At 41.6% G+C, this 72,089-nt stretch overlaps 1 protein-coding gene and 2 pseudogenes across 1 annotated transcript; 2 read left to right on the top strand and 1 right to left on the bottom strand.

The window, feature by feature from the left end:
* Nucleotides 1–39,834: 39,834 nt before the first annotated feature.
* On the bottom strand, nt 39,835–41,133 carry LOC123511839 (tigger transposable element-derived protein 1-like). Its single transcript, XM_045267891.1, has one exon. The coding sequence runs from the start codon at nt 41,131–41,133 to the stop codon at nt 39,835–39,837; it is 1,299 nt and encodes a 432-aa protein (XP_045123826.1).
* LOC123511838 lies at nt 40,809–44,762 on the top strand (annotated as a pseudogene).
* Nucleotides 44,763–46,587: 1,825 nt separating this feature from the next.
* Nucleotides 46,588–51,109, top strand: LOC123512013 (annotated as a pseudogene).
* Nucleotides 51,110–72,089: the final 20,980 nt, after the last annotated feature.

The raw sequence follows: 72,089 nt of genomic DNA, 5'->3' as shown, positions 1-72,089 counted from the left end.
TTACTTTTACTTAGTTTTTTAGATACACGTTAGTGGCAGTCAATTTATAGTAACGGCGCCAAATGACCTTAGCCGTTGCGGCGCCTTATTTTAAAATCCATCCATCTACACCCCTTATCAACGAGTTCTCTCCCGTAACTCAAAACCGGCAACTTTGAGGGTTATCCCACTCTTGCCGGTGGGGCATCATATTCTCTCTCTCTCTCTCTCTCTCTCTCTCTCTCTCTCTCTCTCTCTCTCTCTCTCTCTCTCTCTCTCTCTCTCTCTCTCTCTCTCTCTCTCTCTCTCTCTCTCTCTCTCTCTCTCTCTCTCTCTCTCTCTCTCTCTCTCTCTCTCTCTCTCTCTCTCTCCTACAGAAATAAGAATGATAATAGTAAATGATTTTTCATACTAGGTATGTACATTATGAAATGAATACACACACAAATTTTAGAGAAAAAATTATAGATTCCCTGCCCAGGTCCATTTTCTGAAAATGACATATGACAAAATTTTCACTTATATGGTAAATTAACCTTAACAAGTCCAATAGTTACCATATTTGATGGCTCATAAGAAACACCTTTTTCTCCAAAAAAAAGTTTTGGGAAATGACCCTGCATCCTATGAGGCCAAGGTTCAGTATTGAGACAATGGTTGGTGGCAACAGAGGCTCAGAAATTAATAAAGTACACAAAACTTACCTTGGTCAGTTGAAGTGTGCTTGTAATTTTACGGGGCAAGTCACCTCTGCTGGAGGAGAGCTTTCACATGAGATACGCTCTGCCATGCCATGCAATCAGACTTAGAATTAGACGACCACCCACATGATATAAAATTAAAAGTACAGATAACTCTCGATTTACACGATAGATGCGTTCCAAGAGGCATCACGTATATCAAAATTTGCATAAAACAAACATGTATTTTTCATGATAGGGGGATGTGGGATGTGGTCCAAAAAAATTTGTACAAAATACTTTATTTATTTGGCTAAATTAACATGTTTATTATTTACCATTCAATATACTAGAAGTGTATTTAAAGTAAAGGGAAAAGCAAGAAATAATAAGAGAAAGCAAAAAGATAATAAGAGAAAACAACAAAACAAAGAATATGTAAACAAAACACTCACTGCGTCACTGCCTTCACCACTCACACCACAGTCATTCACCATCTTCCTCTGAGCTTTACCACTTTATCAAAAAACCACTTATCAAAATTAACCCCACATGCAGAAGATGATGAAGGACGTTTTGGGGCCATCTTGGTGAATTGTAGGCAGATTGAAGAGATTCCGTCTGTACTCAATGCTGGCAGACTGCACATGAGGCACAAGAAGAGCGGGAGCTGGATCCAAAATTCTTTAACAACGTCAAAGCAACCTCCTACCGGGAAATGGCATCCATGAACGCTTGGAGGGACAGTAGTGAGGTTGCTGTCAGGTTGCTGGTAGCACCACCTCTTCAGGTGGTGTTACTGTCTTATATATGCATTTATGTTCACAAAACAACATTTCTATTAGCTTTTTACATACCTTGCCCCCAAGAAAGGATTGTTTTGTAATGCATAAAGTGAAATCTTACATCGAATACCAAAAAATAAAGCAGAGATGAGATCGCCCACAGACGAGGCGGAGACTTGCGGCGACTCGGCTGCTTCTTCTTGGCACTGAGTGATACTGAATTACTAATGAAATATCACGGTATTTCATTAGTAATTCACTATCACACTGCCACGGAGTCGAGGTTATCCTCATGGCATGAGCGTATATGTATACTAAGATATGATATCTATTATAACAGGCAATAGACGTTTGGAAGCATAAATATTGTGAAAGACAACACGCAAGCTAAAGGGTCACAAGAAGAAGAAGAGGCGGCCGAGTCGATGCAAGTCTCAGCCTCGTATGTGGGCAATCTCATTTCTGCTTTATTTTTTGGTATTCCATGTAAGGTTTCACTTTTTGCATTACAAAACAATCCTTTCTTGGGAGCTTTGTAAAAAGCTTTGTAAAAAGCTAATAGAAATGTTTTGTGAACATAAATGCATATATAAGACAGTAACACCACCTGGAGAGGTGGTGTTACCAGCAACCTGAGAGCAACCTCGTTACCGTCCCTCCAAGCGTTCATGGATGCTCTTTTGCGGCAGGAGGTTGCTCTGACGTTGTTAAAGTTTCTTGGATCCAGCTCCTGGCAGCCAATGAGCACTTTTAGGCGGGCTACCAACCTCCACCCGCCAACAACAATGAATCTTTGTGGATGCCATTTTACGAAAGTTGGTATGTGAGCAGGAGGTTGTTATGGAGGTTGTCTGTACCAACACAGACAACAACCTGCTTCTTGGATCCAGCCCCAGAGCTCCCACCTATCGACCAGCTGGGGAACACTCTGGCGCGCAGTTTGAAATTGTGTCTGGCACTCAGTTTGAAAATCCGGTTGGGCCAAATCGCCTATAAGCAAACCGATCGCGCAAATTAAATTCCTTATAATATTTTTTCAGTCGCGTTATAACAAAAACGCGTAAATTAAACACGCATAAATGGAAAGTTAGCTTTATTAGGAATTATTGTAACTTACTAGACAGGGAGGGAGTGGTGGGCATATGAAAGTTCCCCTCCAGTAGAGATGACTTGCCTCATAAAATTACAAGCACACTTCAATTGACCAAGGTAAGTCTCATGTACTTTATTAATTTTACTTCACCAAGTCACCCTCTGCAGAGTGGAGCTTCCCTTTGAGGCTTTTAAGCCATATGGGTGTCAGGCTCGAATGATGGATAGAATCAATAAAAAAAAACTAATCCCAACCATGAACAGAATTTTAATTAACTGAAAAGTTAATTACAGTAACATACACATGGAACCCATGGGACAAACATGACCCCAGACAAAACAACTGACTATTAGTACATTCCACAGACATACTAATGATGCCAGGTAACAGAAGACTTCATGAAATGAAAGCATATGACACGTCACCGAGCACTGCCTATTGAAGGACCGCATCCTGAAATAGATCAGTTGTTAAAATGGGCTTATCATAAAATTTTGCAAACGTGGTCGCCTTAGAACAACCAGCTTTTTGCATGATGCATGTCAGTGGTACTGCCATGGCCGTGGTCTTTGATGCCACAGCCAGCCGTACACTACCTGCCTTGAATATTTTTGTGTCCACACCAAACATACGAAGCATTGACTTTACCCACTGTGCAATTGTGGCTTTGGATACAGCATTGTGTGGTTTGTTAAAGCTAATAAACAATTTGGAATCCTTGTGCTGGTCACCATGCCTAAGAACCTTGGTCCGAAGCATTGACTGTACCCACTGTGCAATTGTGGCTTTGGATACAGCATTGTGTGGTTTGTTAAAGCTAATAAACAATTTGGAATCCTTGTGCTGGTCACCATGCCTAAGATCCTTGGTCCTTGCCATGTATTTCAACACAGTTTTACAAACACACAAACTATCATCCTGAGAATAATCCTGAAATTTCACCCTGCAAATATTAAAGTTAGGTCTACATTGCTTAACAGTCCCACCCAGCGGTATGGAAATATAATTATTGTTAACATCAATGCCATGAAGCACTAATAAATGTAAGGTCTAAACCCTGGCTACCTGAGTGATTGCCATCAACATAACAAGTTTTAGGGTGAGATCTTTTAATGATAGGTCCTGCAAGGGTTGCATGGATCAAAGTTTTTGTAAGATTAGTTGTACATCCCATGTTGCCATATACCTAGGTGTAGGTGGTCTGAGGTTGAAGATCCCTTTCATGAATCTGCAAATCAGTGGGTGATTTCCCGTTCTGCATCCATCGATTATATAATGCTTAATGAAGAAAGAGCCCCCTTGCAGTGTTAACACTGTCATAGCCCACATTCTGATGAAACATCTTGGTCAAGAAGTTAATGATGTGGGAGGCAGAAGGAATAAGGGGATTGATGCCCCATCTAGTACAAAACTGGTGCCACCTAGCGACATGCGGTCGGTACTGTTTAGCCGTGCTCGGCTTCCAGGAAGCAAGCAAGATGTCCGCACCTGCTGCAGAAACACCTTGTTCATGTAAGGTCTCCCAGATAGTAAACAAGCCATGAGCCGTGTGTGTCACATGACTGGGTGCGACCTAGCATGAGAAGGGTGCATCAGTACATCTGCCCTGCTCGGAAGGAGTTTGAGGAAATCAATGAACAGCCATAGGAGAGATCCCAACCAGGATTGAGACATCCATAATGGCACCACCATCCACACCCTTGCTTGTTCTGCACGGATCTTCTGGAGGCACCTAGCAGTTAGACAGAGTGGGGAAAAAAGGTAAGCTAGGTGAAATTGCACCCATTGTAAAGTGAAAGCATCAAAGAATTTTGCTTCTAGATCTGGTTTCCATGAACAAAATGTAGCTTCTTGCTTATTCAGCCTGGACGCAAATAAGTCATGGAAGGTGTACCAAAAACGGAAGTGCTACGAAAAATGTGCTCATCAAGCTTCCATTCGTGCCTATCATTAAACGTGGTAGAGGTACAATCCACAAAAGATTTTCTCTGCCTGAACAAGTGACCCATGCCTGATTCCCCACACACCAGTCCCAAATCAAAGTGAAAAGATAGTTACACATAAGTGATTTTGTACCACCCATGTCATTCACATAGTTGACAGCAGTAGTATTATCACAAAAGACTTCAATATGTTTCCCACAGAGCTCACAAGTGAATGATTGAAGAGCAACAGGATAGCTTTGACTTCTAACACATTAATGTGCAGCAATTTCTCCGCAGTTGACCAACTCCTACTCGCAGTCATATGGTGGAGTTGGCCACCCCAACCAATGTTTGAAGCATCAGTGAACAAGTGAATGTTGGAAGCTACCCGGAAAATCTTCCTACATTGTACAGAGATGTTATGTAGCCACCAGTTAAGGTCCAATTTCATGTCATCCATAAGAACCATAAATTGATCAAATTCCCTTTCACCTGATGCAGTGCTGCAATTTTAGCTGCCTCCAACTTCCTGGAGTGAAGTCTCCCTAACTCAACTGCAGGGGAAGCCTCCACCAGCAGACCAGTGACCCTGGCCACCTCAAAGTGAAAAGATAGTTACACATAAGTGATTTTGTACCACCCATCTCATTCACATAGTTGACAGCAGTAGTATTATCACAAAAGACTTCAATATGTTTCCCACAGAGCTCACAAGTGAATGATTGAAGAGCAACAGGATAGCTTTGACTTCTAACACATTAATGTGGAGCAATTTCTCCTCAGTTGACCAACTCCCACTCGCAGTCATATGGTGGAGTTGGCCACCCCAACCAATGTTTGAAGCATCAGTGAACAAGTGAATGTTGGAAGCTGCCCGGAAAATCTTCCTACATTGTACAGAGATGTTATGTAGCCACCAGTTAAGGTCCAATTTCATGTCATCCATAAGAACCATAAATTGATCAAATTCCCTTTCACCTGACGCAGTGCTGCAATTTTAGCTGCCTCCAACTTCCTGGAGTGAAGTCTCCCTAACTCAACTGCAGGGGAAGCCTCCACCAGCAGACCAGTGACCCTGGCCACCTCCCGGATTTATTCCCTACATTTACACATAAGTGTTTGACAACTGTTGATTATGGTATCCACATTGCGTGCTGGTAATGAAACAGTCATAGTCTCCGTGTCAATCACATTACTCAGGTATTCAATCTGCTTAGTAGAAACTAAGACCGACTTTCCTTCATTAACCCTTAACTTCCGGGGATTAAAATATTTTTTCCTGTCTAATGACGGGGAAAAATGGTACACCTAAAAATTGTCAGAACACAGTTTGAATACTGATAATTATTTTCTCTGTGTTATTCTGAATACAATGATGTACTTTCCAGCTCGATATGACGTCTGAGAGTTTAGTTATTGCCTTATCAAAGTTTCCTCCTCCGGCGCGGTGTGACCAGTCAAGAGGAAACAGCCCGGAGAGACGCCTCTCTCGCTCTCTCTCTCTCTCTCTCTCTCTCTCTCTCTCTCTCTCTCTCTCTCTCTCTCTCTCTCTCTCTCTCTCTCTCTCTCTCTCTCTCTCTCTCTCTCTCTCTCTCTCTCTCTCTCTCTCTCTCTCTCTCTCTCTCTCTCTCTCTGTGTGTGTGTGTGAGAGAGAGAGAGAGAGAGAGAGAGAGAGAGAGAGAGAGAGAGAGAGAGAGGAAGGAAGGACATATTATCACTGATTTCTGAGACACGTGTGTGTGTGTGTGTGTGTGTGTGTGTGTGTGTGTGTGTGTGTGTGTGTGTGTCATATATCACTGATTTCTGAGACACGTGTGTGTGTGTGTGTGTGTGTGTGTGTGTGTGTGTGTGTGTGTGTGTGTGTGTGTGTGTGTGTGTGTGTGCATAAGTGACTCATCTATCACTAGGTTTTGAAATGGCTTGAAAAAGGACTTGAATTTATTTACGAGACTGTATGACAGGCCTAATTTTCCAGAGTGGATCATCAGTTTTAACATTGCAGAAGTGAAGGTATTTCAATATGTTGTCATATCTGTCCCTTGTTATGTACCGTGCAAAGATTGGCATGTACAGCAGATCATTCTTCTTCCAATAATCATGCCTCAAAGCTTTTCTCGAATGACTCATAAGAAGCGTGACGGCTATGAACGTCAGGAGTTCATTTCTTGTGATGTTTTTCCACTCTTTCTCGTGAGAGCTATGGGGCACATCATCATCATCTGCTGTTTCTTCATCATGAAAAGTGTTGCTCTCACTCACTATATGGTCCAAGAAAGCATCACTGAGAAACGCCATGAAATAGTCACAATTGTGTTGCACAGGAGGGAATTCAGCTGTTATGCCAGGAGACACAGATAAATCAGGCATAACTGGGAAAAATCATCATTGAATTCCCTCCATTGAAAGACAGGTCGGGGTCTCGCGCCACCTCTGCCACGCCCCCTTGATCGCCTCCCCAGAACGCGAGGAGCACGCGCATGCCTGCGTCTCCTAGAAACACTCTGTGTCCTTGACACATTATCTGGAGTCTGTTCTTCATCATTATTGCCTTCACTGTCACTTATACTGTGTAAGAGTCTCTGTCTCTCTGTCTGTTCTCCTGAGAAAGCAGGTGAATGATGCTCTACATCCGTGTCCTCACTACTAGTCTCTTCACTTTCCCCAGTTTCTTCTTCTATATATTCACTGTCACTTTCTTCTAGCTCAGAACCACTGCTAAGTAAAAGGGTTCTGCCTTGCTCCATGGTGATTTACAATCTGACCCGATCCTTCGCTGTTATCACTGACCTTTCTACCCAGCGTCACGGAGTTGCCAAGTGTCGCCCATAAACGGGAAAACAGTTCAGTTACCTCTAAAATTAGGAGCTCTTGTGGAAACACTTGTGTGGTAAAAGATGCCAGATACTTCTACTCACCATCCGCCTCAAGAGAGCGCGCGAGAGACTTAAAATTACGCCGGGAAAAATCTTGATTACTGGGATGAATCCCGTCACTTCGGACGTTCTGACGCAAACGTTTATATACGACCGCCGGAAGTTAAGGGTTAATACTAAAACCCAACCGACTCAAGGCATCAATAGTGTCCTTAATGACTGTGAGGCAGCCTTTCAGAGAACTGTTACAAATAAGAGAATCATCAATGTAACTGGTAATTGTAAAACCCCTCTCTCTCAAAGCTGCAAAAACAGGTTTCATTAATTTGGTGAAAAGCCTAGGACGCTCAACAATACCATTAGGCAAGCATGTAAACTGATAAACCTGTCCTTGCCAAGTGAAACATAATAAAACATTGGTGCTCTTCTGCAATCTTGACAGAATAGTAGGCATGCCTAAGGTCAGTTGAAGCTAAATATTCACCTTCATTAACCCTTAACTTCCGGGGATTAAAATATTTTTTCCTGTCTAATGACGGGGAAAAATGGTACACCTAAAAATTGTCAGAACACAGTTTGAATACTGATAATTATTTTCTCTGTGTTATTCTGAATACAATGATGTACTTTCCAGCTCGATATGACGTCTGAGAGTTTAGTTATTGCCTTATCAAAGTTTCCTCCTCCGGCACGGTGTGACCAGTCAAGAGGAAACAGCCCGAGAGCGACGCTCTCTCTCTCTCTCTCTCTCTCTCTCTCTCTCTCTCTCTCTCTCTCTCTCTCTCTCTCTCTCTCTCTCTCTCTCTCTCTCTCTCTCTCTCTCTCTCTCTCTCTCTCTCTCTCTCTCTGTGTGTGTGTGTGTGAGAGAGAGAGAGAGAGAGAGAGAGAGAGAGAGAGAGAGAGAGGAAGGAAGGACATATTATCACTGATTTCTGAGACACGTGTGTGTGTGTGTGTGTGTGTGTGTGTGTGTGTGTGTGTGTGTGTGTGTGTGTGTGTGTGTCATATATCACTGATTTCTGAGACACGTGTGTGTGTGTGTGTGTGTGTGTGTGTGTGTGTGTGTGTGTGTGTGTGTGTGTGTGTGTGAGTCTTCCCTTGAAAAGCATAAGTGACTCATCTATCACTAGGTTTTGAAATGGCTTGAAAAAGGACTTGAATTTATTTACGAGAGACTGTATGACAGGCCTAATTTTCCAGAGTGGATCATCAGTTTTAACATTGCAGAAGTGAAGGTATTTCAATATGTTGTCATATCTGTCCCTTGTTATGTACCGTGCAAAGATTGGCATGTACAGCAGATCACTCTTCTTCCAATAATCATGCCTCAAAGCTTTTCTCGAATGACTCATAAGAAGCGTGACGGCTATGAACGCCAGGAGTTCATTTCTTGTGATGTTTTTCCACTCTTTCTCGTGAGAGCTATGGGGCACATCATCATCATCTGCTGTTTCTTCATCATGAAAAGTGTTGCTCTCACTCACTATATGGTCCAAGAAAGCATCACTGAGAAACGCCATGAAATAGTCACAATTGTGTTGCACAGGAGGGAATTCAGCTGTTATGCCAGGAGACACAGATAAATCAGGCATAACTGGGAAAAATCATCATTGAATTCCTCCATTGAAAGACAGGTCGGGTCTCGCGCCACCTCTGCCACGCCCCTTGATCGTCTCCCCAGAACGCGAGGAGCACGCGCATGCCTCGTCTCCTAGAAACACTCTGTGTCCTTGACACATTATCTGGAGTCTGTTCTTCATCATTATTGCCTTCACTGTCACTTATACTGTGTAAGAGTCTCTGTCTCTCTGTCTGTTCTCCTGAGAAAGCAGGTGAATGATGCTCTACATCCGTGTCCTCACTACTAGTCTCTTCACTTTCCCCAGTTTCTTCTTCTATATATTCACTGTCACTTTCTTCTAGCTCAGAACCACTGCTAAGTAAAAGGGTTCTGCCTTGCTCCATGGTGATTTACAATCTGACCCGATCCTTCGCTGTTATCACTGACCTTTCTACCCAGCGTCACCGGAGTTGCCAAGTGTCGCCCATAAACGGGAAAACAGTTCAGTTACCTCTAAAATTAGGAGCTCTTGTGGAAACACTTGTGTGGTAAAAGATGCCAGATACTTCTACTCACCATCCGCCTCAAGAGAGCGCGCGAGAGACTTAAAATTACGCCGGGAAAAATCTTGATTACTGGGACGAATCCCGTCACTTCGGACGTTCTGACGCAAACGTTTATATACGACCGCCGGAAGTTAAGGGTTAATGAGCTGGATAGCCTGTTCAAAATTCTCCATTGTAAAGTGTTTGTATGGTATGTGTTTATTTAATTTTTCCAAATTTAGCACCATCCTGTATTCACCATTCTTCTTTTGTCTCAAAAAATTGGCAAAATAACTTGGCACTCCATTCTCTGCATAACGTGAATGATCTGAAGTTTAAGGAGCCAGTCAGTTTCTTCAGAAGTGATACGTGTCTCAGTGTCATTGAAAATGTATTCCAATTCTCCTGAAAATAAATGGTTAATTTCATCCATCTTAATGTCCAGGTGACAACCAGTAACAATATCCAAATGGCTGGGTCAATGGTAATTTTATGTCATTCATTTATAAAGTAGTGAAGCCTGCCAGCCTCAAAAACCTTACTTGCCTCTACTGCGGCTGGGGCCTGTGCTGGCTCCGGCTCCTGCCGTTTTTTTGGAATGGAGTCCTGGCGTGTAGTGTAGTGCTGCTGAGCACCTCTAGCCCTGTGTCGCAGCTGACCATAAGGCTGAAACTCCTGTGCAAAGGCGAATCCCAGTAACCTCTTGTTCTGGTCCCTGTGAAAGGCCACGTAGAGATGAGCTTCTTGGCTATGAACTTGCTCTTCAATTTTTCGGAGTCTTCAATTTGTTTAACAGACTGAGAAACATCATCACCGAACAGGAAACGAGTAACTGGCACCTTGCTGGTGCGCGTACTTGTGGTTGATCTTGCTTTTCATGGTGAAACGCCTTGCCAAGTTGTTCTTGTAATTAGCATTACCCAACAAGGCCAGTGCTTCATTAAGCACGCCCACTTCTCGAGCTACCTGTGGCAGGTCTTCGTCTTGAGCAACCTTATCCAGCGCCAGAAGGGACTTTGTGACAATTGTTGCTGCCCACAGAATGTCCTTGCTAACATCCTGTAAACGGTGATCCATCTTCTTTTTACCACTTTTAAGCGCATCTAAAACCTCAGGATTGCAATCCACTGGAGTTAGGGTGTGACAATTCTTCAGCCTCTTAGTAATATCATCTTCACAAATAAGCTTGTAATCATCACTATGCATCCGTCGGTAAACAGAAAGTTCACCATTTCTGCTACCTGTTGGTAAATATCTTCAGAGACCGTGTCCGGAGGCCCAAAAACCTTAGTACAGGTTGAACCCCCTTAATCCGGTATTCTTTCATCCGGCAACACCTGTAATCCGGCAAAATTTTTGTTTGCCGGAATTTTGTAATTGGTCGGAGTAATTTGTCGGACCGCCGCTAGGACACGGCGGCGCTGTACTGTGTTTTGGAGCCCGGGCATTCTGGGTCAAATTTGGATCAGTACCACACTGCCAATCATTGCAAGCACCACCCCCCAGGTGCATAAAAATTTTTTTCTGTAATATTTGCCCCTAAACATGGCTTCCAAGCGACCAGGAAGTGATAGTGTTGTGTGTGAACCAAAGAAAAAGCGCAAACATATGACAATATCAGTGCAACAGAAAGTGGACCTATTGAGGAAGCTAGATAAAGGTGTTTCAGTGCAGAGCCTATGCCAACAGCACAATATTGGCTCATCAACCGTCTATGATATAAAAAAGCAGAAGAATCAACTTCTCAAGTTTTACAGTGAGTGTGAGAGCAAGAAGAACATGGAGGTTCGTAGAACACTTAAGGAGGGTAAAAGCAGTGATTTAGACAGTGCTCTCATACAGTGGTTTAAGCTTCGGTGCGCTGGTAACGTCCCTGTGTCCGGCGAGATGATAATAGGGCAGGCAAAATGTGTTTTTCTATATACTTCTGCATGTATATTTTCATGTACAACTATCATATATCAAAACAATGTTACAGCTACACTTGTATAATGCAGGGTAAGTATATAGAGGGTGTTTTGGGGAATTTTCCATGGTCCAGCAAGTCTAAGGTCCGGTGGTTGCCAGATTTGGGAGGTTCAACCTGTATTATGCATTAGTACACTGTCACTAAAGTTTTGCTTAGTGAGAACACCAGCTTCACAGACAGGATCTGGGAATCCAGCGAAATTGTGAACAGGTGAACCATTGTGTTGCGTACCCAGAGAAGTACTTGCTCCCTCATTCACCCTGCTCGGCATGGGGGCAGGCGGCAGTCTTTCCCTTTTCAACTTGTTCATCTCCTCCCTTAATTCTGCAAGGGCCGTCAAAACCACATCCCAAGGGGCAGCATCCTGTGAGGTAGGTAAGTGTGGCGAAGTGGAGAGCTTGTTTACATCTGTATCCCCCAAACGTGCATCTGCCTGGCGAGTGGTTAGCTTCCCGCAAACTTCCAGGCCAGGGGAGACCACTGGCAGAACCACATCCCCTAACTTGACTATGGGCATTCCTGCTGGTCCTGGAACCCAGGGGGTAACCCAGGGAGGAGCCCAAGGAAGGGCCAGCGGACTCCTCTCCAGAAGAAGACATGGCCGTCACCCTATGGTACAACAACAAGAGCTGTAAGCCTGGTACATGTGCCACACAATAAATATAGCCACTTGAATGGCTCTACCTGCCCCAAGGATTGGATAATGGGCAGAATGCACTGTCCCTGCGTAATGGGCGATGTGGCCTTACATGGAAAGGGTAAAAACACCAAACCAAGTTCCCGTACAATGAACGTCTGCCTAGCGTGACGGCGTGCAAGCTACTGACTGCGTGACATGGCAAATAGTATCTCATGGGGAAGCCCCACTCTGCATAGGATGACTTGGTGAAGTAAAATTAAACCCCAGACATCTTTGCAGATGTAAACAAAGTGATGATAGGTACTACACCACAAAACAACTCTTTCATTCAAGGTACCAATATATAATAGGTCACACTTACTGGTAATTCACATAGAAGTCAGGAAGAATTTGCCAAGTGACCATGCACAATGTATTGTATGAACCAAAACAAAAGCGGTCGGTGTCAGTGATCTTGATCTGACACAGGTAAGCTCCCCTGCATTCTTTAGTGTGATGCCATTACTCCTTGAGGTAAGGCGTACTTTCTTACAATTAAAATTGTACATATATTTTAACATTCTTACCTTGCATACATGTTTAAAAAAAAATGATAAAAAAATATTATTAGCCCTGTAGTCTCTGACTCTTTCACAGTCACTGCCAACTCCATATGCCACGTACATGTTTACATCTTACACAAATCACAGCAGGATTGGTGTGTAGCCTACTAGCAAAGATCAAAGGTTTTAAATGCAAAATATTAGTATCAAATAATGATCTAAATGCATTTAAGTCTTCAAATATCAGGTGACATCCTTAAAATCTATTCATTTATCTTTTTTTTTCTATTTCAGTGTCTGCCTAAATTGGGTGCATCTTATGAGCCCATGTGTCTCATAAGCCATCAGATATTGTATATATTGGTTCTGTAGGAAAAGAGAAATTTCCAGCATTGCACATCGATACATATCCTTGTATAAGCAAATCATACACCTTTGTAATTATGATGAAAGTCAAGTAAGCCATCATATCATATATATACAACCTACAATCTGAAAGATCGCGTAAAGTACCCAAGGAAAAAAAAACACATGCTGTATTTCAAGGCTCAAAAGACACATGGGCTCATAAAATGCATCTACTTTTGGCAGACATTGAAATGAAAAATAATAAAGGTAAATGAACAAATTTAAGCTCTGAATATGAAGTGAAAGATTTCACCTGAAATCTGAAGACACACATGCATGTAGAGCATTATTAGATCATAATATTTTGCATTAAAAATACTTTGATCTTTACTAGTAGCCTAGGAGGAGGTAGTAGGCACCTATTGAAACATTAATTTACTCCCAGCAAGGTCAAATAGCACTAGTTCGAGGGGTGCTGCAAATTTTCCATTATAGCTAGTTGTAATCTCGCTGAACGTTTTCCTTTATTTCTCTTTGTGTCTCATAACTCAAGGGGGGCATCACAGCCTGCCCTCTAAAGACAACTCTCCTTCTTCACAGAAAACTTCATACACTTACCACACATTTACACTCTTCACTTAAAATTAAAATAAGAAAAAGGTGACTCCAAATTCAGCCTCGGACACCCCTTCTGGGGAGAGGACCAGAAATCTCCCCAGGTCAGACAGCTCTCTCGTTGGCCACTCAAAATGTCATGACACCTCCCTCAACTTTTTTTTCATAAACTTCTGCAATATTCATGGTCTTCGATTTAATTTTCAGTCCGTAGAACACCACTTCTCTACTAAACCTCCTCTTCTTTCCCTCACTGAAACACAGCTGTCTAAGGCAACTGACAGTAGCTTCTTCTTTGTTCCCTCCTACTTTCTCTATCCTCATTTTCGTTCCAAAGTTGCGTCTATGTACACAGCAACTTAACTTGTTCTCGTGCCCACGCTCTTCAATCTTCCGAATTTTCCACCATCTGGCTTTGACTCAATAATCACTCTCTAACTGAATTTATCTGTGCTGTCTATCTCTCCCCTAACTCCTCTGACTATAGTAAATTCTTTGACTATTTAACTTCCAAAGTGGAGCACATTCTGCCCCTCTATCCTTTGGCAGAGATCTCCTTCATTGGAGATTTCATTGTTCACCACCAGCTTTGGTTTTCCTCTCCGTTCACTGACCATACTGGTGAACTAGCCTTCAACTTTGCTATCCTCCATGACCTACAGCAACTGGTGCAACACCCTATTTGTATTCCTGACCATCTTGGAGATATGCCCAACATTCTTCATCTTTTCCTTACCTCTAATTCTTCTGCTTATGTTGTTACCCTATCTTCTCCATTGGGCTCGTCTGACCACAATCTCATTTCTATATCTTGCCCTATTTCGCCAATTCCTCCTCAGGATACCCCAAAGCGGAGATGCCTTTGGCACTTTGCCTCTGCCAGTTAGGGGTACCTGAGGAGGTGTTATGCTGATTTTCCCTGGAATGATTATTGCTTCTGTGTCAGAAACCTATCTCTGTGCTGAATGCATAACAGAGGTGATAGTGTCTGGCATGGAGACATACATTCCTCATTTTTTTTCTCGACCTAAATCTTCTAAACCTTGGTTTAACACAGCCCGTTCTCATGCTATACATGATAGAGAGGTTGCCCACAAAAGGTACTTGAGCCTTCCATCTCCTGAATTTCATACACTTTATATTTCTGCCCTGGATTGATACCAAGTCTGTTCTTCAACATGCTAAACACTCCTTTATAAAAAGAAAATGTCATAATCTTTCAAACTCTGACTCCCCTTGTGACTTCTGGCATCAGGCCAAAAACATCTACAATAACTTCACTTCTACATCTTTCCTTCCTACATTTCATCCTAATGGCACCACTGCTGTCTCATCTCTCTCTAAAGCTGAACTCTTCTCCTAAACCTTTGTTAACAACTCTACCTTGGATGATTCTGGGCTTGTCCTTCCCTCTCCTCCTTCCTCTGACTATTTCATGCCTTCAGTCAAAGTACTTCATAATGATGTTTTCCATACCCTCACTGCTCTAAGCCCTCAGAAGGACTATGGACCTGATGGGGTCCCTCCTATTGTTCTCAAAAACTGTACTTCCATGCTTGCACCTTGCCTGCACAAACTCTTTCAACTATGTCTATTCACTTCTATTTTTCCTTCTTGCTGGAAGTTTGCCTACATTCAACCTGTTCCTATATAGGGATACCATTCTAATCCCTCAAATTACCATCCTAAAGCTCTAATCTCTCGCTTGTCTAAAGTTTTTTGATCACTCCTGAATAGGAAGGCTGTTAAACATCACTTCACAATCTTGTATCTGATTGCCAGTATGGCTTCTCTCAAGGTTGCTCTCCTGGTGATCTTCTGGCATTCTTTAATGAGTCTTGGTCATCCTCTTTTAGAGATTTCAGTGAAACTTTTGCTGTCGTGTTAGACATATCAAAAGCTTTTGATAGTGTCTGGCATAAAGCTTTGATTTCAAAACTACCCTCCTATGGTTTCTATCCTTCTCTGCAATTTTATTCAAGTTTCCTTTCTAACTGTTCTATTGCAGCTGTGGTAGATAGCCACTGTTCTTCTCTTTAATCTACTAACAGTGGTGTTCCTCGGGGTTCTGTCTTATCCCCACTCTCTTTGTATTATTCATTAATGACCTTCTCAACCAAACATCTTGCCCTATCCACTCCTATGCTGATGATACCACCCTACATCTTTCCACATCCTTTCAGAAACAATCAACCCTTCAGGTAGTCAACAGATCACGCAGAGATGCCATAAAATGCCTGACTTCTGATCTTTCTAATATTTCTGATTGGGGCACAGAAAACTTAGTAGATTTCAATGCCTCAAAAACTAAATTCCTCCATCTATGAACTTGACTCAACTTTCCAGACAACTATCTCCTCTTTTTCAATGATATTCAGCTGTCTCGCTCTTCCACACTGAATATCCTTGGTCTGTCCTTTACTCATAATATTGAGTTGAAACTTCACATTTTATCTCTTGCTAAAACAGCTTCTATGAAGTTAGGCGTTCTGCAGTGTCTCCGCCAGTTTTTCTCGCTCCTCCAACTGCTAACTCTGTACAAGGTCGTTATCCATCCTTGTATGGAGTACTCTTTGCATGTTTGGAGGGTGTTCCTCTCTTACAGCTTTATTGGATAGGGTGGAATCAAAAGCTTTTTCATATCATGAACTCCCCTCGTCAGCCAGACGAGGGGAGTTCATGATATGAAAAGCTTTTGATTCCACCCTATCCAATAAAGCTGTATGAGAGGAACACCCCCAAAACATGCGAAGAGTACTCCATACAAGGACAGATAACGACCTTGTACAGACCTCTTTCTTACCACTTAAATGTTGCATCTCTTTCTATCTTTTATTGCTATTTTCATGCTAACTGTTCTACTGATCTTGGTAACTGGCTGCCTCCCCTCCTCGTGCAGCCTTGCTGCACAAGGCTTTTTTCATTCTCTCATCCCTATTCTGTCCAACCCCCTAATACAAGAGTTAACCAGTGTTTTTAATCATTCATACCTTTCACTGGTAAACTCTGGAACTCCTATCTGTTTTGTGTATTTCCTTCTTTGTATGACTTGACTCTTAGTTTCAAGACATTTGTCCTTAGTTTTTGGCTAATTCCTCTAAATCTTTTAGGGAACCTGCAGTAACAGTGGGCTTTAAAAAAAAAAAATTCTGCTGTGACTTGTGAGATGTAAACATGTACCTGGCATCTGGCATTGGCAGTGACTTTGAGAGATTCAGGGACTACAGGGCTAATAATCATAATTTTTTTATCATTTTTTTTTACATGTATGCAAGGTAAGAATGTTAAAAGATAGGCCCAGTTTTAATTGTATGAAAGTGTATCTTACCTTAAGGAGTAATGACATCACACTAGAGAATGCAGTCAAGCTTACCTGTGTCAAGATCAAGATCACCGACATTGACTGCATTTTTTATGGCTTATACAATTCATTGTGCATGATGACTTGAAAAGATGAATGTTAGAAAAGCAGTGGGGGTAGATGGAGTGTCAGGTTGGACACTGAAAAAATGCAGAGAACATTTGGTGGAACCAAATTGTCATGTGATCAAGAGCTCTTTGATGGAAGGGAGAGAACCAAGGGGTAGAAGAGAGCAAACATAGTGCCTACAGTATATACAAAGTAGGAAAAAAGACCAAGCCCATAAATTATAGACCAGTATCTCTGACTAGTGTAGTGGTAAAGATTTGCAGAATTGTGATAAAGGAAAAAATGGGTGGAATATCTGGAGGAAAGTGAAATTATAAATAACTCCCAATTTGGTTTAGTAGAAAAGGAAGACCATGTACAAAATTTACTAAGTTTCTATACAAGAGTAATAGATAAGGTAAAAGGAAGAGATGGATGAGTTGACACAATGTATTTGGATATCAAAGAGACTTTTTTTGACAGAATACCACATAAAAGACTTATGGAAAATAGAACACGTAGGAGGAATACAAGGAAATATCTTAAGCTGGATGATGGACTACTTAACAGGAAGAGAAATGAGGACTGTGGTAAGAGACACTTCATTAAGTTGGAGTACAGTAACTAGTGGCATAGCACAGGATTCCTTGGTAGCACCAATAATGTTCCAGATATATATTAATGATATACAAGAGGGCTTGAGTTACTACATAAATTTATTTCCAGATGATGCAAAACTATTGATATTAATAAAAACTGTAGAATTGACAAGATCTTGGAATGGACCCAAAAATGGAAATTAGAAATTAATACCATTTAATACAATTTTCATGTAATGGAAATCCATAAAAATAATAAAAGTACCAGGGAATACAAAATAAAAGAAAAGATAATGAAGAGCAATGAAGAGAAAGACATGGGAGTGGTTATACAAGACAACCTGACCCTAGAAAAACACATAAATGTGTTATTTACTTAGACATATAAGACACTAATAAATACTAGGGTGGCATTTAATTTCATGAATAAGAGTACTGTTGACCCTCGCTAGCTTGGACTAATAGGGGGGAAAGTTTGGTCCAACAAATGTGAATGTCCGACTTAAACGAATTCGTCCCCCCCTTTCTCCACACACACACACACACACACACACACACACACACACACACACACACACACACACACACACACACTTTATGCTTTATGCTCGTATGGAGACGGGACCACACGAGCATAAAGCCCAGGCCCTGTAAAACTACAACTAGGTAAATACACACACACACACACACACAAAAGCCATGTCATGGAAATGGGAAAAAGTGAAAGACGACCAGTGGGAATCTATAAGATGGGAGAGGGAGTAGAACTAGAAAAAGTAAAAAAGGAAAAGGACTTGGGAGTGACAATGGAAGAAAATAATCAACCGGTAAGCCATATTGATAGAATTTTCAGAGACGTATAATTTGCTAAGGAATATTGGAGTAGCATTTCACTATATGGACAAGGAAATGATGAAGAAATTGATAAGTACTAAAATAAGACCTAGATTGGAATATGCAGGAGTTGTGTGGACTCCCCATAAAAAGAAACACATAAGAAAATTAGAGAGACTATAAAAAATGTCTACAAGAATGGTTCCAGAATTTAAAGGGATGGCATATGAGGAGAGACTAAAGGCAATGGATCTACCAACCTAGGAGCAGAGAAGAGAGAGGGATCTGATACAAGTTTATAAATTGATTACCGGAATGGATGAAGTGGATAATGAGAAACTGATCCTGAGAGAAGAATATGACTTTAGAAGCACAAGATCGCATAGTAAGAAACTAAGGAAGGGACGATGTCTGAGAGATGTTAAAAAATTTTGTTTCCCGCAAAGATGTGTTGAGACTTGGAACAGTTTGAGTGAGGAAGTGGTGTCAGCAAAGAGTGTACATAGTTTTAAAGAAAAATTGGATAAGTGTAGATATGGAGACGGGACCACACGAGCATAAAGCCCAGGCCCTGTAAAACTAAAACTAGGTAGGTAAATACACACACACACACACACACACACACACACACACACACAACAAAATATTATCAAATAGCCAATTTGGTTATAGAAAAGGTCGGTCATGTGTGACAAATTTATTGAGTTTCTACTCTAGAATAGTTGATAAAGTACAAGAGAGAGAGGGATGGATTGACTGTATTTCTTTAGATCTAAAAAAGGCTTTTGATAAAGTGCCACATGAAAGATTACTATGGAAGTTAGAGGAGAAGGGTGGCTTAAAAGGAAGCACATTGAGATGGATGAAGAATTACTTAAGGGGGAGAGAAATAAGGACGATAGTTAAAGATATGAAGTCCAAGTGGAGAACAGTAGACAGCGGAATGCCACAGGGGTCAGTATTGGCACCAATACTTTTTCTCGTATATATAAATGACATGCCAGAGGGAGTGAACAGCTACATAAATCTGTTTGCGGACGATGCGAAACTGTGCAGAGTCATTAAACAAAAGAGGATTGTGAAATACTACAGGAAGACTTAAACAAGATCTGGAAATGGAGCAAAAAATGGGAGATGGAATTCAATGTGGACAAAAGCCATGTCATGGAAATGGGAAAAAGTGAAAGACGACCAGTGGGAATCTATAAGATGGGAGATGGAGTAGAACTAGAAAAAGTATAAAAGGAAAAGGACTTGGGAGTGACAATGGAAGAAAATAATCAACCGGTTAGCCATATTGATAGAATTTTCAGAGAGACGTATAATTTGCTAAGGAATATTGGAGTAGCATTTCACTATATGGACAAGGAAATGATGAAGAAATTGATAAGTACTAAAATAAGACCTAGATTGGAATATGCAGGAGTTGTGTGGACTCTCCATAAAAAGAAACACATAAGAAAATTAGAGAGACTACAAAAATGGCTACAAGAATGGTTCCAGAATTTAAAGGGATGGCATATGAGAAGAGACTAAAGGCAATGGATCTACCAACCTTGGAGCAGAGAAGAGAGAGAGGGGATCTGATACAAGTTTATAAATTGATTAACGGAATGGATGAAGTGGATAATGAGAAACTGATCCTGAGAGAAGAATATGACTTTAGAAGCACAAGATCGCATAGTAAGAAACTAAGGAAGGGACGATGTCTGAGAGATGTTAAAAATTTAGTTTCCATAAAGATGTGTTGAGACTTGGAATAGTTTGAGTGAGGAAGTGGTATCAGCAAAGAGTGTACATAGTTTTAAAGAAAAATTGGATAAGTGTAGATGTGGAGACGGGACCACACGAGCATAAAGCCCAGGCCCTGTAAAACTACAACTAGGTAAATACAACTAGGTAAATACACACACACACACACACTACCGGCCCGGTAACTCAGTGGTTAGAGCGCTGGCTTCACAAGCCAGAGGAATGGGGTTCGATTCCCCGGCCGGGTGGAGATATTTGGGTGTGTCTCCTTTCACGTAGCCCTGTTCACCTAGCAGTGAGTAGGTACGGGATGTAAATCGAGGAGTTGTGACCTTGTTGTCCCAGTGTGTGGTGTGTGCATGGTCTCAGATCTATCCCAAGATCGGAAATAATGAGCTCTGAGCTCGTTCCATAGGGTAACATCTGGCTGTCTCGTCAGAGACTGCAGCAGATCAAACAATGAATTACACACAGATACAAGACGACCAGTGGGATTCTATAAGATGGGAGATGGCGTAGAACTAGAAAAAGTATAAAAGGAAAAGGACTTGGGAGTGACGATGGAAGAAAACAATCAACCAGTAAGCCATATTGATAGAATTTTCAGAGAGACATAATTTGCTAAGGAATATGGGATTAGCATTTCACTATATGGACAAAGAAATGATGGAGAAATTGATAAGTAGTAAAATAAGACCCAGATTGGAATATGCAGGAGTGGTTCCAGGTTTGTTTGAGTGAGGGAGTGGTGTCGGCAACAAGTGTGCATAGTTTTAAAGAGGAATTAAATAAGTGTAGATATGGAGACGGGGCCACACGAGCATAAAGCCCAGGCCCTGTAAAACTACAACTAGGTAAATACACACGCACAGAAAATTCTGGAGTTGGAAGGTAAAATTGAAAAACTGTTTGAAAAGTATGGGGGCCTGGAAACGAGTTATGACAATGTAATGAAAGAGTGCGCCGATATGAAGAAAGAAAATGAAGTACTGAAAGAGGAAGTTAAGCTAATTAAAGTGAATTGCGACAAATGTGGAGAATCTCTAGGAAAAGTGATGGAGAAGCAGGCTGAATGGAAAAAAAGTCAGGAAGTGGAAAGAAAGGAGGTAAATTACAAAGTTGCAAGTCTGGAAAAGGAAATCAAAGAGTCTGGGGAGAAAACTTTGGGCCTTGCTGAAATTATAGATCAACAGATCATAGAAGAGAAAATTGCTGAGAAAGTGGTGAAGGTTATTAAGTCAAATGAGACATTGGTGAGGGAAACTGTAGACAAAAAGAGATGTGTGGTGATATTTGGTGTGGAGGAGGATAAGACACCGAGTAAAATGGAGAGAGAGAAAACATAAAAAGGTGATAAATAATATCATTAATGTGGTGCAGGAGGAGGAAAAGACCTAGTACAAGAAATAGAGGACTTCCATAGAATTGGAAAGTTCACAGGAGAAGGTATGAGGCCAATAAGAATCAAACTTAAGTCACAAAAGGATGTAGATGAATTGGTGGAGAAGTCATGGAGGCTAGCCCAGCAGGAAACAACAAGGAAGATTTGGTTGAGAAGAGATCTCGGTGAAAAGGAAAGAGAAATGTTAAATGAGTTGAGAAAGGAGGCTTTGAAAAAAATGAAGAGAGGACAGAAGAGGAGAAGAAAGAGTTTTTCTGGAGAATCTTGGATATGAGACTGAGGAAGTGGTTCATAACCCAGAAAAGTACAGCAAGAAAGGACTAAAGAAACTTACGTATGAGCGAATGTAATGTATTCCAACATAAATGGAGTGATATCGATTTTAGAACTCAACGATTACTTGAGGGACAAGAACCCAGATATTGTGGGTCTTACTGAAACAAAACTGAGAGAGGAGAAGACCTGATGATGGTTGGAGAAGGAAATATAATGTTTGGAAAAGAAATAGAGTAGGTAAGATGGGAGGAGGAGTGATGTTGCTGGTTAAAAAGATATAAAGGTGGATCAAGTGAAAGAAGGTATGGGAAAGGCAGAAGTGCTAAAGATCAGAGCAGAAACTAATGAAGGAAAAAGAGGCACTACATAGTGGTGTACGTACCACCTAAGACAAATGCATGGTCAGTACAGGAATATGAAGAAATGATAAGTGATACAGGAACATGTCTGGAAGAAATGTTGGGTGGCTGTGAACGAACTATAATGATGGGAGATTTTAATTGTAAAGAGGTGTGTTGGGAGGACTGGTCAATGGAAGGATCAGAGACAACATGGGAAATACACTATTGACACTGGCAATGGAAAATGTGTTAACTCAGTGGGTCAAAGAAGATACTAGGTTTGGAGGAGAGGGAGCATCGTCAAGACTGGACTTGGTCTTTAGTACAGAGCCAATGGTCATTGAGGAGATGAGGGTGGAGTGCCCTTTAGCAAAGAGTGATCATGCAGTTTTGGAGTTCAAGGTGATAGATGAAGAGAAATCTAGAAGAAATGAAGAATATAAAGTGGGAAGATGGAATTATGCCAAGACAGATTTTGGAAACCTAAAGAAATTCTTTCAAGAGACAAATTGGATGAAATTCAAGAGTGCTAAGGAGCAAATGAAAAGTGGAAGGAATTTATAAAAATATACAAAGAAGGTGAGAAAAATTTGTACCAATAAGACAACATAGAGAAGTTGGAAAGCAGGACTGGTTTAACGATAGATGTGAAAAGGCTAGAACAAGAAAAAGGATGCATGGAAGAGGTGGAGAAGGAAAAGACGGATTAAGCAGTGGGAAAGTTACAAAAGAGCAAGAAATGAATATGTGTTGATTAGAAGAGAAGAAAGAAAGAAACAAGAAAAGGATATAATTGATAAATGTAAAGACCAACCAAGGCTTTTTACAGACATGTGAACAACAACATCAAAAATAGAGAAAGTATTGAAAGTTTAGAAGTAAATGGAGTATGCAGTGAGGATCCCAGGAAATGGCAGAGGCTATGAATGGATGCTTTCGGAAGGTATTCACAAAGGAGACTGCTTTTGACAAACCACTGGTAATGGAACAGAAAGGGATTATGAAGGAGTTTCAAGTAACTGTGGAGGAGATCAAGAATATGATGGGGAGTTTAGAAGTGAGAAAAGCTGTGGGACCTGATGGGGTATCAGGATGGATTTTAAGAGAATGCAGGGAGCAACTGGCAGAAAAAGTTTGTGAAGTAATTGATGCCTCATTAAGGGAAGGTGTAGTGCCCCAAGACTGGAAAAGAGCTAACATTGTCCCAATTTATAAATCAGGTAACAAGAGAGACCCATTGAACTATAGACCAGTGTCACTTACAAGTGTGGTAGCTAAGATGTGTGAGAGGGTGGTGAAGAATAGATGGACAGACTTCTTGGAGAAAAATGACATACTTTGTGAGTGTCAATTTGGTTTTAGAAAAGGGCGTTCATGCACGACAAACCTGATATGTTACTATTCGAGGGTGATAGATGTAATACAGGAAAGAGATGGTTGGGCTGATGGAATATATCTGGATTTAAAAAAGGCCTTTGATAAGGTACCACACCGGAGACTGATCTGGAAACTTGAAATGGTAGGAGGAGTGCATGGCAGTTTACTAAAATGGATGGAAGACTTTTGGTAGGAAGAGAAATGAGAACAATAATTAAGGACAGACCATCAGAATGGGGCTTGGTGGAGAGTGGAGTTCCACAGGGATCAGTGTTGGCACCAGTAATGTTCGCGGTCTACATAAATGACATGGTGGATGGGGTGTCCAGTTATGTGAGCCTATTTGCAGGCGATGCAAAATTGTTAAGAAAAGTGAGATGTGACAAAGATTGCGAACTACTCCAGGAAGACTTGGACAGAATATGGAAATGGAGCTGTACATGGCAAATGGAGTTCAACACGACAAAATGCAAGAAATTAGAGTTTGGCAAGAGTGAAAGAAGAATCAGGAGTATGTACAAGATAGGAAATGAAGACATAAAACCAGTCATGAAGAAAAAGACCTTGGGGTGACAATTACCAATGACCTATCGCCAGAGAGACATATAAACAAAATAATTGGAGAAGTATTGAACTTATTGAGGAACATAAGAGTGGCGTTCATATATTTAGATGAAGAAATGATGAAGAAAATAATTACTGCAATGATAAGACCGAGGCTTGAATATGCAACAATACAGTGGGCTCGAACTTAAAGAAACACATAAGGAAACTAGAGAAAGTACAGAGGGCTGCAACAAAAATGGTGCCTGACTTAAGAGATTTGACTTATGAAGACAGACTGAACAGAATGCAACTTCCGACCCTGGAAAACAGAAGAGAAAGGGAGACCTGATAGCAATATACAGAGTGATGATTGGCATGGAAAAATGGATAGGGAAGATCTGTGTATGTGGAATGAAAGAATGTCGAGAGGGCATGGGAAAAACTAAAATGGCCACTTATAGGAGAGATGTGAAAAAATATAGCTTCCCTCATAGAAGGGTGGAAGCATGGAATAGTTTAGACGTGGAAGTGGTCAACGCAAGGAATATTCATGATTTTAAGAAAAAGCTGGACATTAGTAGATATGGAGACGGGACAGTACGAGCATAGCTCTTTTCCCGTATGTTACAATTAGGTAAATACAATTAGGTAAATACACACACACACACACACACACCAATACTTTTTCTCGTATATATAAATGACATGCCAGAGGGAGTGAACAGCTACATAAATCTGTTTGCGGACGATGCGAAACTGTGCAGAGTCATTAAACAAAAAGAGGATTGTGAAATACTACAGGAAGACTTAAACAAGATCTGGAAATGGAGCAAAAAATGGGAGATGGAATTCAATGTGGACAAAAGCCATGTCATGGAAATGGGAAAAAGTGAAAGACGACCAGTGGGAATCTATAAGATGGGAGATGGAGTAGAACTAGAAAAAGTAAAAAAGGAAAAGGACCTGGGAGTGACAATGGAAGAAAATAATCAACCGGTTAGCCATATTGATAGAATTTTCAGAGAGACGTATAATTTGCTATGGAATATTGGAGTAGCATTTCACTATATGGACAAGGAAATGATGAAGAAATTGATAAGTACTAAAATAAGACCTAGATTGGAATATGCAGGAGTTGTGTAGACTCCCCATAAAAAGAAACACATAAGAAAATTAGAGAGACTACAAAAAATGGCTACAAGAATGATTCCAGAATTTAAAGGGATGGCATATGAGGAGAGACTAAAGGCAATGGATCTACCAACCTGATACAAGTTTATAAATTGATTAACGGAATGGATGAAGTGGATAATGAGAAACTGATCCTGAGAGAAGAATATGACTTTAGAAGCACAAGATCGCATAGTAAGAAACTAAGGAAGGACGATGTCTGAGAGATGTTAAAAATTTAGTTTCCATAAAGATGTGTTGAGACTTGGAACAGTTTGAGTGAGGAAGTGGTATCAGCAAAGAGTGTACATAGTTTTAAAGAAAAATTGGATAAGTGTAGATATGGAGACGGGACCACACGAGCATAAAGCCCAGGCCCTGTAAAACTACAACTAGGTAAATACAACTAGGTAAATACACACACACACACACACATACACACACACACACACACACACACTGTGAAAAAGTTTGTGCTATATCACAGAAAGAGGACTTTAAATAATAAACAGTGGTTTAATAGAAATTGTGAAGAAGCAAAAAAGAACAAAGAAAAGGCATGGAAGAAACTTAAGAAAAACAGTGATGTATTATCAAGAGAAGTCTACAAAACAGCAAGGAATAGATATGTTGAAATAGGAGAACAGCACAGAAGGAATATGAACAGAGGGTGGTGGAAAACTGTGATAGTGACCCAAAAATGTTTTATAAATTCATAAATGGAAAACTAAATAAAAGGGAGGCAATAGAAAAGGTAAAAAAACAGGGAAGAAGTATATGAAGATGCTGGAGATATAGCTGAAATTTTGAACAACTTTTGCAAAGTGTTTACAAAGGAGGAGCATTTTATGGGAGGAAGGCATACGGAAATAAAGCAAATGCAGGACATCATGGTTACTAAGGAAGATGTAAGGAAAATTATAAGCAATCTGGATATTAATAAATTAATGGGGACTGATGGCATATCTGGGAGGTTGCTAAATGAATGTAAGGATCAATTGTTGAACCCCGTATTTGATATTGTGGAAACCTCCATACGAACAGGATTAGTCCCGAAAGAGTGGAAAAGAGCTGACATTGTGCCTATATATAAGAATGGTAGTAGAATGGAACCGCTAAATTATAGACCAGTATCGTTGACTAGTATATTGTGCAAGGTATGTGAAGAAGTAATTAAAGCTAAGTGGAGTGAGTATCTAGAAAGTGAAAACATTCTGAGTGAAAGGCATTTTGGTTTCAGAAAAGGAAGATCGTGTATCCAATTTATTATGTTTTTATTCAAGAGTGACTGACATACTACAACATAGAGAGGGATGGGTGGATGCTATCTACCTGGACTTGAGAAAGGCCTTTGATAAAGTACTACACAATAGACTGATGTGGAAACTAAAGATGATTGGAGGAGTAAATGATAAACTAGCAAAATGGATGGAAAATTACTTAATGGGAAGAGAAATGAGAACAGTGGTGAGAGGAAGGAAGTCCGAGTGGAAGAAGGTAACCAGTGGAGTTCCACAAGGATCAGTGCTGGGTCCCATCATGTTTTTTATTTATGTTAATGATATGCCAGTAGGAATTGACAGTTACATAAACATGTTTGCGGACGATATTAAAATTATGAGGAGAGTAAAGAATGTGGAAGATTGTAACAAGTTACAGGAAGATCTTGATAAAATATATGAGTGGAGTAAGGAGTGGCAGATGGAATTTAATATAGACAAGACCCATGTTATGAAAATGGGAAGAAGTAGATACAGACCAAACAGGGATTACAGGCTGGGTGATGAGAAAATTAAAGAGACCAATGAGGAGAAAGACTTAGGAGTAACCGTTCAAAACACCTTGTCACTGGAGAAACACATTAACAAGATTTTTTGGAAAACATACAACATGCTTCAAAATATTGGCCTTGCATTCCACTACCTAGATGAAGGAATGATGAAGAAGATATTATGTACCTTAAGACCCCCAGTTAGAATATGCAGCATGTGTCTGGTGTTACGGCCCGCCCGTAACATACATTACTACCATCACCACCTCCGCTTGTTACCTCATTCGCCACCTTTCCGCCTCTCCTTCCACGTCACCGTCTCGTGAACCTTCCACACCAGCGTTTCATGAACCCTCCACGTCACCGTTTCATGAACCCTCCACGTCACCGTTTCATGAAGCCCCGCTACTGTCCCGAAGTTGGATTCACGCGGCCCCTTTCGACTCAACCGAAAGTGTTGAGCCAGCTCTTAGCTTTCTGGAATGCAAGTTGAGATCCAAGCCTCAACCAGTGAACACAATGCCTCTTGGGTCTACCGTGGGATCAACCATCACCCAGTACTTCACCACTGCGACACCACATAATTATTACTTCCCCTCGTCCGTGTTTTCCACATTGCCTCCATATAGGATTAGGATTATTGTTAGGTATTAAGTTGGCATTTATTGTTGTATTTATTACTGTGTTATATGTATATGTGTATGTCATTTTCCTGTGTTTCATGTTATATATCTCTGTTTCATGTTTCTTGTTATATATGTGTCAATTTCATTATGGGTTATTAAAATAGCTTTTTAAAGTGACCCCCTTTTGCATTTCCTCACCAGTTGAACCTGCAGTGTTTTTTTTTTTATTGTTATTGTTCACGGCTCCCGATGCCAATCTTACCAGTTTAACCGGTGAACGTAACAATTGGCGACTGTGACAGGACCATTATAACCCATGTTCAGTGTTCCATTTTTCCAGTGACTTTTTTTCTGTGATTACATTATTTTTTTGTTTCTGTGGTGTTGTGACTTTGATGTGTTTTTTTTCTGTGACTTACTCTGCGTGTGGTTTAAATTTACCTTTGTGCGATCAAGTAGCTCCTTTTGGGTTAAAAGTGCTTCGTGACTTTCATTGGTATCGCATAGCAGTGGTAGAGCAGGAAACCAGGTAGAAAGGCGTGTTCACCGATAGCACTTATCTCTATTTTTTGCACATAATAAGTGTTATCCAAGTGTTGGGATCATCATATGTTCATGCGAACCCTCAATTCCCTCACTTCGCGGATCATTTTTCTCGCTAGTTAGAATCGGCCATTTTAACTAGTCTCTCAGACTAATCCGCCTCCTTATCAATAACAAGTTTCAGTACAATTCGCTCCTCACTCTCAAGTCTCGTAACTAGAGTAATCCGGATCCCTCTTAATGCCGTAACTCTCTAGTTTACCCCTTCATTAGTGATTGTACTCATAAGTGTTTGCTTAAGTATAATCTAGGTAATTTCCAAGGTTGCCTTTATTATCACTTTGCCAAGTTCCTCACTTAAGTAATTCGCTTATAATTTTTTTTTTTTTTTTTTTTTGTGGTGTAACATCTATTTAATATGGCTTCCGCTCAGTTTAACGTTGAAGATTTTTGTGCCGACCCTTCTCTGGAATAACTTAAAGATGCTAATATCAAGAAGGACCAATGGAAGACCATCGCTAAACATTTTGATGTTCCCATCACGTTTCAGATGACTAAAGAGGTCATTAAGAATGTAGTTGTTGAACATCTAGTGCAAGAAGGTCAGTTACTAGGAAATGCCATAGAAGAGTTAACTCCCATGTCAGCCTCTACGAGGACTATAATACACAGTCCCCAGGAAGAACAGGATAAGAGTAGGATAAGTCAATGGGAAATTGAGAAGCTTAAACTAGAATACCGGATGCATGAAAAACAAATGCAATTACAGGCAGAAAAAGAAGCGAAAGAAATGCAACTACAGGCAGAAAAAGAAGCGAAAGAAATGCAATTACAGGCAGAAAAAGAAGCAAAAGAAATGCAACTACAGGCAGTAAAAGAAGATAAAGAGAGAGAATTTCAGTTACAACTTAGAAGGCAGGAGAAAGAGTTAGAAATTCAGAAGTTAGCCCTACGAAATGATGCTAAGTTTAGAGGGGAAGAAATAGATATAAAGAAACAGTTAGCAAGCTTTAATCCTGCTATAGCTGCTCCGCTAGTTCCCCCTTTTGATGAATCTGATGTTGACGGGTCATTTCGCACTTTTGAGAGCATTGCTAATAGGAATAAATGGCCCAAGGATCAGTGGGTGTCTCTCCTTGTCCCTAAGCTAGTAGGAAAAGCTTATAGAGTATACAACGGCCTTAGTGATGAGGTAGAATATGAAGAGATCAAAGGTAACATTCTAGACGCCTACTCTATCACTTCTGATGGATACAGACAACAGTTTCGAAAGTATGTGAAACCAGAGTCTCACACCTATGTTGAATTGCTAGTGAGAAACTAAGACAATTTAAGAAATGGTTAGCCGCCTTAACATTACCACCTTTTCAGAGTTGCTCAATCTAATGGTCCTGGAAGAATGGAAGAACAAGTTACCCTTTAATATTCTGAGGCATGTGGAAGAACGGGAGAGAGTGATCTTATGTCTGCCGCTAAAGTGGCTGATGCGTTTGCTTTATTGATGGGATCCCTGGGTAGTAGAGGTCGTGGTTCACTATCTAATGTTAGGTCCTCTTTTGGGGAAGGTTTTGGGGGCGGGTGGTAAGCCGACCGGATTCTCGCCAAATGCATATAATTCCCCCTGGTGTACATACTGTAAGAAGCCAGGTCACACGATCCAGAAATGTAGACACCCAAATTGCAAGGCCTCTCAACGTCAACGTTCTTTTGTGGCCCCTAAACCTAACACATTTGAGAACAAGAAACCAGTGGCCCTAGCTAACCCTGTCAACTCTCCTCTAGAACTTTATGACTCGTACATGTATCAAGGTAAAGTGTCCCTGACTGATGGTAAAGACAAGGCAATAAATATCAAGGTTCTGTGTGATACAGGTGCTAACCTCCATCTTAAGGAAGATGTCATCCCCTAGTGTCCTGGGGATATTGTCTAAAGATTTTCCTAGGGGATATTGTCCTAGGGGGGATATTGTCTGGGGGGATATTGGTAGGGGGATTTTGTCTGGGGGGATATTATCCTGAAACGACATCTTGTACTGGGTAATGATCTTGCGGGTAACTTGGCTGTTCCAAACTTAATTGTTCTTGATTCTCCCTTAACAGAAAGTCCCACTAAGACCCTGGACGAAACATCCCCTCACTTCTTCCCAGTGTGTGCAGTCACCAGGTCTCAGTCCAAGTCCCCTGCTCTTTCACCACCTCCTCCACCAATGATTGCCTCTACCGACAACTTGTACAATAACATCATTTCAAAGGAGAATTTGATTAATGCTCAGGAACAGGATCTCAATTTGGCTAAGATCAGACATGTTGCCAGTGAGACAAAGGATATGTCTAAATTGCCTTGTTTTTATTATCAGGAAGGAGTCCTGATGTGTGCCTACAGACCTTCTGAACTGAAACAACTAGACACCTGGTCAGAAACACATCAAGTTGTCATCCCCTTGTCTGTAAGACCAGCCATTATAGAACTAGCTTATGATGGATTGTCAGGTCATTTAGGCATCCAAAAAACCTACAAGAAGGCTCTTCAACATTTTTTCACCTCGGTAGGAATTCCAAAACAAATTAAGTCTGACAAGGGTAGCAATTTCACTAGCCATTTTTTCCAACAGATAGTGAATGAGCTAAACATCGACCATGTTACCTCCTCGACACCACCCCAATCCCAAGGCTGTCTGGAGCGGTTTCACCAAACATTAAAATCCATGATGAAGAAGTATTGCTTGGAGCATCAAGGAGACTGGGATGAAAGTATTTCTTTCCTTCTCTTCGCTTTAAGAGAATCTCCTCAAGATTCTTTAGGTTACTCCCTTTTGAATTACTCTATGGTAGACAGATCAGGGGGCCTCTCAAAATATTAAAGGATCAATGGTTTACTCAAAATACTCCTTCAAGCCCCAGTGTGTCTGACTACATCAGTAACCTTAAGAATAAAATCAGTGAAGTCAGATCTTTTGCTAAATCAAACTTCCTCAAATCTCAAACTAAAATGCAACAAAATTCTCTTCCCAAATCTGTCATGAGAAGTTTCAAACCAGGAGACAAGGTTTTACTTTTTCTCCCCACTCCAGGCAATGCTCTTCACAGTAAGTTCATGGGACCTTATGTTGTGGCTCAAAAACTAAGTCCATTAAATTATGTGGTCCACACTCCTGACCGTCGTAAGGATTCCCAACTAGTTCATATTAATCTAATTCATGGGACCTTATGTTGTGGCTCAAAAACTAAGTCCATTAAATTATGTGGTCCACACTCCTGACCGTCGTAAGGATTCCCAACTAGTTCATATTAATCTAATGAAACCTTACCACTCCAGAGAACCAGAGGACGACTTGTCTTGCACTGTACCTGTATGTCTGGTAGGGAAGGAGTCTGGTCTTGTGCCCCCCGAGGAAGAGTCCGACATCGAATTCCTCTTCTCGTCACCTAAAGGACGCCCCTCAAACAGCCAAGTCATGTCTAACCTTGATGAGGTGTTTCTTTCCTTAACACCTTCACAACAGTCTGATCTTAAAAAGTTATTGCTAGACTTTTTTGAAATCACAGGTGACCTTCCAGGAGTTTGTAATACTATCCAACATGACATAACATTAATATCTAATGACATCAAGCCTATAAGACAACCAGCCTATCGCATTTCACCCATTAAAAGAGACTTGATGAAAAAAGAGGTAGACTATCTGCTCTGTCATCACCTTGCAGAACCTAGTATATCTCCTGGGCTTCTCCCTGCCTGTTAACATCTAAGCCAGATGGTAGTAGTCGATTTTGCACCGACTACAGAAAATTGAATAAAGTGACGGTGCCAGACTCCTACCCATTGCCCTTGATAGAGGACCTTATAGATAGTATAGGAGTAGCCAAATTTGTAACCACTATTGACTTACTTAAAGGTTACTACCAGATTCCCCTCTCGGACGAGGCCCAAATAATATCCGCCTTCATCACCTCCTTCGGACTATACCAATACACAGTGATGCCCTTTGGCTTGTCTAATGCTCCCGCCACCTTCCAGAGGGCTATAAATTACATCACTCAGGACTTGGAGGGAACATCTGCATATCTGGACGACACATCTGACCCGTCTTCGGAGGCTGATGGGTCGGTTCAAAGCAGACCTACAATCAACCTGGCCAAGTCCACCTTGGAAGTCTACGGTGGTCTACCTGGGACATGTGGTGGGGAACGGCAAGGTTCGCCCCAAGAGAGCTAACATGGAGGCCATCCTTGGCGCTTCCCTGTCCCTACCACCAGGAAAGCTCTCATGAGGTTCTTGGGGATGGCTGGTTTCTACAGAAGATTCTGTAGGAACTTCTCCACCCTGGCCGCCCCCCTGACGGACCTTATCAGCACTTCCGTCCCCTTCCACTGGACCCCGACCTGTGACCAAGCCTTCCAATACCTCAAGGCGTTTCTCTCCTCGGAACCAGTGGTCTGGGCGCGGATCACTCCCGCCCTTCCATCTACAAGTGGACGCGAGTGGAGTTGGAGTGGGTGCTGTCCTACTATAAACGGACCCTACAAGCGGCATCCTCCTTCCCATCGCCTATCACTCCGCCAAGCTGAAAAAACATCAACTCAACTACTCCACCATCGAGAAGGAGGCTCTGGCACTCGTCCTGGCGCTCCAACGTTTTGAGTGCTATCTTCATCCTGGTCCTCAAACTACGAAGGTCTTCACCGATCACAATCCTCTGGCCTTCCTTCACACCATGAAGAACCGAAACCAACGCATTCTTAGGTGGGCCTTGTTAACTCAACCCTTCAACTTGGAAGTCCACCATATCAAGGGGGTGGACAACATCATCGCCGACGCCTTATCAAGATCTCCCGTCTCACCTCCTTCATGAGCCCATTACGGAGGTCTTAGGGGGGAGGAAATGTTACGGCCCGCCCGTAACATACATTACTACTATCACCTCCTCCGCTTGTTACCTCATTCGCCACCTCTCCGCCTCCCCTTCCACGTCACCGTCTCGTGAACCTTCCACGCCGGCGTTTCATGAACCCTCCACGTCACCGTTTCATGAAGCCCCGCTACTGTCCCGAAGTTGGATTCTCGCGGCACCTTTCGACTCAACCGAAAGTGTTGAGCCAGCTCATAGCTTTCTGGAATGCAAGTTGAGATCCAAGCCTCAACCAGTGAACACAACGCCTCTTGGGTCTACCATGGGATCAACCATCACCCAGTACTTCACCACTGCGACACCACATAAGTATCACTTCCCCTCGTCCGTGTTTTCCACATTGCCTCCATATAGGATTAGGATTATTGTTAGGTATTAAGTTGGCATTTATTGTTGTATATATTACTGTGTTATATGTATATGTGTATGTCATTTTCCTGTGTTTCATGTTATATATCTGTGTTTCATGTTTCTTGTTATATATGTGTCAATTTCATTATGGGTTATTAAAATAGCTTTTTAAAGTGACCCCCTTTTGCATTTCCTCACCAGTTGAACCTGCAGTGTTTTTTTTTTTTTTTTTTATTGTTATTGTTCACCGGCTCCCCGATGCCAATCTTACCAGTTTAACCGGTGAACGTAACACTGGTCACTGCATATGAAGAAAAATGTGAAGAAGGTGGAAAGGGTACAGAGGTTGGCAACAAGGATGGTACCATGACTCAGAGAGATAGACTATGAGGAAAGACTGAGGAAGCTGAGGCTGACCACATTAGAAGAGAGAAGAACAAGAGGAGACATGATAACTATGTATAAATTGGTGAACAAGATTGACATACTGGACAGAGAGTTGATAAAGGTGACCACAAGTAATCATCTCCGAGGACATGGAAAAAAGCTAATAAAGGACATCTGTCTAAATGACGTGAGAAAATACAGTTTCCCGCATTGTAGCATTGATAAGTGGAATAAACTGAGCAGTCATGTCGTTGACGCGGTGTGTGTCAATCAGATGAAAGAGAGATATGACAGGAATGGACAAGGAGACAGGACACAGAGAGCTCAGCTCGGGCCCTGTAATACACAAATAGGTAAATACACACACACACGCACACACACACACACACACACCAATAGACAGGTTAAAAGGAGAAAATGAGATGGTGGAAGACCCAAAAATTATGGCAGAACTGTTAAATAATAAGTTCTAGGAGGTCTTTACTAAGGAATTTAAATTTGAAAGACCACAGGATAATAGAGAGACCATCTATATGGAAGAGATTAAAGTAACCAACCTTGAAATAAAAGAATTAATGAAGGAATTGGATGAAGAGAAGGCAATGGGACCGGATGAAGTCTCAGGCAGAATACTGAAAGAATGTAGGGAAGAACTAGCAAGTCCTATATACAACATCATAAAATGCTCAATAGAAAATGGAACAGTACCAGTGGAATGGAAAAAGAGCTGAGATGGTTCCCATATATAAGAGCGGAAGGAAGGAAGAACCTCTAAATTATAGACCAGTATCACTAACTAGTGTAATATGTAAGATGTGTGAAAGAGTAATAAAGAAACAATGGGTAGAGTTCCTTGAAGACAACAAATTACTATCAAATAGCCAATTTGGCTTTAGAAAAGGTTGGTCATGTGTAACAAATTTACTGAGTTTCTACTCGAGAATGGTTGATAGGTTACAAGAGAGAGAGGGATTCTATTTAGTTGGATTTAAAAAAAAGGCATTTGATAAAGTGCCACATGCAAGGTTACTGTGGAAATTAGAGGAGAAGGGTGGTTTAAAAGGAAACACATTGAGATGGATAGAAAATTATTTGAGGGGGAGAGAAATAAGGACGGTAGTCAAAGTTATGAAGTCCAAGTGGAGAGCAGTAGAAAGCAGAGTGCCACAGGGGTCAGTATTGGCGCTAATACTTTTTCTCTTTTATATAAATGACATGCCAGAAGGAGTGAAGAGCTACATAAATCTGTTTGTGGACGATACGAAACTGTGCAGAGTTATAAAGCAAAAAGAGGATTGTGAAATACTGCAAGAAGACCTAAATAAGATTTGGGAATGGAGTAAAAAGTGGGAGATGGAATTTAATGTGGACAAAAGCAATGTCATAGAAATGGGAAAGAGTGAAAGACGACCAGTGGGAATCTATAAGATGGGAGATGGAAGTAGAACTGGAGAAAGTAAAAAAGGAAAAGAATTTGGGAGCTGAGGAAGGGAAGATGTGTAAGAGATATTAAAAAGTATAGTTTTCCACAAAGATGTGTTGAGACGTGGAACAGTTTGAATGAAGAATTAGTGCCTGCAACAAGTGTGCATACTTTTAAAATCAGATTGGATAAGTGTAGATATGGAGACGGGGCCACACGAGCATTAAGCCCAGGCCCTGTAAAACTACAACTAGGTAAATACACCTGGAAGATCTGTCTACTACTACTAGATGTAGAGTCCACTCCGACCCCACACACTCACGACTGAGGATGTCCGCCACTGCATTGCGCCGTCCCACCATGAACCTGGGGCAAAGAGAGATTGCATTGTCCTCGCATCTCTGGAGAATATCCCTAGCCAGACCCAACAGATACTCAGACCAAGTGCCTCCTGAGTTTCACAAAAAGGCCACCATTGTCGAATTGTTTGGCATGAGAGACACCACTGCACCCGCCAATTCCTGCTGAAAGGACTGCAGAGCATGGAAAACAGCCATCATCTCCAGGTGGTTGATGTGAAACCGCTGCTCTTGTGGAGACCACACCCCCATGACGAGAGAGTCCCTCAGATGAGCACCTCAAGCGTTAAGGGATGCATCGAAAAACAGAGACTTCTCCGGAGGCGCCATTACAAAGGGATTTCCCCTGAGCAGATGACCCGGATCCATCCACCAGGAGAGGTCCACTAGACACAGCTGGGAATGAGGAACTAGCGACCAGGGTGGATCCGATGCTGCCTTCCATTGTTTCCAGGTTTGATTTGGGCAGATTGATCTAAATACCCAACTGAGCACACAGCCACAAAACAGCCTGGACTGCACTTATGCTCTCCTGGAGAATCATCCCTGTGGCAAACCAATCATCCAGGTAATGGCACAGGGAAATATTGTGTCGATGACCCCATGAAGACACTGGAGCCATCACCTTGGTAAAGACCTTTGGGGCGGTGGCGAGGCCAAAACAGAGAACTCTGAACTGAAAAACCTTGCTTCACCAAATGAATCGCAGGTCGAACACAAGTCTCCAACCCCTTCTTACCTTGTGAACAAGGAACAGACGGGCATAAAAACCTTCTGTTTTGCCCACCACAAGCTCTGTGGTCCCTTTGGCCAACATGTCCTGCACCACCAAGTCCAAGGTCACATGATGATGTGACCCCTCTGCATAACTTACAAACTCTATGGGTCTGGCTGACAAAGGAGGAAGATGCAGAAAGGGGAGGACATAACCATAATGCAGAGTCTTCAATACCCACTCGTGCTCCCACCTCCATCCTCCATCCTCTCTCTCCACTGTCACTGCAGGCAAGCACCCCAGGCACAGGAGAGCAAACTACTTCCCTAGCAAGATCTATCCTGACCATGGGGTCCTCCACTGCAAGAACCTCTGGCCCAAAAGTATCCCCCTGTAGCGGAGGACCTGGGGACAGGAACCGATGAAGAGGCACAAAAAAACGCGCCTCTCTTTGTCTGTCCTTTTATCTTGTTCTCCCGCGGCGCAGAGGTTGAAGCCCGAAAAGAAAAGGCTAACCCCCTACCACAGAAGAGAGTGCACATTGCTGAGAAGCCAAGTGCTCATTATCCTGCAGCCTGGCCACCACTGCTGGGTCAAATAGCACATCAGAAAACGGAGAGGAAAGAAGCTGGCACTTCTCATTGTTAAAAAAGGTATGAGGCAATGAATCTCCACTACAGCCTGCCTCTGTAACATAAGGAGTCTACAATGTAGCTCTTCAACAGGACAAAAAATATCCTTATTAGCCTTGGCCAGTGCCAACAAAAATTCCTAAACATCCTGCTCTGTGCTAGAAGCAGCACCAGCCCATGTCACCAAAACCTGGTCTGTCCAAGAGGCAATGTCAGCCATGGAGCCACACACTTTCTCCATTCGTGCCAACAGGCGGGTGGAGACAGAGACAGCTGGGTTGCCTACTGGCCGTAGACCCCCCAATTCCTCATTAACTAGGGGAGGAGCCAGAGAAGCCCCCTTAGGCAGATAAAAAGACATGGCCCAGCCATACTAGTTCTTAGACAACTGAAAATTTGCTGAGCAAGGCTTAAGCTCCTTCAGGGACCTGCATTGGGCTTCCTCACGGACAGCTTGAGCCATAAGCAACTATGGGAGAATACATGAGGGCTGGCAGGGCAAAATTGACCCCTGTGCCCTTTTTACCCTCGTAAGCTGGGACGAGGAAGGAGTCTCTGGAGCAGGCAGATGAATATAGGTTATAATTTGGCCTGAGGTGCAAAAAAGGGGAAACATCTTGATTGGAAGGCACGTCCTCATTATCCTCATAAGACTTGGCTGTGGAGAGAGAATGGCCAACTGGCATGGGAGCTGAAAGATCTTGGCCCACCTCACTGCTGCCAGGCACAGGAGCTGGTCAGCCAGCCTCAACAGAAGCCTTCTGAAAAAGTGGAAGGCTGCTCAGCACAGACTCACCAGGATCCACATGGTCGAAACCACTGCGAGGAAGGGGATGGCCACCAGGCATGGAAGCTGAGGGGCACACACCAACCTCTACAGAAGACACATGATTCTGGTTGCCCACCATGGGAGCCTTGTGGCTGACTCCAACACTCATATTCTGGGTAGGGAGAAGGCTACCAGACACATTAGCAGCATGGCCATGGCCCAACTCCACCCCCGAAGCAAATGGAATAGTCTCACATACGCCTAATCCACGGAGGGGATGATGAGCTGGCCACCAGGCATGGAAGCTGTATGGCAGACGCCAGCCTCAATGTAGCAGCGTATTATTGTTAAGTGTAAAGTATTGTATTGTGTCCTTTGAACATTATGATGTTAGTGTTTAAGTCGAAGCTGAAGCAGGAGGTTGAGATTGCGAAAAGCAGGGTTGGCTTCAGTTCAGAGGTGAGGTTAAGTGTAAAGTATTGTATTGTGTCCTTTGATCATTATGATATTAGTGTGTAAGTCGAAGCTGAAGCAGGAGGTTGAGGTTGCGAAAAGCAGGGTTGGCTTCGGTTCGGAGGTGAGGGGTGGCCGTGGAGTCGGTGGGTTCAGAGAGCAAGAGAGGCTAGCACCACAGCCAGTCCACTCCCGCCCATCTCCCGCTGCCGCCCCTGCTTCAGTTGGCTTCCTGTACAGAAGCTCCCCAACTTACGAACATAATGGGGACTGAGAGGCTGTTCGCAACTCCATTTGTTCGTATATCCAAAGTCGGGTCTCCATTGCCTTTTTCCCATTGTTTTAAAGTTTTGTTTACTTTAAGAAAACCTGTACATAAATCCCAATAAGTACGACATACCTTATACAGTACCTGTAATATGTAATGCTATTAATATTATTTGATGGTGATTCATACAACTTTAATGTAGAAACATACTTTATTTGAAAAGAAAATAGATTGTAGTGGTGACTGGCTGGTGAACCGATTGATAAGATGGCGTGTGGTCAGCTGGGCAGGAAAACACAACCAGGGCCATCATACAACACGAAGCCTATTCGTTAGACCAGGGGATGACACCATACCATACTGAGAAAGATCGATAAACATGGATAGATTAACATGGCGTCGATCAATGGGGGTTGAACAGGTGTCTATAAATTTGGGATGACTAAGCTTCTGTATATTGGGATCAAACAGCTGACATGGTAACCGCTAGGTTACAGACTCGCATTTAGGTTACACATTTTAACGTTAGGGCTATGTCAGTTACATACATGAAAGCATTTCACATGAAATATAAAACAGAAAATATTGCATGCTTGAAATAAAAATGAAGAAACTCGTAAGATTTACCTTGTTCACTTGGATTTGTTGGGGGAAGTGGCGGGCGAGGAAGGGGATGACGAGATGGTGGAGGGGTCGTCAGCATCGCTGTCAGTGTCAGGCGTGTGGGTAGAGGATGAAGATGGCACTGGCTCATGGGTAGATGGCACTGACTGAGGAGTGGATGGTACTGTTGCCTCATGTTTATCTACCCGTTTGAAGAACCGATGAATCAACGACTGGCTCACAGCCTTCTTTTTTTCCTCATATATGACGCGGTAGCATTTCAGTGCATCATGAACAGCTGCTGACACCTTGGCATGTCGTTCTTCATTTGGGTCCTGTTCTTCAAAATTTGCCAAGGCTGCCTCTATGGATGCTAAAGCTTCTGCCATCTTTTTAGTTTGGAAATGTTTTGGTGGCATTTCCACTTCTTTTATCTGCCTTTTCTGCCTCCTTCCTCTGCTTCTCCAATTCTCGTAGTTCATCATTAGATAGCTCCTTGTCATGGTCATCAAAGAACTCTGTGAAGTCCTGCTCCTCCAGCTCTAGCTCCAGTTTCTCACTCATGGAGATTAAATTGTCAACAACCTCCTCCTGCTCCTCCTGAATATTTTCAAACCCAGTGAAATCATGAACAACCTGAGGGCAGAGCTTTTTCCATACGGCATTCATACAGATGGTTGTAACTTCCCACCAGGAGGTATTAATGTTTTTTATGGCATTGTAGATGTTATATGACTTCCAAAATTCGCTCAGAGTCATATCATTCTCATCTGTTGCCTTCAGTGCCTGGCAGAAAGTGCGCCTTAGATAGTTTTTTGAACGTTGCAATGACTCCCTGGTCCATAGGTTGTATAATGGAGGTTGTGTTGGGTGGCAGGTAGACAACCTTGACATTAGGGTGAAAGTCATCTAGGTAAGGTGGGTGGCCAGGGGCGTTATCCAGCACCAGGAGGACGTTGAATGGAATGGAGTTGCTCCGACAATACTTCTCCACCTCAGGGATAAATTGATTATAAAACCACTCATGAAAAATTGCCTGTGTGACCCAAGCTTTAGAGTTACTCTTCCACACAACTGGAAGAGACGCCTTGGCAATGTTTTTCAGGGCTCGTGGGTTTTCCGAGGTGTACACCAGTAGGGCCTTTAATTTTAAATCACCACTAGCATTACCCCCAAGCAGTAGCATCAGTCTGTCCTTTGCAGCTTTGAAGCAAGGCATTGTTTTTTCCTCCTTACTGATGTAGGTTTGGTCAGGCATCTTTTTCCAGTAGAGGCCAGTTTCATCCACATTGAAAATCTGTTGTGGTGTGTAACCTCCCTGGCAGATCATTTCTGCTAGTTTTCCTGGGAATTCCTCAGCTGCCTTAACATCTGCACTCGCCGCCTCACCAGACACCTTCACGTTATGCAAGTTATTGCGCGCCTTGAAGCGGTTAAACCACCCATGACTTGCAGTGAATGACACATCCTCACCATACTCAGCCTTCAGTTCATTGAATAGACTCAGGGCCTTCTCTTGAATCATCATAAGGCATAGACATTTCTGTTTCTGGATGCGGTCCTCGAACCAGACGCCGAGATGTTTTTCCATCTCCTCAATCACTTTTCCTCTCTTTTTCGATATGATGGTTGATTGCATGGGCACTGCAGATTTCACATGTTCCACTATTTTTTCTTTGTTCTTAATAATTGTGCCTACAGTTGACCGATTCATATTAAATTTTCGTGCCACATCAGACATTTTCTCACCTTTCTCAAGCTGTTTTATGATGTCCATTTTCATCTCTAAAGTTATAGCCTGACATTTCTTGGCACTTCCACTGGCTTCACCGTTTGTTTTTCGCTTCACACCCGACATTTTTGATGGAATGATGCACAGGTAAAGCAAATTATAGCACAAAAATTGGCGGTACACGAGGACACAGTGAACAGATGCTTTCGTGTTTATGGCGGGAGCCTGGAGGGCAGGGGAGTGATTCGCACAGCTGAGTGAGCTCGGCAGCACCACGGCGTGGCAGACTCGTGAACTATATTTGCGCGCAGGAAATTTGAAGTTTCCTAGCATCTTTCAAACTATTTTTTTGGACTTAAGTATTTAAAAGATTTGTTCATATGTATGGAATGTTCGCAAGTCGAATGTTCGTAAGTAGGGGAGTTTCTGTACTTGGTCTCTTGGTGGAATATATGGAAAATCGTACTGTGTTCTTTGTTCTTTCTTGTTGCCTCAAGCTATCTAGGCAACATGGAGAACACGTTCGATCTGAAGCTGATTCCTGAATTCGATGGCGCCGGCACGCAGTCAGTGGTGGAGTGGCTGGAGAAGGTGGAATTGGTTTGCAAGCTGAGAGGTGTCCAAGACGTGGCCAGCGTGATTCCTCTACGCCTCACGGGGGGCGCCTTCGCTGTGTACCTACAGCTGACAGACGAACATAAGAAGAAGACGGACGAGGTGAAGAAGGCGCTGCTAGCCGCATTTGCGGTGGATCCCTATGTGGCGTACGAGCAGTTCGTCAATCGGAAGTTGCGCAGAGGAGAGGCTTCGGACGTCTACCTGGCCGAGCTGTGCCGTCTGGCTTCCTTGTTTGAAGGGATGTCTGACCAGGGCCTCGCGTGTGCATTCGTAGCTGGACTGCCGGAAGATGTTCGCCAGTTGTTGAGGGCTGGCTCACATATGGAGGCTTTGAACTTGGACCAGATTATAGCATGGGCAAGGGTGATAGTGAAGGATGAAGCCACTCTTGGATCATCGGAAGCGTGTCTCGGCGCCACACAAAGCTTGGCAGCTCCATCAGCGTCAGCTGCAAATCAACAGTGTTACGTGTGTGGTGGCTCTAATCACTTCGCAAGAGACTGCCTAGCTTGCCATCAAGCAGGTAACCGTTTCCGACGGCGGGTGAAATGCTACCGGTGTGGTGGAATGGGTCATGTTAGTTCCTCGTGCCCAACAGGAAACAAGCATGGAGAGGTGGCATCAGCGCCAGCCTCCTCTTCCAGCCGCCATTAAATGAGGTGCTGCCAAGCATTGCTGTGTACGTGGATGGTGTGAAGTGTCAGGCGTTAGTGGACATCGGCTGCTCGAGAAGCATCGTCCATGTGTCGTGCTGTAAGACCTGGAAGAAACATACCATTAACATGCTTACTGTGAGTGGGGACGAGTGGCTCTGTGAGGGCACCAGCAACGTGCGGCTGGAACTCAGTGGTGGTGTTTGTGCAGGAGTCAGCGTGTGTGTGACCGAGGTAATGCTACTGGGACATGGACAGTGTGAAAGCCCTTGGAGGAGTGACAGTCGATGCACAGAGTGGTGTGCATTTTGGTAAAGAGGACTCTGTGGTCTGTGCTGCTGCAAATGAGGTATTAAAAGTGGACGAACATGACCAGTTCTTTTTTCGACCCCGTGACTAAGTGTTGGACAGCAGCCTGGAAGTGGTCTGCTGGTAATGAGCCTGCTGTTCTGCTTAACGAGGTGGAGCGATACTCTGTGCCTCAAGAAGCAGAAGATCAGTTTGAGACGGAGCTTCAGCAGTGGATCGCAGATGGCTGGTTACTACCGTATGACGAGCCCAGATACGGACCTGCAAAGGGGCTAATTCCTCTCTTGGCCGTTGTCCAGCAGAACAAGAGAAAGGTGCAGCCCGTGTTAGACTTCAGAGAACTCAACATGTATATCGACGCCTTCACGGGAGACTCCGACGTGTGCTCAGATAAACTATGCAAGTGGCGCAGGCAAGGTGGTAATGTGTCCATAGTTGACCTGACTAAGGCATATCTGCAGATCAGAGTCCATGAGTCCTTGTGGCCGTACCAGACGGTGATCTTCAAGAGCCAGAAGTACTGCTTAACACGTCTGGGGTTTGATCTGAGCATCGCACCGTTAATCATGAAAGCCATTCTGAATTGTGTCCTGCTGCAAGACCCAGTTGTGAAGAAAGGAACATCCGCATACATCGATGACATCCTAGTTAACGAGGACATTGTGGAGGCCTGCCGGGTAGAGGATCATCTCGGGAGCTATGGCTTAACAAGCAAGCCGCACCAACGACTAGTCGACGGTGCACAAGCATTAGGCTTAAGAGTCTGGGGGGAGCAAGGAAGACTCCTGTGGAAGCGAGACAGTGATGTTGATGACATCCCGAGTAAGCTGACACGACGAACCATCTTCTCGCACTGCGGCAGGTTGGTTGGCCACTACCCAGTATGCAGATGGTTAAGGGTGGGGACAGCCTTTATCAAGAGGAAAGCTAATCAAGCCACAGAGAAATGGGACGACATCGTCGCTGATGAAGAAATAAGGAGGCTCTTGGGAGAAGTTACGGCTGAAGTGAAGAAGAACGACCCTGTGCGAGGAGTGGACCGTCAGCAGCGATGAGGCCAGGGTCTGGGTGGACGCCAGATCCCTGGCACTTGGTACTGCAGTGGAGATCGACGGATACATTGTGGAAGATGCGAGTTGGTTACGTAAGGATGACGCCCATCACATCAACATGGCCAAATTGGATGCAGTCATTAAAGGACTAAACTGGCTTGGAAGGTAAGATGAATGGAATTAATGACTGACTCTTCCACAGTATATCGCTGGATTTCGGACGCTCTGTCGGGCAAGAGCAGGCTCTGAACTAAGGCTGCCAGTGAGATGCTGATCAGAAGACGCATAAATGTAGTACTGTCGGTGGTCAAGGAATACAATCTCCAGCTGACCGTTACTCTCGTGCCTTCCTACAACAACAAAGCTGACTGCCTTACCCATGTCCCACACCGCTGGCTTAAAGCTCCCAATGCCTCCCCTCAGCTCGACTCCTGTGTGTGCATCCGTCGTTGCAGCAGCAGGGGACAAACTGGCTGAGATTCACCATGCTGCAGGTCACCCTGGAGTGAGGCGCACTCTCTACTTTGCTAGGAGAGCTGACCCAGCAGTAACTAGGCGACATGCACAAGCGGTTGTCAAGAATTGCGAGGAGTGCCAGTCCATCGACTCTGCCCCAGTGAAATGGAGGAAGGGGAGCCTGAACATGGAGACGATTTGGCAAAGAGTTGGTATGGATATTACTCACTGTGGTGGGCGGCACTACTTGAGTCTGATAGACTGTGGGCCGTCTCGTTACGCTATCTGGCGGCAGCTCCGACTTCATACAAGTGAGAGCATCATAAATCAGCTAGAAGCAGTGTTTTTTGAGCGTGGAGTACCGGAGGAGCTGCTTACCAATAATGACACGGCATTTCGTAGCAAGATGTTCATGGAATTTGCGAGAAGTTGGTGCGTGCATCTCCGCTTCAGGTGCGCCCATGTGCCCTCAGGCAACGGGATAGTAGAAAGATGCCATCGAACCGTGGAAGTCATCGCCGTTAGAAAGGCCTGTACCATACCTGAAGCAGTGTACTTGTACAACGTGACGCCTCAAGATGACCACAACCCTTCATCCGCCCCTGCCCATATGCTGTACCGGTATCCTGTAAGAGTGCGTGGTGTGGATCTGTGCGCGGATGATGGATCAGATGAGGATGGCCCCTATCACGTTGGTGAAGAAGTGTGGGTGAAACCACCAAGTGTTCGGTGCGACGGTCGGTATGGTACAGGAAAGGTTACAAGAGTTTTGTCAGAGCAGGCTGTGGAGGTTGACAACATCCCTCGCCACGTCTAAGATCTCCGTCCCCGCAACCGCCGTGAGTCCAAAACAGATGAGCTGTCCATGGTCTGATTCGGCTTCCTGCCTCAGCTGACAAGGCAGACACTGGTGGAGATGCAGATGGCCGTGAGCTACCCAGGCGCTCGTCGCACATTAGAATGTCTAGAGTATGTGGCATATGTGAATAAATTCGGGGGAGTGTAGCAGTGTATTATTGTTAAGTGTAAAGTATTATATTGTGTCCTTTGATCATTATGATATTAGTGTGTAAGTCAAAGCTGAAGCAGGAGGTTGAGGTTGCGAAAAGCAGGGTTGGCTTCGTTTCGGAGGTGAGGAGTGGCCATGGAGTTGGTGGGTTCAGAAAGCGAGAGAGGCTAGCACCGCAGCCAGTCCACTCCCGCCCATCTCCCGCTGCCGCCCCTGCTTCAGTTGGTTTCCTGTACTTGGTCTCTTGGTGGAATATACGGAAAATCGTACTGTGTTCTTTGTTCTTTCTTGTTGCCTCACTCAACATCCCGGAAAAGAGTCTGGCTGCCAGGCATGGGAGCTGTATGGCAGATGCTGATCTCCATTTTCTGGGAAGTGGGGCAGACACTGGGCAAGGTAGACCAATGGCTATTGCCAACCCCATCCCCGTAACACTGCCAAAGATACCAGGAGCTCCGGGCATTTCCTTACCTATACTGCGGATAAAACCACAGGAGGGCATAGGAGGCTGGCTGCCAGGCATGGAAGCCGTATGGCAGACGCCACCATCAATATCCCAAATAGGAGTCTGGCTGCCAGGCCATGGGAATTGTATTGCAAATACCAACCTCTGTATCCCAGGTAGTGGGGCGGCCGTTGGGCATGGTAGACCGATGGCTGTCGCCAACCCTACCCACATAAACAGTGCATAAAGTACCAAGGGCACCCTGCACTGCCTTACCTGTGCCAGGAACCAAGGCAAAACAGCCACCTGAAGTAGTTTTGCCCGCAGCAGATGCCAGTACTATCTCAATCTCTGGACTGGTGGCACCAACTGGTCCAGCTTGTCCTGGCCTTTGTATAGCCTTGCTTGTACTGGGCTGGGAATCATCTACTTATGAAGCCAGAAACTGGAAACCAGAGAAGGGAGGAACCCTGGGAAGAGGAAAGAGGGAAAGCCAGTCCAACATCTCTTCCATTCTACACATGCATTTATGCAGCTGCTGTGATGAAGGGGAAGAACATTTGAACATTATGCAGCTGCTGTGACAAAGGGGAAGACTTACGCTTACCGGAAGAAGAAGCCTTCCTCCTCTCAGTACAATCTTTAATACTATCCATAAGACGTAGAAATTGGTCGTGGGACAAGGTCTTGCAGGAATCACGGGAAGCAAGGCTACAAAATACGTCACTACATGACAGACACTCCCCATAAGGGTTCACCGTAAGTGACGGTAGGGAACGAGAACACTTCACACATGTACGTGACATAATAATACGCAATCTCTCTGCAGAAGAAAGACAAACTAAGGAGCGATGACAGGCAAGCCCAACCGCTGCTGAAAAGAAAGAAACAACAACGAGCTGATGAAAGGGATGAGCTGAAGACAACATGTAAGCCCCATGGCAACAAAGAGGCAAATGAGGGAATTGGCCTGATAGGTGGTACCTGGGAGTAGAAAACAGGTTGGGTGTCTTCTCAAAGAAAACGAGAAAGGGCACCTCAAGTATTTCTTTAATTTCTTTTTTCAGGCTGTTAGACATGGGGTAAGTTTGCTGTAGGAATGAGGGGGATTTAAGCAGTACGTAATTAATAATTATGGGTAGTAGTATGTGTAATAACAAATTTATGGTTTAGACTTTGCCAATTAATGAAAGCTGTTTTATCTCCTCAATAGGGCTCTCCCACACCACTCCCTGTTCAGAGTCTGTTGGTCTCTTCAATGGGGAAGATTATGTTTTCACCTCTAGCAATGTTGCACTGGTAGATTTTGCCAAGCTCTTCCTGCGCTACGGATGGGATGTGTACCGCCTCCAGAAGGTGCCAGCTAGTATTATCCAGGATTTTATTAAGTAAGTGATTGTTGATGTGTGAAAATATAGTTAATTTCTTATGTTTGAGGTTTAGTCGAACATAAGTCATCGAAAGCCTTCTTAACAGTAATAAATGTTATTTTTGTGTAAAGAGACATGTCCAATTCCCTTTATTTCCTTGTTCATGATTTAGCATTGCAGTGTCTGGGTTGCTTGCTGTAAATATCTTAGGCTTATTCAACCCATAGGTGGAATGTATTTCAGGTACAAGTCAAAGTAGGTGGTTGACTGCAGGTAATTCATATGTCGACAATGATAAGTTATGAATGTGGAAGTGGAGGAAACTTACAGTAAGCATTTTTACATCATTTTATATCCAGTGTAAGAGGCATTGCTAATGATAAGAAAAATTCAGGCCATTTCAGGCCATTATTTATTTTATATCATTGTGTAATTCAATTCAATTCATGATGATATGTACTTAAGTTATTCAGTGGATTTTTTCTCTTTTTATTTTTTTCTTTCTCATATTTTTGTCTTATTGATGCTTTTGGCCAGTGCCCTACTCACTTAGAAAAAAAAGAAAGATTGAAAGAAAATTGCAAAAGATAAAAGTATTCTTTAGTACACAATGTATATACTTGATCTATTCAATAGTAACCCCTAAAGCATTGGTTCTGAATCGGCTGTGTGGGTGTGGACACTCTTTTGGTTGGGTGCGAGCACAAGACACAAAATCACAAAAAATCACAGACTTCTCTCCTCCTCTCCCTCTCCTTGTAGGAGAGGGAGAGGAGGAGGAGGAGGAAAGCAACAAGAAGAAGGAAGAAGAGGAAGAAAACAAAAAGAATGGAGAAGGAAGAAAAGTAAGAGAAGAAGGAAAGAGGTAAAAGGGATAGGTGGGGAGAGTGATTCAAGCAAGGACTGGTAAAGAACTCACATTTTGCAGGATGCTTTGTGGTGGAGTTGAGTTATGTTTTGAAGGGAGATGTGGGAATTTGGAGGCCCCACTTATTGTGAGAGGGCATTGTTGACAGGAAATGAGAAGACATGTGTGCAGTCACTGAGGTTTTAGGGTTTTTTGGCTGTATGGTAGAGATATAAAGGGAGAAGATTTATTTTCTGGATAATTGTAAGCATGAGACTGACACATAAACCTAGCTTTTCTTTGTGTGTCTGCCCTCATCCCTCCCACAGTGTGTTATGGAGTGGGAAGTTGTGACTTTGTTAACTTAGTAATCTTAGTAGATGGAAGGACTTTGGCAGTTTTAATAATTTGATATTTTTTTTTATACCTTGCTGTTAAGAAGGGTGATTGTCCAAGTTTTTTATCCTTATATGTTTATCTTAATAAAGATTTATTTACTTGATACAGTAAAATCCCTCTTATCCGGCATTCGAGTATCCGGCAACTTCATGTATCCGGCACATTTTTCCCCGAGCCTTAAAATCAATAAAAAATCAATGTGTACTCATAAAATCGATTAAAATTCCCCCGCGAGGCATACTTTGTCCCCTCACCACCAGAGCGCACTGCTACGTGCCACCCACGGCCCACTGCACTGTGTTCACTCACAGCCCATTTATTAAACATTAGGGTTACTGGCTCGCATTCCGAATCCGGTGAAGTTGATTTATTAAACACTCATGGAGCCCGAAATGTCGGGCGTCTGCGTCTGAATCCAAAGAAATATTGACACGTTCGGGGAGAAATCTATCGGGAGCCTGACACCCTCTGAAAGCACCTACGAATTTTGCTTGAGAACGTATTATCCTCTCATTCATGGCAGAAAATTGTTATGATTGTATGGAAATATGTAATAATGGAGGTTAAGCATATTATTACAAGAATACAATTATTTTTGTCAGTACTTAAACTATTTAAAAGAACTTAGTGTTTGGACTTGACGTCTGCCTAAGGGCCTTTTGCCGTGGCGCAAGCTTCTAGCCTGTCTTCACTTCTTACCAACATCTCTACACCTCCCTGGAGCTTCAACCATGGTATGTATAGCACTATTACTTGTCAATATTACATGCAGAGCCCAAATAATATGTGTGGAAGCTGTTTGTCGTTAGAAAAGCTTGCAGAACAGCTGCAAGATAGCTGTGGGTCAAGTTGTTTTGGTAAGATTATTTATGGTAAATTAACTTTGTTTTGATTAGTTTAGCCATCTCACGCAGTTTAATTAATTGTTATTATGATGGAACAGGTCTCTGACAGCCGCCAGCTAGCCAGACAGCCAGTGAGTGGTTCAGGCCAGCAGGCTTTAGCTCTGCTTCCCATATTTGTTGACATTTCATTTTGTGGCATTGTTATTGATAAATCATACAGGTAAAAATGTACATTATCCGGATAGCTTATTTCTTAACTAACGTGGTATAACTGTAGTGAGCATAGTAAATCAGGAGGAGTCTGCACATAACCAAAACCAGCCCCAGCCCAATGCAATCTCATCATTTGAGGATCCCAGAGAATTACTTGGATAATTTTTTGGGATCCATTTCTGATCATATGGCATATCTGTTAATGGTAAATGTTAATAGTGGAGTTAAAGTTAGGTTAGGTTTGGATAGGTTAGGTTAGGTTAGAGTAGCATATTTTTAGGAGAGGTTAGATTAGGTTTAGGTAAGGCCTAACCTAATCTAACCTATCCTAACCTTACATAACCTATATATCTACATATACCTACATAGTATAAAATGTAACCTAGCCTAACCTATCCTAATCTAACTTATCCTAACCAAATCTAAGCTAAGCTAACCTAACCTAACTTAACCTAACTTTAACTCCATTTATAACCTTGAAGTCTGCGGCCATTAACATTAATTTTGCTAGTATTTTTTGTGAGAGAGGACTTAAGAAGATGAATTTCTTTTTAGGCTGGCATTCTTGCTCTTGTGCACCTTCAACATGCTGATCATGCTGATGAAGCAAGGTTGCCAAGGAGACTGGTCAAGGATCACCAAAACCCTTTTGCTGCATACTCTGAGGAAGAGTTCATTCAGAGGTACCGGCTCTCAAAGGAGTGCATTCACACCCTTCTTGGCCAAGTGGAACCAGATTTGCCAAGAGCCAAGGATGGACGAGGTAAAGTAAATTCTATTTTATTTCTTGCTTCTGTTCCTCATTTTTCTCGTGACTTCAACATTTTTCTCTAAACCAACGTATACCTTTGTTCTCAGGTGCATATTTCATACTTCTTTAATTGCTTGTAGACAATGATTTTATCTTGAATGATACATTATTCTAGTTCCATTAATTTCTCATTCCTAGGAATTGTTCTTGATGAGAAATTAACATAATTTTTCTTTTGTCATGTCTACAGGTTGTAGTATTCCAGCATACCTCCAGCTCCTCAAAGCAATGTTGTATTTTGCCACAGGAAGCTTCCAGATATGTATGGCTGACTGCCTGGGGATGTCTGCTGCCTCTGTATGTAAAATTGTTAGAAGTATCTCAACCATTTTATGTACCCTAGCTCGGACTTACATAAAATTTCCAGAGCCAACTGACATTCCTGACCTTGCCTCCAATTTCTTCAATATTGCTGGCATGCCAGGTTCTATTGGTTGTATTGATGGCTCATACATCAATATAATAAGCCCTGGAGGTGATCATGCGGAACTCTATAGATCACAAAAGGGCTGCTTTGCCATTAATCTTATGGGGATTTGTGATTATAACCTAGTATTTAGAAACATAATATGTAGCTGGCCAGGTAGTGTGCATGACAGCAGAGTATTTGATAATTCAAGAGTGTGCCATCTGTTAGAGGAGGGAAATTAAAGTGGGTATCTCCTGGGTGACTCTGGGTACCCATGCAGGAAATATTTGCTGACTCCGCGTCTTTCACCAACAACTGAGAAAGAACGGAAGTATAACACAGCTCACATTAAAACCCGAAATGTTATTGAAAGAGCTTTTGGTGTGCTGAAACGCAGGTTTGCCATCCTTAATAAAGAGGTTCGGACAAAACTTAGCACAACTAAGCAAATAATTATGTCATGTGTCATTTTGCACAATATTGCTAGATTACACAATGTTCCCATGCCTGATGAGATGGATGAGGTACTTGGAAATGCAATCCCAAACATAAATGCTGAGCAAGCAGTACCCATTGAGAATGCTGCCAGTGGCTTGGTATTACGGAGCCGCATAATTGATAACTGGTTTTAAAATGTGCCAAATTACACATGCTTTCCTCTATCCCAAAATTGTAATGCATATCATTTCAATCTTAAACTCAATTGCATCTGTCATTTGATACATTGTTATGTGACTCAATACAAGATACAAGTACCATGTAGGATGTAATTATATGATATTTTCCTGTGAAGGACAAGACATGAAAGAAATGTTTTATATATTTATATATTAACCTCAAAGTGTAGGTCATGAAAATAAATGGAGGTCAAGATTTGTTTGTTTTATTTATTTGTTTTCACTGAAATATACAACAGCTGAAATTGATTTAAAATGTACACACACACACACACACACACACACACACAGAAAGGACTAAAGAAACTTACATATGAGCGAAATGTAATGTATTCCAACATAAATGGAGTGATATCGGGGATTTTAGAACTCAACGATTACTTGAGGGACAAGAACCCAGATATTGTGGGTCTTACTGAAACAAAACTGAGAGAGGGAGAAGACCTGATGAAGGTTGGAGAAGGGAAATATAACGTTTGGAAAAGAAATAGAGTAGGTAAGATGGGAGGAGGAGTGATGTTGCTGGTTAAAAAGATATAAAGGTGGATCAAGTGAAAAAGGTATGGGAAAGGCAGAAGTGCTAAAGATCAGAGCAGAAACTAATGAAGGAAAAAGAGGCACTACATAGTGGTGTACGTACCACCTAAGACAAATGCATGGTCAGTACAGGAATATGAAGAAATGATAAGTGATACAGGAACATGTCTGGAAGAAATGTTGGGTGGCTGTGAACGAACTATAATGATGGGAGATTTTAATTGTAAAGAGGTGTGTTGGGAGGACTGGTCAATGGAAGGATCAGAGACAACATGGGAAATACACTATTGACACTGGCAATGGAAAATGTGTTAACTCAGTGGGTCAAAGAAGATACTAGGTTTGGAGGAGAGGGAGCATCGTCAAGACTGGACTTGGTCTTTAGTACAGAGCCAATGGTCATTGAGGAGATGAGGGTGGAGTGCCCTTTAGCAAAGAGTGATCATGCAGTTTTGGAGTTCAAGGTGATAGACGAAGAGAAATCTAGAAGAAATGAAGAATATAAAGTGGGAAGATGGAATTATGCCAAGACAGATTTTGGAAACCTAAAGAAATTCTTTCAAGAGACAAATTGGATGAAATTCAAGAGTGCTAAGGAGCAAATGAAAAGTGGAAGGAATTTATAAAAATATACAAAGAAGGTGAGAAAAATTTGTACCAATAAGACAACATAGAGAAGTTGGAAAGCAGGACTGGTTTAACGATAGATGTGAAAAGGCTAGAACAAGAAAAGAGGATGCATGGAAGAGGTGGAGAAGGAAAAGACGGATTAAGCAGTGGGAAAGTTACAAAAGAGCAAGAAATGAATATGTGTTGATTAGAAGAGAAGAAAGAAAGAAACAAGAAAAGGATATAATTGATAAATGTAAAGACCAACCAAGGCTTTTTACAGACATGTGAACAACAACATCAAAAATAGAGAAAGTATTGAAAGTTTAGAAGTAAATGGAGTATGCAGTGAAGATCCCAGGAAATGGCAGAGGCTATGAATGGATGCTTTCGGAAGGTATTCACAAAGGAGACTGCTTTTGACAAACCACTGGTAATGGAACAGAAAGGGATTATGAAGGAGTTTCAAGTAACTGTGGAGGAGATCAAGAACATGATGGGGAGTTTAGAAGTGAGAAAAGCTGTGGGACCTGATGGGGTATCAGGATGGATTTTAAGAGAATGCAGGGAGCAACTGGCAGAAAAAGTTTGTGAAGTAATTGATGCCTCATTAAGGGAAGGTGTAGTGCCCCAAGACTGGAAAAGAGCTAACATTGTCCCAATCTATAAATCAGGTAACAAGAGAGACCCATTGAACTATAGACCAGTGTCACTTACAAGTGTGGTAGCTAAGATGTGTGAGAGGGTGGTGAAGAATAGATGGACAGACTTCTTGGAGAAAAATGACATACTTTGTGAGTGTCAATTTGGTTTTAGAAAAGGGCGTTCATGCACGACAAACCTGATATGTTACTATTCGAGGGTGATAGATGTAATACAGGAAAGAGATGGTTGGGCTGATGGAATATATCTGGATTTAAAAAGGCCTTTGATAAGGTACCACACCAGAGACTGATCTGGAAACTTGAAATGGTAGGAGGAGTGCATGGCAGTTTACTAAAATGGATGGAAGACTTTTGGTAGGAAGAGAAATGAGAACAATAATTAAGGACAGACCATCAGAATGGGGATTGGTGGAGAGTGGAGTTCCACAGGGATCAGTGTTGGCACCAGTAATGTTCGCAGTCTACATAAATGACATGGTGGATGGGGTGTCCAGTTATGTGAGCCTATTTGCAGACGATGCAAAATTGTTAAGAAAAGTGAGATGTGACAAAGATTGCGAACTACTCCAGGAAGACTTGGACAGAATATGGAAATGGAGCTGTACATGGCAAATGGAGTTCAACACGACAAAATGCAAGAAAATAGAGTTTGGCAAGAGTGAAAGAAGAATCAGGAGTATGTACAAGATAGGAAATGAAGACATAAAACCAGTCATGAAGAAAAAGACCTTGGGGTGACAATTACCAATGACCTATCGCCAGAGAGACATATAAACAAAATAATTGGAGAAGTATTGAACTTATTGAGGAACATAAGAGTGGCGTTCGTATATCTAGATGAAGAAATGATGAAGAAAATAATTACTGCAATGATAAGACCGAGGCTTGAATATGCAACAATACAGTGGGCTCCGAACTTAAAGAAACACATAAGGAAACTAGAGAAAGTACAGAGGGCTGCAACGAAAATGGTGCCTGACTTAAGAGATTTGACTTATGAAGACAGACTGAAAAGAATGCAACTTCCAACCCTGGAAAACAGAAGAGAAAGGGGAGACCTGATAGCAATATACAGAGTGATGATTGGCATGGAAAAATGGATAGGGAAGATCTGTGTATGTGGAATGGAAGAATGTCGAGAGGGCATGGGAAAAACTAAAATGGCCACTTATAGGAGAGATGTGAAAAATATAGCTTCCCTCATAGAAGGGTGGAAGCATGGAATAGTTTAGACGTGGAAGTGGTCAACGCAAGGAATATTCATGATTTTAAGAAAAGCTGGACATTAATAGATATGGAGACGGGACAACACGAGCATAGCTCTTTTCCGTATGTTACAATTAGGTAAATACAATTAGGTAAATACACACACACACACACACACACACACACACATAAATGGAGTGATATCATTTTAGAACTCAACGATTACTTGAGGACAAGAACCCAGATATTGTGGGTCTTACTGAAACAAAACTGAGAGAGGAGAAGACCTGATGATGGTTGGAGAAGGAAATATAATGTTTGGAAAAGAAATAGAGTAGGTAAGATGGGAGGAGGAGTGATGTTGCTGGTTAAAAAGATATAAAGGTGGATCAAGTGAAAAAGGTATGGGAAAGGCAGAAGTGCTAAAGATCAGAGCAGAAACTAATGAAGGAAAAAGAGGCACTACATAGTGGTGTACGTACCACCTAAGACAAATGCATGGTCAGTACAGGAATATGAAGAAATGATAAGTGATACAGGAACATGTCTGGAAGAAATGTTGGGTGGCTGTGAACGAACTATAATGATGGGAGATTTTAATTGTAAAGAGGTGTGTTGGGAGGACTGGTCAATGGAAGGATCAGAGACAACATGGGAAATACACTATTGACACTGGCAATGGAAAATGTGTTAACTCAGTGGGTCAAAGAAGATACTAGGTTTGGAGGAGAGGGAGCATCGTCAAGACTGGACTTGGTCTTTAGTACAGAGCCAATGGTCATTGAGGAGATGAGGGTGGAGTGCCCTTTAGCAAAGAGTGATCATGCAGTTTTGGAGTTCAAGGTGATAGACGAAGAGAAATCTAGAAGAAATGAAGAATATAAAGTGGGAAGATGGAATTATGCCAAGACAGATTTTGGAAACCTAAAGAAATTCTTTCAAGAGACAAATTGGATGAAATTCAAGAGTGCTAAGGAGCAAATGAAAAGTGGAAGGAATTTATAAAAATATACAAAGAAGGTGAGAAAAATTTGTACCAATAAGACAACATAGAGAAGTTGGAAAGCAGGACTGGTTTAACGATAGATGTGAAAAGGCTAGAACAAGAAAAGAGGATGCATGGAAGAGGTGGAGAAGGAAAAGACGGATTAAGCAGTGGGAAAGTTACAAAAGAGCAAGAAATGAATATGTGTTGATTAGAAGAGAAGAAAGAAAGAAACAAGAAAAGGATATAATTGATAAATGTAAAGACCAACCAAGGCTTTTTTACAGACATGTGAACAACATCAAAAATAGAGAAAGTATTGAAAGTTTAGAAGTAAATGGAGTATGCAGTGAGGATCCCAGGGAAATGGCAGAGGCTATGAATGGATGCTTTCGGAAGGTATTCACAAAGGAGACTGCTTTTGACAAACCACTGGTAATGGAACAGAAAGGGATTATGAAGGAGTTTCAAGTAACTGTGGAGGAGATCAAGAATATGATGGGGAGTTTAGAAGTGAGAAAATCTGTGGGACCTGATGGTGTATCAGGATGGATTTTAAGAGAATGCAGGGAGCAACTGGCAGAAAAAGTTTGTGAAGTAATTGATGCCTCATTAAGGGAAGGTGTAGTGAAGACTGGAAAAGAGCTAACATTGTCCCAATTTATAAATCAGGTAACAAGAGAGACCCATTGAACTATAGACCAGTGTCACTTACAAGTGTGGTAGCTAAGATGTGTGAGAGGGTGGTGAAGAATAGATGGACAGACTTCTTGGAGAAAAATGACATACTTTGTGAATGTCAATTTGGTTTTAGAAAAGGGCGTTCATGCACGACAAACCTGATATGTTACTATTCGAGGGTGATAGATGTAATACAGGAAAGAGATGGTTGGGCTGATGGAATATATCTGGATTTAAAAAAGGCCTTTGATAAGGTACCACACCGGAGACTGATCTGGAAACTTGAAATGGTAGGAGGAGTGCATGGCAGTTTACTAAAATGGATGGAAGACTTTTGGTAGGAAGAGAAATGAGAACAATAATTAAGGACAGACCATCAGAATGGGGCTTGGTGGAGAGTGGAGTTCCACAGGGATCAGTGTTGGTACCAGTAATGTTCGCGGTCTACATAAATGACATGGTGGATGGGGTGTCCAGTTATGTGAGCCTATTTGCAGACGATGCAAAATTGTTAAGAAAAGTGAGATGTGACAAAGATTGCGAACTACTCCAGGAAGACTTGGACAGAATATGGAAATGGAGCTGTACATGGCAAATGGAGTTCAACACGACAAAATGCAAGAAATTAGAGTTTGGCAAGAGTGAAAGAAGAATCAGGAGTATGTACAAGATAGGAAATGAAGACATAAAACCAGTCATGAAGAAAAAGACCTTGGGGTGACAATTACCAATGACCTATCGCCAGAGAGACATATAAACAAAATAATTGGAGAAGTATTGAACTTAATGAGGAACATAAGAGTGGCGTCAGATATTTAGATGAAGAAATGATGAAGAAAATAATTACTGCAATGATAAGACCAAGGCTTGAATATGCAACAATACAGTGGGCTCGAACTTAAAGAAACACATAAGGAAACTAGAGAAAGTACAGAGGGCTGCAACAAAAATGGTGCCTGACTTAAGAGATTTGACTTATGAAGACAGATTGAACAGAATGCAACTTCCGACCCTGGAAAACAGAAGAGAAAGGGGAGACCTGATAGCAATATACAGAGTGATGATTGGCATGGAAAAAATGGATAGGGAAGATCTGTGTATGTGGAATGAAAGAATGTCGAGAGGGCATGGGAAAAAACTAAAAATGGCCACTTATAGGAGAGATGTGAAAAAATATAGCTTCCCTCATGGAATAGTTTAGACGTGGAAGTGGTCAACGCAAGGAATATTCATGATTTTAAGAAAAAGCTGGACATTAGTAGATATGGAGACGGGACAGTACGAGCATAGCTCTTTTCCCGTATGTTACAATTAGGTAAATACAATTAGGTAAATAAATACACACACCTGATATGTTACTATTCGAGGGTGATAGATGTAATACAGGAAAGAGATGGTTGGGCTGATGGAATATATCTGGATTTAAAAAAGGCCTTTGATCTGGAAACTTGAAATGGTAGGAGGAGTGCATGGCAGTTTACTAAAATGGATGGAAGACTTTTTGGTAGGAAGAGAAATGAGAACAATAATTAAGGACAGACCATCAGAATGGGGCTTGGTGGAGAGTGGAGTCCCACAGGGATCAGTGTTGGCACCAGTAATGTTTGCGGTCTACATAAATGACATGGTGGATGGGGTGTCCAGTTATGTGAGCCTATTTGCAGACGATGCAAAATTGTTAAGAAAAGTGAGATGTGACAAAGATTGCGAACTACTCCAGGAAGACTTGGACAGAATATGGAAATGGAGCTGTACATGGCAAATGGAGTTCAACACGACAAAATGCATGAAATTAGAGTTTGGCAAGAGTGAAAGAAGAATCAGGAGTATGTACAAGATAGGAAATGAAGACATAAAACCAGTCATGAAGAAAAGACCTTGGGGTGACAATTACCAATGACCTATTGCCAGAGAGACATATAAACAAAATAATTGGAGAAGTATTGAACTTATTGAGGAACATAAGAGTGGCGTTCAGATATTTAGATGAAGAAATGATGAAGAAAATAATTACTGGAATGATAAGACCAAGGCTTGAATATGCAACAATACAGTGGGCTCCGAACTTAAAGAAACACATAAGGAAACTAGAGAAAGTACAGAGGGCTGCAACAAAATGGTGCCTGACTTAAGAGATTTGACTTATGAAGACAGACTGAACAGAATGCAACTTCCGACCCTGGAAAACAGAAGAGAAAGGGGAGACCTGATAGCAATATACAGAGTGATGATTGGCATGGAAAAAATGGATAGGGAAGATCTGTGTATGTGGAATGAAAGAGTGTCGAGAGGGCATGGGAAAAAACTAAAAATGGCCACTTATAGGAGAGATGTGAAAAAATATAGCTTCCCTCATAGAAGGGTGGAAGCATGGAATAGTTTAGACGTGTAAGTGGTCAACGCAAGGAATATTCATGATTTTAAGAAAAAGCTGGACATTAGTAGATATGGAGACGGGACAGTACAAGCATAGCTCCTTTCCCGTATGTTACAATTAGGTAAATACAATTAGGTAAATGCACACACACACACATTCGAGAGACACGGTTGAGGGCGAACGCACTGGCGCAGTTCCGATGATCAGCTGATCTTCACTACACCTGTTGTATAGTATTTACAGTGGCCTGGGCAGGTAGTGTGGACTCATTTTTTTTTTTTTTTTTTTCTCCATGAAATCAATTATTAAGGAATAATGAGTGAAAAAGATATTCCATCCAAATGCAGACATGAGAATAGAGAAGGGGCTGATGATGACTATGTTGGTGAGGGAGAACGCTAATTTGAAGGGTTCGATACAACAACTATGTCACTACTTAAGAGAGTGTCAAATATTGAATGTAAACTAGATAAACTGATAAAGGAGAAGATGGAAATGAAAGAGAATAAAGAACAGGAAATGGAGTTTATAAGACTGAGAGAAAGGATAAGAAAAGTGGAAGAAAATGAAGCTAGACTAAGAGCGGAAAACGAAGAACTAAAAAAGGAAGTAGCTAACTACAAGAAGCAGATGGAAGAAGGACTCGGTAAAGCCGAGAAAGAAAAGGAGAAGCTGAAGGATCTAGTAAACAAGGAAGAGGAAAGAGTACAGAACGTGATTAAAAAAGAAGTACAAGCATGGAGAGTCCAAGATAAGAAAGGCTGATTTTCAGGAGGTGATTCAAGAACAACTTAAAGAAAAAGAAGAAAATATGACAAGCAAAATGATAGGAGTCCTCAAGACAAAAGAAAATCTAGTTAGAGAAATTGCAGAAAAAAAGAAGAGTGTAGTCATATTTGGAATAAAAGAAAAAAATATAAAATATAGACCAAAAAGAGAAAAAGAAGAAATGAAATCAGTCAAAGACCTACTGAAGAATCTTAATGACGAAGATAGGCAGAACTTGGAAGAGGAAGTAGAAGAAATAAACAGAATGGGACCATATCAAGAAGGAAAAACGAGACCAATTAAAATACTACTAAAATCACAAGCAGCAACAGAAGAAATATTATATAGAACAACAAAACTTAGAGAAACAGAAGGCTGTAAGGATATCTATATAAAGAAAAATAGAAATGAGGAAGAAAGGAAGAGATACAATGAACTGCCAGCAGCAGTAAGGGAAAAGAATAATGAAAGGTCAGAAGAGGAGAAGAAGGCATTTTTTTGGAGAATTCTAGGAGACAGGATAAGGAAATGGTATATAAACGAGAAGGAAGAGAAAAAAGTGGAACAAGTTTAACTAAAAAAACTAAAAATGATATATACGAACACTAACAGGGTTTTATCAAGTAAATTAGAATTAAGAGATTACATAAGGAAAGAAAATCCAGATATTGTATGCCTGGCTGAAACAAAACTAAATGAGGGAATCATAATAGATTTGGATAATAGGTATAATGTATGGAGAAGAGACAGAGTGGGTAAAAGAGGAGGAGTCATGATAATGTTAAGGAAGGAGATAGTGATCAACCAAGTGGAATGTGGGGAAGGAAAAGCAGAAGTATTGTATATTAAGATGCATATTAATAAAAAAGAGTTAACAATCATTGTAACATATGTGCCACCAAAAACAAATTCATGGACCAATCAAGAATATAAAGACATGATAGATGACACAATAAGGAGTCTAATGAGAATCGTTAAAGAAAGGAGAAAAGTGATATTAGTAGGAGATTTCAACTGTAAAGAAGTGGACTGGGAAAATTATGAAAGTGGTATGGGGAAGAAGCCTGGGAGAAAGATTCTTGAACCTAATGATAGACAATATGATGGACCAGAGAGTAAAGGAATGCACAAGATTCAGAGGAAACGACAAGCCGGCGAGATTGGACCTAGTTTTTACAAGGGGTATACAAATGAATGACGATATAAGATATAAGTGCCCATTGGGAAAGAGTGACCATGCAATATTAGAAATAGATATAGAAGAAGGAAAGGAAGATAGAGACGATTCATACAAAGGAGACCGATTAAATTACAGAAAGGCTGATATTGAGAATCTCAAGAACTATTTTAAAACGTAAACTGGGAGGAGATGGAAAACTCAGAGACAATGCAAGACAAATATAACTTATTTTTGGAAATATACAAAACAGGAGTCAGGAATATGTCCCAAAATATAGACCAAAAGAAGAAGGAAAGAAAGATTGGTTTAATGCAAGGTGTGCTAGGGCAAAGGAGAAAAGAGATGGAGCATGGAAAAGGTGGAGGAGAAATAGGAATCCAACAAACAAGGAAAACTTCAAGGCAGCGAGAAATGAATATGTTAAGGTGAGGAAGGAAGAGGAAAAGAACTTGAAAAGATATTGTCGAAAAATGTAAGGAACAACCAAAATTGTTCTATAGATTCATAAATGGAAAAACTAGGCAAAACGAAACAATAGAAAGGTTAAAAGGAGAGAACGGGATGGTGGAAGACCCAAAAAGTATGGCAGAACTATTAAATAAAAAATTCCAGGAGGTCTTTACTAAAGAATCCAAATTTGAGAGACCACAGGGTAATAGAGAGACAATCTATATGAAAGAGATTAAAGTAACCAAGCTTGAAATAAAAGAGTTAATGAAGGAACTGGATGAAGAGAAGGCAATGGGACCGGATGAAGTCTCAGGCAGAATACTGAAAGAATGTAGGGAAGAACTAGCAAGTCCTATATACAACATCATAAAATGCTCAATAGAAAATGGAACAGTGCCAGTAGAATGGAAAAGAGCTGAGGTGGTTCCCATATATAAGAGTGGAAGGAAAGAAGAACCTTTAAATTACAGACCGGTATCACTAACTAGTGTAATATGCAAGATGTGTGAAAGAATAATAAAGAAACAATGGATCGAGTTCCTTGAAGACAACAAATTAATATCAAATAGCCAATTTGGTTTTAGAAAAGGACGGTCTTGTGTAACTAATTTATTGAGTTTCTATTCTAGAATAGTTGATAGAGTACAAGAGAGAGGGATGGGTTGACTGCATCTATTTGGATTTAAAAAGGCGTTTGACAAAGTGCCACATGCAAGATTACTGTGGAAGTTAGAGGAGAAGGGTGGCTTAAAAGGAAGCACATTGAGATGGATAGAAAATTATTTGAGGGGGAGAGAAATAAGGACGGTAGTTAAAGATATGAAGTCCAAGTGGAGAGCAGTAGAAAGCGGAGTGCCACAGGGTCAGTATTGGCACCAATACTTTTCCTCATTTATATTAACGACATGCCAGAAGGAGTGAACAGCTACATAAATTTGTTTGCGGATGATACGAAACTGTGCAGAGTTATAAAGCAAAAGGAGGATTGTGAAATACTGCAAGAAGACCTAAATAAGATCTGGGAATGGAGTAAGAAGTGGAAATGGAATTCAATGTGAACAAAAGCCATGTCATGGAAATGGGAAAGAGTGAAAGACGACCTGTGGGAATCTATAAGATGGGAGATGGAGTAGAACTGGAGAAAGTTAAAAGGAAAAGGACTTAGGAGTGACGATGGAAGAAAACAATCAACCAGTAAGCCATATTGATAGAATTTTTAGAGAAACATATAATTTGCTGAGGAATATTGGAGTAGCATTTCACTACATGGACAAAGAAATGATGAAGAAATTGATAAATACTATAATAAGACCCAGATTGGAATATGCAGGAGTAGTGTGGACCCCTCATAAAAAGAAACACATAAGGAAATTGGAGAGGCTACAAAAATGGCTACAAGAATGGTCCCAGAACTTGAAGGGATGACATATGAGGAGAGACTAAAGGCTATGGATCTACCAACCTTGGAACAAAGAAGGAGAGAGGAGACCTGATACAAGTCTATAAATTGATCAACGGAATGGACCAAGTGGATAATGAGAAACTGATCCTGAGAGAAGAATATGACACCAAGCACAAGATCGCATAGTAAAAAGCTGAGAAAGGGAAGATGTTTGAGAGATATTAAAAAATATAGTTTCCCGCAGAGATGTATTGAGACGTGGAACAGTTTAGATGAAGAAGTAGTGTCTGCAACGAGTGTGCACACTTTTAAAGTAAGATTGGATAAGCGTAGATATGGAGACGGGGCCACACGAGCATAAAGCCCAGGCCCTGTAAAACTACAACTAGGTAAATACAACTAGGTAAATACACACACACACACACACACACACACATTTGTGTGTGTCTCCTTTCACGTGTAGCCCCTGTTCACCTAGCAGTGAGTAGGTATGGGATGTAAATCGAGGAGTTGTGATCTTGTTGTCCCGGTGTGTGTTGTGTGCCTGGTCTCACACCTATCCGAAGATCGGAAATAATGAGCTCTGAGCTCGTTCCGTAGGGTAACGTCTAGCTGTCTCGTCAGAGACTGCAGCAGACTAAACAGTGAAACACACACACACACACACACACACACACACAGCAGCTACTTCCTCCCAAGCTTTCTGTTTTTTTCTTATCCCTTCGAAGCCTGTAGAATGATCCAACAGGATTTTCTTTGAAGTTATCACCTCAGACAGTCTCTGGCATTGAGTATTCGAGAGTGCGACAGCTTTTTCTCGTGGAGAGAGGAGGAGAACAGAAGAGGCAGCACACTCATGATAGCGGTGAAGCTGTGGGCGAACTAAAGGTAGCACGTGGATTTGTTTATATGTGCTCAGGTCTACCAATATCGTGAGCAAAGGCTGCCAACTCTTCCGATAATCCCGCACGAACATCGGGTTTCCGTTTTCTGTTTAAAAAATCAGCGCGCCAGTTTCGTAGTAGGATACCTGACGTTGGGTATTCAGAATGCAGGCCAGTAACCCTAATATTTAATGAATGGGCTATCAATGACTCAGTCCCACGCAGTGTTGCTAAATTAGCAGAAAATCCGCTATTTCTAGCGGATTTCATCTTCATATGGCGGAAAAATTTATGCTATAGCGCCTAGCGGAAAATACAGCAGATTTTCAGTGAATCTGGTGGATTTTCTAGCGGATTTTGAGAATTGTTTACCATATTTTACTAATAAGACCAAAAGATGATTTCTGTTTAGTAACTTACCATCCCATTAAAGAAGAATGGCTTTTTTGAAGTCTTTGAATAAAAAACTACCTTATATATATATATATATATATATATATATATATATATATATATATATATATATATATATATATTTTTTTTTTTTTTTTTTTTTTTTTTTTTTGCTTAAGCCACCAGTAAACATTTCAGACCCCTACAAACATAATTTAAAAACATGAGAAATTTAAACATTCGATTACAAAACATTTGCTACAACGCATTAGAGTCCCGTACAGGGTCTCTACACGACATCACGTATGGTACCAAGGATCCTTGTACGGTACTGTGAGAAGAAGTTCAGATGCGAGTACGATACATGTCAGAAGTCAGTGTTAAGCACGTCTTGCCTGAGGAAACTCCTACACCTCCTTGCTAAGCGAAACGGGTTGTTTTAATAACTGTTCCTGCAGTGCTGAACGCGCCCAAACATGTGGCCAACCACCCAGAAATACAGAAAGAGCTGGGAATCCATGCCAGATCTGAAGGAGTGGCTATTGCCTGTTGAAAGAGATAACAGTAAGGCGTTGTGTAAGTTTTGTAAATGTGAATAGACCCTTTAATATTCCATTTATTCATTTAATTAGTAATGCATGTAAGTAATATGTAATGCAGTTGAAAAAAAAGAAGGGGAAGAGATAATAGGCTCCGCGGGTGATCAAGTTAAAGTCAGTAATGTGAGTGGCGGGGAGGTGTGGCATGGATGACGTCATCACCCCTGCTCCCCTTCGCTGGGCCCTCTTGGATGACATGAGAAGATACTGTATCTGTGAATTTTTCTTACCGTATATTGAATCGAGGGTAGTAATTTCCAAATACTGTAACTGTGAATTTACCGGATAAAGAACTACCGTATAACGAGGACTTACTGTACTGTGTTCCTATCAGCTGCGGAAGATAGATGCCTGTGGTTCTGACTTGAAAATGGCACCAGTCGCGATCTGTGTAGTTTTCATTGTTCACCAGCTGGTTTAATTCACAAGTTGGTCCTGCCTATCGCTCCGAACTGTCGCTCTTGTGGAAGCCCTATTAGAAAAATATATATATTGATATTCATGCCTACATTCCTCATAATATAAACGTTTGGTTATTTCACTATGTGTCTGATTGAAAATTACATAAAAATATGCAAAGATATTTTCCTAATGGTGCAAAGTATGGATGTACCAGTGTCCCATCATATTATTTTTTGTAAGTCTAATAGTACATATATACCTTATCACAAAATTGTCAGAGTTTCTGCATAGGATAATGCTCCACTCAAAAAGCGTAGAGCAAATATCACTGAGTAGCATTTACAAAAAAAAAAACAATTTTCGGAGTCTGTGCCGAACCTGGTCAACATTACCGAAACCGAATTTTCCTAACTGAATCACAACAAGCGAACTTGGTATGCCTTTTGATCTCAGAAAGTTTCTCAGAGTTGGCACTGTCCATTTTCTAAGTTCATCCTCACTAATATCCATAGTGTTATCCATAGTGAAGTCGTTGTGTACCGAGGGTGGGGACGGCTCTTAAAACGCTAGATTTGTTTACGTTTCGATAGAACAATCTTGGTGCATGTCAGACAATATCCTCTATACTGTTAATTTCTTAAGACTATTAATTGTTGTGATTTTCTGTATGAATGTAATTCATATTGATTTTTATGGAAAGAAAAAGGCATTAAAACTACGCTTTACCTATTAATGATCTTTTCTATTTTTTGTCCCAGAAATAGAGATGGTAAAGAAGAGCACTCTACATATATATAAACATTTCCACTTTTTTAGCTTATATGCCACGAGTACATTCTTAGATAGATTATAACTATTTTATTAAACCATTTAATATTTACAAAACGTGCAGAAAAGTATGTTCCAGTTGACCAACTTGCTGTGAAATAATTAACCCATCTGGTGGTTGAAGGCACCTACATAGCAGATCACTATCGGTTCTTCTTTTTTTTTTTTAGAAAGCAGTACATCATGCTATGATGCAACTGCATGAGACATTTAAAAATAGCTTCCATATGGGAAGGGTATTTAATTATAAAAAAATAAACTACACCATTTTGAAGACAATAGAAATCACAAAATTTTTAAACCCCAAAAAATTAAATAAATAAATCCTGCATCATCCCCCTAAAGTCTGAGTTGAGCTGCCTACACTTTTTTTTTTTTTTTTTTTTTTTTTTTTGTGTGTGTGTGTGTAATTCACCTCGGTCGCCTGCTGGTCACCCAGCCAGTCTTCCCTATTATGGAGCAAGCTCAGAGCTCATAGACCGATCTTCGGGTAGAACTGAGACCACAACACACTCCACACACCGGAAAAGCGAGGCCACAACCCCTCGAGTTACATCCTGTACCTATTTACTACTAGGTGAACACACCCCACACATTAAGAGGCTTGCCCATTTGCCTCGCTGCACTGGGACTCGAACCCAGCCCTCTCGATTGTGAGTCAAGCGTGCTAACCACTACACTATGCAGTGTGTGCGTGTGTGTGTGTGTATGGTGGGGGGGAAAGGGAAAGACTTTTTAAAGTCAAACATTTGTATTTGTCAGACCAGCAACCTATCCCCCGATTAGTCTAAGTTAGCGAGAGTTGACAATATTATCACTTAAAAAACAAATTATTGTAAAAATTAAAGCAATCTAACCTGTGAGGCTGTGATGCATGTTTATAAATATCAGCTGATCAGCACTCTGACTCGATGCCATCTGGTGGTGAAGAGTAACAGCATGTTCATGATCATAACAAAACATATCAACACCCTCACCATTACAGATTGAGCTACACAATCTCCTACAAACTACAAGTGGTAGATTATTCCAAGGAGCATGGCAATAGAGCAGCAGCAAGGGCTCTTGGGCCACCACCTACAAAGAAATTATAAGTGTCTGGCAACAGCAAGAAGACCAACTGAAGATCATAAGGAAAGATAAATGTTTTCTGCTTGTGTAATGTGTTGCTAGATTGCCTATTGGTAATTTAAATAGAATGACACCAATCAGGAAGACTGATATACATCACATGAACCAAAACAAAACATACAATTGGCAATCTTGATTTTGATATAGGCAAGACTTGCTGTGTTCCTTACAGTGTTACTCCTTAAGGTAAAACATAATTTCACACAATTAAAATTACACCTAACTTTTAACATTCTTGCCGTACATACATGTGAAAAAAAGAATCATGAAAAAGAATTATGATTATTAGGCCTGTAATCTCTCACAGTCAGTACTGATGCCATATGCCAGGTACGTGTCAGTTAATGCGTTTCCGCCTTTATGTGCACCCTCATTTTGTTTCCATCACTCGTGCAATGCACAAAATTTCTGACTTTATGCACACTTGGCAAAAGAAACTTTCATTTGAGAACAAAATATTTGTTATAGAATTAATTTTCTGCCAAAAACCAATAAAATAAATTTAAATAAATTTAGAAATTATATTTCAAAAAGAAAAATAATAGTTAAATGTCAAAATATATAAATTAAATAAAGAAAGTCCTTGTTTTACGATAGTTTGGTTTACGATAAATTCGCAGATACGATAGTTGACAATTACTACCATTTTTTCAATTTATGATAAAAAATTCGCAGTTACGATATTTAAAATTCCCACCAAACTTGTTACTGTGATTGTGACGCCGCACCGCGGCCAACTACGAACCAGTCACTTTCATGCAGCCACTACAAACATAGAGAAACCTTGTGCTCGGTGATATACTTACATTATTCTCCACATTTAATACCAATCCCTGTCCAAAATGTCACAGAAACGTAATTTAGATCGTGGTGAAGAAGTGGTTAAGGTTAAACGAGCCAGGAAAAGTTTAACATTGGAAACGAAACTTGATATAGTCAAGAGGAAGGAGCTAAGAGAAGGTTCATCAGCCATTAGCTGTTCCCTTAATTTACCTCAGTCATCTGTTGCTACTTCAAGAATTTTGTAATTATTAAGGAAGCAGCAGCTAATACTTCAAGCATGCAGGTGAAATTACTCAAAAAACATCGGGAACTCATTATGGATCAGAGAGAGAATTTGCTTAAAATTTGGATCGACAGCCAAACACGCCAGGATGCCCCACTCTCGTTGTGCCTCACTACCAAAAAGACCCTCTCTATTATCGAAACTTTGTTGCTCAATCTTTTTTATTTTCATTAATACATGGCTTGTCCAGTTTGTTTACTTTTTTTGACTGACCTCCGTACTGAGCTGGAACGTATTCCTATCTAATAGATGTAAAAATGGGTTCGCGAAGTGAAGACGTCTACCATGAACTTGGCGTGGAATAAAGTATGGCCAGAATGCACGCATGACTTCCCAGGCTTCGCTGAAGATGACATCAGTGCGATCAGAAATGACATGGTAAATCGGTGCCATAGGGTTGGCTTCAATGAAGTTGATGATGATGTTCAAGATCTTTTGGAAAGCCATGCTAAACCTCTCTCAAATGATGAACTTATAGAGCTAGACAAGGCATCACAGGAGACAGAAAAAGAGGGAGACGAGGAAGAAGAACCTATGCGTGGCCTGGACATCAAAACTCTTAGAGAATGTCTCGGTGGTATCGAAAAAGCTCTGGAAATTCTGAAGAAATGTGACTCAAATCCTGCCAGGAGTAGCAAAGTGGCTCATGATGTAGAGAAAAGTGTCAAGATTTATCAAGAAATCTATGATGAAAAAACAAGAAAAACCAAACAGTCCTCCATCTACTCATTCTTCAAGCCAGTCAGACATGCCATCCTGGTCACACTTGCCAACCTTGCTACAGCTGGCCCTTCCATATCTGCTTCCAACAGTGCAGACGACGACGTCTTATCCTCGTCTACCCACTCAGTGGATGATGAGTAAGGCCTGAAATCCCTATACTGTCCCTTAGCCTCGGGAGGGACATCATCTGATAGAATACATAGTGAGTGAAAGGTAAATAAAAACATTTTGTTCATTTCTTTTGCGCAGTACTTTAAACTTTTTTTTACATGACTATTTTCATGTACAGTAATACTCTGCTTAACGAACGTTCGTCTAACGAATTTCCGGTTAAGTGTACTATACAGTAATACTCCGCTTAATGAACAGGATAGGGAGTGTCAAAGCTGTTCGTAGAGGGAAATTTGTTAAGCAGACTTAATTTTCCCATAGGAAATAATGGAAATGGGGGAATGCGTTCTGGGCTGGTCCCCAACATACCACATGGGTTAAAAAGTGTGTATATATATATATATATATATATATATATATATATATATATATATATATATATATATATATATATATACATATACAGTAATACTCCTCTTAACGAATGTTCGTTTAACAAATTTCCGGTTTAACATACTATATAAAGTTAGACCAAAAATCCGCATAACGTACAACCACATCCGTTTTAGCGAATTTTCTGGGTTTGAATTTGCTGGGTGAGGGACCTAATGCATTAGTTTCGCTGTGATTGGCTGGCTCCCCGCCTCTGTCTCTAGCGCTCCTGGAGCTGGATCCAAGATTCTTTAACAATATCAGAGCAACCTCTTGCAGCGAAATGGCATCCATGAACGCTTGGAGGGACGGTGACAAGGTTGCTTTCAGGTTGCTCTGAGGTTGCTGGGAACACCACCTCTGGAGGTGGTGATACTGTCATATATGCATTTATGTTCACAAAACAACATTTCTATTAGCTTTTAACAAATCTTCCCCCCAAGAAAGGATTGTTTTGTAATGCATAAAGTGAAATCTTGCATGGAATACCAAAAAATAAAACAGAGATAAGATGAGCCACAGACAAAGCGGGAGACTCGCAGCCACTCGGCCGCTTCTTCTTCTTCTTGTGACCCTTCTGCTTGCGTGTACTTTCATCATGATGTTTATGCCTCCTCTCTTGCCTGCTATAATGGATATCATATCTTAGTATTCATATACGCTCATGCCACGAGGATAACCTTGACTCCGTGGCACTGAGTGATAGTGAATTACTAATGAAATACCGCGGTATTTCATTAATAATTCACTGTCACTAAGTTCCACGGAGTTGAGGTTATCCTCATGGCATGAGCGTATATGAATACTAAAATATGATATCCATTATAGCTGGCAATAGAGGAGTGGAAACAAATATCATGGGGAAAGACAACACGCAGGCTAAAAGGGTCACAAGAAGAAGAAGCGGCTGAGTTGCCGTGAGTTTCCCGTTTCGTCTGCTCATCTCATCTTTGCTTTATTTTTTTGGTATTCCATGTAAGATTTCACTTTATGCATTACAAAACAATCCTTTCTTGGGGGCAAGATTTGTAAAAAGCTAATAGAAATGTTGCTTTGTGAACATAAATGCAAGAATGTGAGAGAATTTGTACGTAGCTCCTCTAACTACCAATGACTCATATGACATCATAAAAGTAGTGGTAAACCGGTGGCCCAATATGCTGTCAAACGTATATATTATTATTTTTTTTAACCCATGTGGTATGTTGGGAACCAGCCTAGAACGCATCCCCCTATTTCCATTATTTCCTATGGGAAAATTACATCCACTTAACGAAATTTTGCTCTACGAAAAGCTTTGACACCCCTATCCTGTTCGTTAAGCGGAGTATTATTGTATATATATATATATATATATATATATATATATATATATATATATATATATATATATATATATATATATATATATATATATATATATATATATATATATATATATATATATATATACATGAAAGTCCCGGGTTACGTCGGTCTTGAGTTACGTCAAACTCGTAGTTACGTCAGTCCACTATAAGGCAATTTAAGATTAAAAAAATTGAAAATTTATAAATCGTAAAGTGCGGGATTTATTGTTATTGTTAGTGGTTACCCGTTACACTGCCCGCCTCACACTTGAATACAATAACACCCTGCCTCAGTTCCACCACACCATCACCCCTGGCAAGAGTGTTATCCTACTTCTGCATTTACTGACTCAAGTTCTTAGTATCTTGCTCAATGGCAGCAAAGAGAAAACTCCTTAGTGACAGGAGTGATGCTAAGAAAAGAAAAACCATTACGCTACAAGAAAAAGAGGACGTAATTAAAGACATGAGAAGGGAGGCAGCAGCTGTGTGTGAGGGAGTGGAGAAGAAAATGGGAAGCCTGTTACCATGACAACGGGGAGGTTGACGACCTTGAGGGTTCGCGCACCCATCACAACAATAACAACTCCGAAGCCTTCGCCTGGGCCACATGACACTCGCAGCTCACTTGCACCATCTGCGCATGTCTGCTGATCCCTATTGCCCTTTCCTATTGCATTTCCTGCCCCGCTGCCCATGCTTCTACTCCCACTGCACTGCACTACGCTTCCAGCTGTCTGCCCTGGGCGTCACAACATTCGACCTGCCCACCCTCCTGGCGGCCTCAGGGCCACCCCTCTCGGCAACCTGCAGTCCTTCGCGTTCATGGCCCTAATCAACAACAAAAACAAACTTGTGTTTCATATTCCTATATAGTTGTAAATAATGTAACAATATAACCTTTAACTTACCTGAATGACCATAAACAATGATTGGTTGAAAACTCCATAATATGCTTTGCAATGTACGGAAACTCGAGTTACGTACAAAATCGACTTACGTCATGTTTCAGGAACATAACTCTGACATAAACCGAGACCTTACTGTATATATATATATATATATATATATATATATATATATATATATATATATATATATATATATATATTGTTACATTCACCGGTTAAACGGGTAAGATTGGCATCAGGGAGCTGGTGAACAATAACAATGAAAAAAAAACTGCAGGTTTAACTGGTGAGAAAATGCAAAGGGGGGCACTTAAGAAGCTATTTGATAACCCAATAATGTAACTGACATACACATATAGATATAACATGAAACACATCAAACTGACATACACATAACACATAAATAAATACAACAATAAAGAATCCAACTTAATACCTAACAATAATACTAATCCTATATGGAGGCAATGTGGAAAAAATGGACGAGGGGAAGTGATACTTATGAGGTGTCGCAGTGAAGTGCTGGGTGAGGTGGATCCCACGGTAGTCCAAGAGACGTTGTGTTCACTGGTTGAGGCCTTGACCTCGACTCACTTCGAGAAAGCCGAGAGCTTGCTTAACACTTCTGCTTGAGTCGAATGGGGCCGCATGAATCCAACTTCGGGACAGTAGCGAGGCTTCATGAGACGGTGACATGGAGGGTTCATGAGACGGTGACATGGAAGATTCATGAGACAGTGACGTGGAAGGTTCATGAGACGGTGATGTTGAAGATGAGGGGGAGAGGTGGCGAACGAGGTAACAAGTGGAGGAGGGGATGGTAGTGGAGTATGTTACAGGCGGGCCGTAGCATTTCCTTCCCCCTAAGACCTCCGTAATGGGCTCATGAAGGAGGTGAGACGGGAGATCTTGATAAGACGTCGGCGATGATGTTATCCACCCCCTTGATATGGTGGACTTCCAAGTTGAAGGGTTGAGTTAACAAGGCCCACCTAAGAATGCGTTGGTTTCGGTTCTTCATGGCGTGAAGGAAGGCCAGAGGGTTGTGATCGGTGAAGACCTTCGTAGTTTGAGGATCAAGATGAAGGTAGCACTCAAAACGTAGGAGCACCAGGATGAGTGCCAGAGCCTCCTTCTCGATGGTGGAGTAGTTGAGTTGGTATTTCTTCAGCTTGGTGGAGTGATAGGCGATGGGATGGAGGATGCCGCTTGTGTGGTCCGCTTGTAGGAGGACAGCACCCACTCCCACTCCACTCGCGTCCACTTGTAGATGGAAGGGGCAGGAGTGATCTAGCGTCCAGACCACTGGCTCCGAGGAGAGGAACGCCTTCAGATGTTGGAAGGCTTGGTCACAGGTCGGGGTCCAGTGGAAGGGGACAGAAATGCTGATATGGTCCGTCAGGGGGGTGGCCAGGGTGGAGAAGTTCCTACAGAATCGTCTGTAGAAACTAGCCATCCCCAAGAACCTCATGAGAGCTTTCCTGGTG

The sequence above is a fragment of the Portunus trituberculatus genome, chromosome 32 (genome assembly GCF_017591435.1).
Source record: "Portunus trituberculatus isolate SZX2019 chromosome 32, ASM1759143v1, whole genome shotgun sequence".
NCBI classification, from domain to species: domain Eukaryota; kingdom Metazoa; phylum Arthropoda; class Malacostraca; order Decapoda; family Portunidae; genus Portunus; species Portunus trituberculatus.
The sequence above is the reverse complement of the archived record's forward strand: the minus strand, read 5'-3'. Positions and strand labels throughout refer to the sequence as shown.

What these genes read in the sequence shown, in the direction of transcription:
- LOC123511839 (XM_045267891.1), bottom strand. Translation starts at nt 41,133, where the DNA reads ATGCTAGGAAACTTCAAATTTCCTGCGCGCAAATATAGTTCACGAGTC.